Source organism: Rattus norvegicus, chromosome 2 (assembly GCF_021556685.1).
Source record: "Rattus norvegicus strain SHRSP/BbbUtx chromosome 2, alternate assembly SHRSP_T2T, whole genome shotgun sequence".
Taxonomy (NCBI): Eukaryota; Metazoa; Chordata; class Mammalia; order Rodentia; family Muridae; genus Rattus; species Rattus norvegicus.
Window position 1 is genome coordinate 77,213,633 of NC_141535.1, and position 72,089 is coordinate 77,285,721.

General features: G+C 38.0%; 1 long non-coding RNA gene across 1 annotated transcript; it reads right to left on the reverse strand.

Annotated features, from left to right (window-relative positions):
* Positions 1–2,726: 2,726 nt before the first annotated feature.
* LOC120100748 (uncharacterized) lies at positions 2,727–44,017 on the reverse strand. The gene is made up of 3 exons (XR_015671190.1): positions 43,907–44,017; positions 7,039–7,442; positions 2,727–4,713 (listed from the first exon to the last, which is right to left on the reverse strand). It is a non-coding gene; the product is annotated as an uncharacterized LOC120100748 (long non-coding RNA).
* Between the last annotated feature and the right edge of the window lie 28,072 nt (positions 44,018–72,089).

Here is a 72,089-nt window from a genome sequence, read left to right on the forward strand (position 1 = left end):
CCATCAAAACTACGAATCTGAGACTGCAGAAAGAAGAAAAATCAGCACATCCTGATGATTTGATGGACAACGTCAAAACTGAGATCTGAGAAGGGGAACGGAGAACAGTATTAATATCTTGAAAAACAATGTCTAAAATATCTTCTCAAATGAGGAAGGATAAAGGAAGTGAACTAGCCCCAAACATGATGATCAGAACATATCCAAACAGCTGATTATAATTAACAAAGAGGAACCTGGTTCAGTCAATTGGATGAGAAAGGTTGTGAGTCGCACAGACCAGAGGGGAGTTTGAAATAATGCAAGTCAGTTTTAAAGCACTGATAGGAAAAAATAGCTGTTAGGTAATGCTTTATTGAAGGAAAACACCCTAAAATGACAAGTTAATGCTGAAGAGTGTCGAGAAAGACCAGTCAGCTGTAAAGCACTGGTGGAAAAGCAAAGCCTGTGGACATAAAGGAATCTGAGCCAAAGCATCCTTTGAAAGTGACCTGGAAGAGCTTGAAGGGGCTCGAGACCCCATATGTACAACAATGCCAAGCAACCAGAGCTTCCAGGGACTAAGCCACTACCTAAAGACTATACATGGACTGACCCTGGACTCTAACCTCATAGGTAGCAATGAATAGCCTAGTAAGAGCACCAGTGGAAGCGGAAGCCCTTGGTCCTGCCAAGACTGATCCCCCAGTGAACATGTTCTCCCATAGAGAAGGAGAGGGGTTAGGGGGATGTTGGCCCAGAAACCGGGAAGGGAAATAACAATAGAAATGTAAATAAGAAATACTCAAGATAATAAAGATGGAAAAAAATTTAAAATGGAAAAAAAAAAACCAGAAAGTGACCACAAAATTAGTGTTTTCTCGGGCATAAAGCTCAGGGGATTAGTCATCATTTGAGAACATTACAGCAAACAGTAAATGAAGTTTTGTGTTAAGAGATACTGATATTAATGGAAGCTACAATATGTACAATGAGAGGAAGATTCTATAAATACATTTAAAAAGCAGTAAATGAATGTTTTGGTAAAGCATGTGTGCAATGGGTGAGCTGATAATGTGTAGGTAGATGGGAAATGCAGAAGCATGTGACTCAGTACTCCATAAGTTATATTTGTTTGCTGGGATTCTAAAGGACAGATTTTTGGTGATTTCAAAGATATGCAATACAAATGCTACAATAACTGTTAGCATCATATTAACATTAGTGTTAATAACCTTATTGTGGGAATAAGTGGAAATGGACTGAAGGAAAGGCCATACAGAGACTGCAACACCTGGGGCTCCATCCCACATACAGTCACCAAACCCAGACACTATTGCTGATGCCAAGAAGTGCATGCTGATAAAGCTGTCTCCTGAGAGACTCTGCCAGAGCATGACAAATACCGAGGCAGATAATCACAGGCAACCATTGGACTGAGCATGGGGTCCCCAATGGAGGAGATAAACAAAGGACTGAAGTAGCTGAAGGGTTTGCAATCCCATAGGAAGAACAACAATATCAGTCAACCAGACACTGCAGAGCTCCCAGGGACTAAACAACTAACCAGAGTACACATGGAGCGACCTGTGGCTCCAGCTGCATTTGTAGCAGAGGATGGCCTTATCGGGCATCAATATGAGGAGAGGCCCTTGGTCCAGGGTGGAGAGGTGGGAGGGAATGGGTGGATGGGTGGGTGAAGGAGCACCCTTATAGAAGCAGGGAGAGAGGGTATGGGATAGGGAGTTTATGGACAGGAAACCAGGGAAGGGAAAACATTTGAAATGTAAATAAAGAAAATATCCAATAAATAAAAGCAATGAACAAAGTCTAAGTGATGATAGTTTGATTGTATATGTATTTAGTTAGTTGACATAGTTGACAGAAAACACAGGGAAATAAGAAACTACAATTAAAGCATCTTAATACTGAAAGAGTATATTGCATTAGATCCTACAGTTATTAAAAACCATAAAAATACATTAGAACCAACAATGATTCAAGTTTTTAAATAAAATAAAACATTTTATTTTAAATTAAAAAACAGTTATTGAGGTTATAAAACCATGAAAGAAATTTGAAAAGCCCTCTAATTATGAAGAAAGTTCAACTTGAGAACGTAACCTACCCAGGAAACACAAAGATGGCTTGAGATCTGTCAACTATATTTGAAAACAAATAATTTAAAGTGTACACAAATTCCTTCATAAAATTCAGCAGGAGCATACATGCCTTATTGGACTCTATGAGATTAACATTTTACCTCAACAAAAAATAAAAACAGTAGGCACACTTCCTTCATGGTTGATTTTATTCATTTATGCTATTGTAATTGGGTCAAATTTTCACAAATTCATTGACTTAGAGGGTACTGATGGATCTCCTTATACTTCTGCAGGCCTGAGTTCAGACAAGCAAAGCTGAAGCCAATATCCTCAGGGCCCTAGTAACAGTGGTCAGTGTTCTGAAATCCCTGCTTCCTGCTTCAGAGGCCACTTCATTCATCCTTGCTCAGAAAGGTCGTAGCTCTCTGACCTGCCACACTTTTCTGACCTTAGCCAAGAATGTTTCTCAGTTCTAAGGGACTCATGGCATTAGACATGGGTCCAACCTGATCCTGCAGCCTGATCTCCCTTCTTTAGTTCTTAACCTATATCACACTTACAAGGTCCTTTTGCCACAGGATGGCAGAGAGAAGTCTGGGCGATTCATTGTACACTATGTGAGCAGAACCAATATACTCCCCATCACACTCGTGGTAGTCAATCTCTTTATTTTAATGCTTGAAACAAGTCTATTATATACAGAACAGACATATAAAGGGAACTTTAAAATGTTGTATACAACATATATTTCAGAGATAAATCTAGTACAACGCTGACACTGTGGATATGCCTAGTCATCCCTAAGTATCTTGAACTAATACGTCCAAGTTTACTTTTTAATTTTTAACAATAGTTTATTTATTCCTTGAAATTTTCATGCATGTATACAATGTAATCTATCTTATGCACCTTCACTAGCTTCCCCCAACATCTCTTATGTCATGTTGTTATTATTGTTGTTGTTAATAGCGCATTAAATCCAGTTAGTGCTAACTATGTGCAGATGTGAGGTCATGTACCTATCCCACAGAAAGAAACCCTCCATCCACCACCAACTGCTAATGGCTCTTGATCTAGGGATGGGGGTCTCAGGACTCCTCCTCTATCCACGCTAGAATTTAAACTGGCTTTAATTTGTCTTTGTGCAGTCAACTGTAGCTATGGCGAGATGACTTGTATATGTCATGTCATTTGCAGAAGACAGGATTTCACTGCACTTCTCTCCATTCTCTATCTCCTCCATTCTTTCCACTCACTCTTCTGAGATTTCCAGAGCCTTAGGTTAGGAAAAGTTCTTGTAGATGACCATCTATAGCTGAGCACTGGCTTCTGTATTCACAGTAGCTATGAAATGAAACCAACCCAGATGTCCATCAGCTGATAAATGGATAGTGGACATTTACTATGTATAGAAAGTGGAATATTACTTAGCTACAAATAAAAACAACGTGACAAAATTTATAGAGAAATGAGTAACCTGAAAAGATAGTACTAAGTGAGATCAGAAAGACAAATGTGGCATGCTTTGTCTTGTAAGAGAATTGAGTATTTTGCTTCAGATGTTTAACTTTGGAGTATGTGTGGAATCCATGTAATTGAGGGCAGACTCACTATGAAAGCAGAAGTGCAGAAACAGGTCAAATAAGATTAGAGATGGGGAATATTGGAAGAACTAAGATTCAAACATGGAAGGTTTTGCATATGGCAAACTGAGGGAGTGGGAGAAGGCTTAATCAAAGATTTATGAAAAACATATGGAAAGCTATTTAATCTCACAGCTCAAATAAAGAGTATAATAAGAAGAGATAGAATACCTGATGGCATAAATTCTTTTCTAGGTATTATTTTATTTAGTTTTAATTTATATATTCATGCATATCAGTGTAACAAGTGGTATGTACTTGTGAATGTAGGGCTTATGAAGGCCAGAAGAGATCAGATTCTCTGTAACTGGAGTCATAGGTGACTATGAGCTTGCATTGGGAATATCTGCTGAGCTCGGCATGGTAGTGATTTTTAGACTTCACAGCTGGGTAGGAATCTTAATTATTTATCTCTTTCCCCTCCCCCGGCAGCTTTCATAGCCTCTTCCTGTACTATGAGAGACAGACCTCATGGAGGGGGATTTCAGGTCAATTCAAGATTAGCTTGATTCCACCCAATCCTGTGTCTGAAGTACACAGTGTTTTCAGCAATAAGGCTTTACCTAAACCTTCTGGAATTTAACCAAGTGCTTTTGCAATCACCTGTATTGTTTTCATAGTCTCCCTTGATCTTATAACTTGAAGGAAGTCCTGGAGATTGTGTCATATGGTCTATGGTTATTGCCTCAAGTGGCATATCTTCATTTAGCTATTTATATATGTATAAACATACATTTACATATACTGCGTGCAATTTGATGTAGACATAAAATACATTTCTCTAAGGCCTTTCAACCCCTCCTCCTACCCCCCCTCCACTCAGTATGGCTCTCACTTCTTCCTTACAGATAAATTCTTATCTCGATCTTTCCATAGTAGTTCCTTCTCCATAGCCCCTGTGTCCTGCTGTCTTCCACCAGAGAGATCTTAACTCCATCCCAGTGGCCTCTTTCACATTCTGGTTTCTGCCACTGTAAAAAGACAGACTAACACGAAAAAGACAATTTTGACCTTTTTAAAATGCATTATGCATAAAATCCAATCAACAATATATTATAGACTTAAGCATAAAAGTTAAAACTTGAAATTTTCTAGAATAAAACACAGGCAATGATCTGGGATGGTGGTGCAATTGGGAAGTCCTTACCATGCAAACAATGAAGATCTGAGTATAAAATAATTGGGAATGGCTATTTGCTACTCTAGACCCTATGCTGAGAAACAGAGACAAGTGGATTTCTGGAATTTAGTGTCTAACAAGTCTAGACAGTCATTGGCAATCAGGTTCTGTGAAAGACCCCTTTTCAAAAAGGATGACTCATAAAATGATAGTAGCAGACACCCAGCCTCTACATCCAGCCTTCACATGACATGCACACTGATGCTTGTGCACATACACACATACAAGCAGACACATACATATACACCATAAGACAAAAATCTTTTCAGTATTAAACAAAGCATTTAGGACAAATATATGAACGCAGCAGTTGACAAACTGGTATCTAGTTTTTTTGAGGTTGTGAGATGAGCCTTTAAGAGCTGAACCATCTCTCCAGCCATAGTGTCATTCTTTTAAACTATGATTATTTTTAAACAGTTTTCAGAAAAGTGTTTGGCAAGATGATACATGCTTTGTTTCTCAGTGCTCAGGAAACTGTGGTGGAGAATCACACCATTAAGGCCAGCATAGGCTCCATTGCTTTAACCTACTGCTCTACACAATACCAGGAAACTTAATTACCCTGAAAACCCAAAAAATATGTGAGAGAAGGCAGACAGAATGGAGGTCTTATAATTCTCTATTAAAGAATATATTCAGAATAGTAAAAGAACCCCATTACTTAAGAGACAACAAAAATAATCACATGGAGAAATACTTTGTAAGTGATATGAAAAAGGAAAATTAAAACTTTATGAAAATTTTGCTACACATCTAGTAAAATGGCTAAGTGAGGAGGGGTGCCCATACCAAGTGCTGCGGAGTGAGGAGGACACAGTTACTCAGCCTGTACAAGAAGTAATTTCCATATCTTCCACTGACTAATACGTGCTAACCATTACTTTTCTACTACTGTTCACTTAATGGAAGAGAAATAAACAGTTGGCATTCAAATCACGTATTTTTTTATTAACTGTAAAAATGAGACAATACAAAGGATTGCAAACCCTTAAAATTTTTAACTATTTAAATTATTCAAAGATGTCTTGCAAATAAAAACAATATCAAAACATGTTTGGAGCAATGCCTCATTGTTTAAGAGCATGAATTGCTCTTGCACAGGATGTGAGTTCAGAGCCTATACATGTATGTTGGTTAGATTACCACTACCTGGCGTCCAGTTCCAGGGGGTCCAATGCACTCTCCCATCTTCTCTAAAGCCACTGTGCTTAAATGCACACACACACACACACACACACACACACACACACACACACACACACACACTGCACACACACAAAAAGTAATAAAAGCAAATATTTTTAAACTTACAGATTTTAGTTAACACTAAAATTGATCAACCCCCAGCATGCTGAGTAGAGAAAGATGCTCATATATATGTATATATATACATATATAAAATTGTAAAACAAGAAGAATTATTTAATTGACTAAAACTATTTGATAGAAAGGATGAGAGCAGATGACTGGAACTGCTGATAACATAAACCTATTTGTAGTGATGAAAATATGACTTTATTATAATAATTGTCATGTGGGTATACATTTGTCCAAACTCATCAACCAGATTATTGAAAATTATCAGTACTAACGCAGTAAATTTACATTTTCAACTGTTCTTCTCCCTTCTAAAATTGTTAATAGGATATTTTCTGGGAAATATATATAAACTAAGCAGCCAATTCAAATGAATAAATAATGATATTCTCCCTAGATGTTTTCTATTTTCTATAGTAATTTCTCTATTTAATTAAAATCTTAAAAGAATAAACTCTCATATTTTTCTGTAGATGCAAGCTTATATCTCAAACTTCATTACAAAGTATCCCTAGTGAAATAGCAATTTGTGATAATTATCTAACATATTTCGGATATTAAATAAAATTTGGCCATTTCAAATTGTCATAATTTTTCCTAATGGTATAGTTTTCTGTATATTCATGCACACTTTTTTATTAAATTATTTATTTACTTTCCAACCCAATATTAGTCCAATATCCAACCCTCTTTTCCCAGTACACCCTCACACAAGTTCTCCCCACTTCCTACTTTTAGCCTCTCTTTTGAGAAGGGGAACTCCCCTCTGGTTGTTATAGCATACACTAACACCCCACCCCAATCCCTATACCTCAAGTCACTACAAGATTAGGCACATCCTCTCTCACTGAAGCCAGACAACGTAATCCATTAGGAGTACAGATTCCACAGGCAGGCAGACAGCAGGTTCAGGGACAATCCCTGATCCAGCTGTTGGGAGACCAGAATGAAAGCCAAGCTGTTCATCTGCTACATATGTGCAGGGGTCCTAGGTACAGCTCATGCTTGCTCTTTGGTTGGTAATTCAGTCTCTGGGATCCTCCAAAGGTCCAGGTGTGTCGACTCTGTTGGTCTTCGTAGAGTCCCTCCCATTTCTCCTTGGGTGGGTCCTTCAATCTTTCTCCCAATTCCATCTAATGTTTGGGTGTAAGTTTCTGTATCTCCTTCCATTGGCTGCTGGACAACTCTCAGAGGACAGTTATGCTAGGTTCTTGTCTGCAAATATAACAGAGAATTGTTAATTGGTTCTTGCTCATGGGACGGGTTTCATTTTGGGGTAATTAGTTGGCCATTTCCTCAGTCTCTGCTCTATTGTTGTCCCTGCCTATATTGTAGACAGGACACATTTTGGGTCCAAAGCTTTATGGGCGCATTGTTGTTCTTACTCTTCTAATAAGAGTCCTTCCTGTCTACAGGAAGTGGCCACTTCAGGATACATATGTCACACTGTTAGGAGTCTCAGCTAGAGTCACCCCCACAGACCCTCTGGGACCTCTCCTCATTCCAGGTTTCTGTCATATCTTAGAGATTGCCTCCACCAGCCAATCTTTCTTGTCTCTACCCTGCTCTTCCTAAAAAGTATTCCCCCATCCCTATCTTCTCTTACACCCAGTTCCCTCCTTGCATTAGATCTCAAATATGTATTTTGTTTTGCCTTCTGAGAAAGATTCAACCATCATCCCTTGGGCTCTCTTTTGTTATTTGGCTTTCTTTGGGTTAATTATAGCATAGTTATCCTGTACTTTATGGTTAATATCCATTTAAAAGTGAATATATAACATTCATCTCCTTTTGGATCTGGTTTACCTCACTCAGGATAATATTCTCAGGTTTCATCCATTAGCCTGAGATATTCATGATGTCCTTGTTTTTAATGGCAGAGTAATATTCCATTGTATAAATGAACCACATTTTCTTTATCCCCTCTTCAGTTGAGGAACATCTAGGTTGTTTCTAGTTCCTGACTATTATGAATAATCCGTTGTGGGATGGTAGAGCATATTTTGGGTATATGCCAAGGAGTGGTATATCTGTGTCTTGAGGTAGAACTATTCCCAATCTTCTGAGAAACCACCAAATTGATTTCCAGAGTGATTGAACAAGGTTGAACTCCCAGAAGCAATGGAGGAGTATTCCCCTTGCTCCATAACCTCACCAGCATGTGCTGTCCTTTGAGTTTGACCTTAGCCATTCTGATAACTGTAAGGTGGAATCTTAGGATCTTTTTGATTAACATTTCCCTAAGGACTAAGGATGTTGAACATTTCTTTAGGTGTTTCTCAGCCATTTGAGATTCCTCTGTTGAAAATTCTTTATTTAGCTCTGTACCCCATTTTTAATTGGGTTATTTTGATTGTTTGTGTCTACCTTCTTAGGCTCTTTAAATATTTTGAAGATGTATGAATAGTGAAGTTCTTTTTCCAATCTGTAGGCTGCCATTTTGTCATAATGATCCTGTCCTTTGACTTACAGAAAATTTTCAGTTTCATGAAGTCCTATTTACTCTTGACCTTAGTGCCTGATCCATTTGTGTTATGTTCAGGAGGTCATCTGTGTGATTGAGTTCAAGGCTAGTCTGTACTCTCTGTTTTACTGGATTAAGTGTGTCTGGTTTTACGTTAAGTTCTTTGATCCATTGGACTTGTGTTTTGGGCAGGGTAGCAGATCTGGAACTATTTGAAGACATCCAGTTAAACCAGCATCATTTGTCGAAGATGCTCTCCCTTTTCCATTGTATTGTTTTGGTTTCTATGTTAAAAATCAAGTTTACATAGGCCTGTAAGTTTATTTCTGGGTCTTTAATTTGATTCCATTGATCCACCTGATGTTTCTATACCAATACCATGCAGGTTTTTATTACTATTACTCTGTAGTATAGCTTGAAGTCAGGCATAATATCTCCAGAAGTTCTGTTATAGTGTCTTGGTTTGGTTTGGTGTCTGCATATGGAATAGATCCCCAGGTGAGGTAGTCTCTGGATGGCTTTTCCTTCGATTTGCAAGCTGGTACAACCACTCTGGAAATCAGCCTGGAGGTTCCTCAGAAAACTAAGCATAGTACTACCTGAGGATCCAGCTATACCATTCCTGAACATATACCCAAAAGATTCTCCAACATAAAACAAGAATACATGCTCCACTATGTTCACAGCAGTCTTATTTATAATAGCCAGAAGCTGGAAAGAACCCAGATGTCCTTCAACAGAGGAATGGATACAGAAAATGTGGCACATTTACACAATGGAGTACTACTCAGCTATTAAAAACAATGGCTTCACGGGAATTGTTTTGATTAAACAGTTTATAGTAGTACTCAGCTGCAATAATGCTTTATTTTCCATCTGCTTTTTTTAGTGGAACACTGTTTTAACATAAAGGACTGAGCAATGACAGAGTATTGTTATTAAGTAGTTATAGGGATAACTCTGTGGATAAACTCCCTTGCTGAACAATAATAACCCTGGAGGGCAGACCTCAGCAGCAGTGTAAGAGTAGGAGGGCTAGCATGCCCCCCCCACATACACAGCTCTGCTCCCTGGTCACCCCAGAGCTCTGTAGGTATAGACCAACATCAAGGAGAAAATGGTTAGATAGACTAGCTAATCAGGGGTTCTATGTTCTGTTAGAAGCCCTGACTCAGGCAATAAAATTACAGAATGCCTGATAAAACTTCTAGCCTACATTCATACATGCACACTGGCACACATATCTGCACCTTCACACCTGGGAACATGCATATGCATATGAATAAACATGACAGACGGGTAAAAAAGGTGGGAGTACTCAAATTCAGTCCTTGGAGGAAAGAACATCTGACTGAAATGGGACTGACACAACAGAGAAAGCAAATGACAGTGTCTGTTGTCAATGATTGACAATTGTCAATGAGCTTGCTAAGCAGAATGTAATTTTTCCTGGAAAATATTGTATCCAATATTGTAAGTTTGACATTTCCTGGTACTTTTTTCTGATTAGACTCATGAAGGGTCCCTGAATGGGTTTTCATATTCTGTGAGGAAATGGACAACATGGGAAGATCTCTTGTCCAAGTGGTCAAGGATTATATTCAAAATCCTTCATGAGGAGCAGATCTTAAAAAACCAAAACAGGACAATGGGAGACAATGCAACAGAGAATAGTGTAATAGAAGAAAAACACATAACTCAATGTCTTCTAAGAGATGGACTGAAATATTTTAACTGGACAATAGCATCAAGGTAACATGCATTAGTTTGACATACTCACAAAGTACTCTGTCCCTATTAACTTCACAATATTTCCCAATCAGATTGTTTTTTGGATAAGTTTCAATGTAATGCTCTTACAGATGTTAATACATATTAAATGTCCACCAAAGACAAACACATTTTATATTCTGTTATTGTAGAAGAAGAAAATGTGTATTCTCTCTATTTTACAGTACATAGGAAAACTTCAATACAAAGGATGGAGAAACATACTATGACTGGCAACATAATTTTGAGAACTTATAACTGTTTTAATGATCTATTCAAATATAATACTTGATTAACATAAAACTTGATTCTTCATAAATATCCCTCAGCTATAACTATTAATTTTTATCAGTAGAGCTCATATAAATATTGTGTCATTCTCATGAAATTCCAGAGTGTCATGAAGAACAAGCAATGGCTGCTATAATGAGTGGTTCTATGAATGGTCTGAATTGTTAAAGGAAAATAAACCTGAGACAGAAGTGAATAGTTATGCCCATATTTTTAATTCATTGTATAGAACAAAAGAGGAAGAATTGTAGTACAAGTAGTTCATGAGGAAAGTCTCAATGGTTTTACATTGGAAATGTCTTGAGAAATAATGCTGTAGTGTCCTTGAATCGTATTTGAATTCATGCTCCTTGTTTGGCTTCCTACAGGCTCAGTATGAATGGATGAACCAATTTAGCCATTGCTAAATAGGTTCTCTGAGAAGCTGGAACTTGGTGAAGTGTCTGCAAAGCATCACTGCTGTGCTGAGAACAGTTAGCCTGAAAAAGTAAACACTTGCTGTGTCACTTTAAGCCACTCAGATACTGAAGCCAAAATGGAATAGGTTATCCAAGAGAGTTGCTAGGGGCAGGAGGAGACCTGTGGAAAGAAGACAGGACTTACTGTAAATCTTTAAAACATCTGAGATGGACCTGTTGTGATAGTTTAAATAAGAAATGTACTCCCATAGGCTCAGGAGTGTATGGATGTATGAACATTGTCCCCCCTCTGGCGACACTGTTCGTGAAAGTTGATATGTTTTTGGACAGTCTAGCTGGTAGACATAAGACCAAAGAGATGGATGTAGAGGGTATAGCCACAAGCCCTCTGCTTTGCAACAGACCAATATGTAACATATCCTACAAGCTCCAGTTACCATGGTTTGACCCTAGCCACCCTGCATGTCCTGTACTAAGGAATATATCCCCTTAGAGAGTTATATAAATAAATTGTTTCTAGCTTAATTTGTCTTAATATGTGAACAATGTATATGCTCCAATAACAGGAAAGGTAACATATTCACATATAGAAAGTTCTCAAACCTATATAGATGGTTTGATAAGCATGTATAGGAAGGTATAGCTTCTATTACTATACCTATGTTCATTCATTGAATATAAAGCTATAGAAAAACAATATTCTGGCATTGGTATCCCTATGAAGCCAAAGAACAAACCAATGGGGCCTCTGAGAATATTTCTTCTAATATGTTTCTTGAAGGTACAAGTCCATAGCCAGTGTTCCCAGCAAACCATGACTGATGTCTTCAACCTTCTTGAAGAACTCTAACATAGTTAAAGGTACATGTTGGCCTGTATCCTGCCTACCTTGTGCAGCCACTGTTAAGTGTGCAACTCAAGGGAAGTGCTGATATACTGCTTAGGTTGTGGGAAAACACAGCCAAAGATATGGGAGGTCGAAGCTGTGGTTCCCAACTCCGAAGAATCCAGTCACCCCTGGAAACCACACAGAGGAGTCAGGAACTGAGGTTTGGGAGTCCCTGCGCCTGCATGAGGACTCCGAGGATAGAGGCTCTCAAACTCCTGGACATCCATGAACTGTTGGGTCATGAGGAGTTGGGAACAAAGTTGAAGTCCCTGCAGAACGACTACTAGCCCAGGGCCAGAGGAATGGGGAACTCCAACTTAGCTCATTTGTCATTGTCCTTAGCTTAGCAGTGGCTGTCAGAGAACATAGAGAGGCCTTCTGTGGGAGAATTAGGCTACAGCTCCATAGGCACAGATCTTCTCCATGCTCCCTATGGTGGTTCTTGATGGAAGAGAAAATCCTGGGTTCCAAACTGTTTATTGATTATTCATCATGAGAAATGGGTATGCACCAACTCCTCGGGGTGGATCAGAGATTTAATACCTTTCTCTGAAGGGAATGTCTAGGAAGGAAAGCTTGTTGGCTGAAACTTCAGGGCTTCTAAATTCCTCATTAGCATGGAAAATTCTGTTCTGGGCTACTCGACTGACATAGAGAGTATGGTCACGTGTTTTGGGCCAGAAATCTAGTAAGGAACCGAGAGACACTTACCATCTCAAGTGGTGCCTGGGTGCTGAAGTCTCAGACCTACTTAACCTAACCAAGTTTCCTGGCATGGCCCACTATCCCACAGGTATATATTTCTTCTACATGGCTTAAAGGACAAAAGCTGAGACAAGAAACTGATTTCATTCCCTGGCCTCATTTAAATATTAAGAGTTTATAATTATTTAAACTCAAACTTGGAAAGAATAGTTTCATAAATGAATTGCAGCAAACACCAAAATGTAGACTAGAGGGTGCATGGTTTCTTCTCATTTTTAAAGTCTAATATGAGCAGAAGTTAAAAGAAATAAAGACAGAAAAAAGCAAAGAATATAGATTGTATGAATGATTTTCACGAGACTGAAATAGAATATTTGTTTCCTTTTGTAATAGTAAACTGTTTTTCAAAAGAAATGTAGAATGTATTACAATTACATTGTTTTTTTATTTTTGGAAATTCATTTTCCCTGTGTGGAAGGTTACAATAAGGGAATTCGCCTCAAGCCATGACCCTTCTGAATCGTTTTTGGAAACATCAGTAATGCCTCCCTCCCTTTTAATTACTAAATAAAGAAAATAATCTTCTTTCTTTTCCTTCATTACCAGCCCAGTATGTGTCACAACAAAAGACTGTGTATTATTTTTCCCATAAATGCCCCTGCTTCCCTTGAGAATTAAAAAAAATTGATGAAACTTTTGCACTTTCTATTTTTCTCAGGCCAATGAAATGGTTACATATGTGACACCAGAGTCCTGAATTTAAGAAGCAAAATTCCGGCAACCAGTCCAGAGTCCATTTCCAAAAAGAAGCAGCTTCTCTAAGCCTGTACAGAGGAGGCAGTTGCCTTGGCAACAGTATCTGATAGCAGAAAATAAGGCCAACAGGTACACAGAAAGATCCAGAAAGTAAAGCCTCTAGGCACTGCTGCTGTCAGTGTTATGCCCTCAGGACCCATTAACAAACACTGAGTTTTAGACCAACACCTAATTTATGACAGTGGAAAATTTCTGATTAGCATTTACCTAGTTATAATCAATGCAGTTTCTAATTTGCTACTGTGTAGCAATCGCTGAGCATGAAATCTGACTTGCAGTATAAATAAGCAACCACTACAAATGACTGTCAAGGTAGACCAGATAGATAGAAAGGTAGCTTCAAGGCAAGTTTGATAAGCATGTTCATTGATTCCCACATACATGTATTTTTACTCAGATTTCCCAGTCACACTCCATTCTCTGTTCTTTTACAGGGATGCAACGTCTATGGCAAGTAATCAAACTGGGCAGAGGCTTCATTGCTTTGATTTATAAAAGGATTGTCATTTATATTCCTATCTATTTTTTAAAGAATAATTATTACTCAATGTTGTCTGAGTCCTCTGTCCTGCCCAGCATCCCCCTTGGGGGCAATGGGTGAGAAGGTGCAGAATCAACAGCTCAGACCCCAGAAGCAGTTGACAATGGGGCAGCAAGTTCATTTATTAATTCTCAGGGAGTGCCTTTTATACCCTCCATACGCTTCCCATTGGTCCCAAGCAGGTGTCCTCCAGGTGGAAAATTCCTGATTGGCTGCCATTGGCTGCATCACCTATCTCTAGGCTCTCAGATAGGCTTCAGTATGGTCCTTATAGAGAAGTTGACTTCTGTGGCCACCATAACACCGTGTATGCAAAAGTGGCCACCATTTAGCAGTGTGTCCTTTCTGTTCCTCCTACGGTTCAACCACCTATGTGTGCTCAGAATCTTTTTCTAATACTGAACCCTCCTTTGACAATCTAACAAATAATAGCATTTGTTAATAGTATCCTTGACTACAAAGGGTGAGAGTTCACTGGAAGGTCAGTGTGCCTTTGTGTAGCTTTTAGTCATAATTCACAGGATAGCTTTGAGTTGTCCAACTGTACAGCAAGAAAGAGCATGACCAACAAGAGATACAAGACACTGGTCACTGAACCAGTGTTTTAGTCGGTATGCCTTCAGACTGCATTTCCTCTTATTCCACTTTCAAATAATCAACTCTGTATAAAACCAAAACATTCATGATACAAAGGAAAGGACCCTGCACTCTATACAATCAATCAGACACCAGTCTAAGTTTCTATTAGTTCGTGAATAAATTTCACAGAATGCTTCATAACCCAAAGCCTCTTTATTAGAAAAAAATGGGATGCAATGCCAAATGTCCTCTCTGACTTTCTTTTGACTGTGTTGTTTTATCACAATGGAGCAGTAAACACCTATACCCACAGCACAAAGGACAGGTCATGTTGCCATCTGTTCATCCTGTTCTGAGAGATTTTCTGTCTCAATGCCTAAAAGTCTCTGTGCCTGAGCACTCCTGATGTTTCTCTACATGTTAAATACCACCAGTCACACAATTCAAGGTCCTTTGTGTATGGAAGATAAAAAGACTTTTATGAGCCAACCCTGAAACTTTTCAATGAGTTTTGTTATAGTCTTAGAATAAGAGTACAAAAAAGTTCCACATCAAGTTTAATAGCACACAGAATGAAAATATGGATTCTTTAAAATGGAGCAAACAGAAAGTGTTAGAAAATAGACAGTATTTGCTGTTGAAGGAGAAATGAAAGAAATCTTAAGGTGTTATATGATTAAATAATATTACTAAAATTTGAAAAGACTCTTCTTTGTTCGGATTAACCAAAGTTTCATATTTTGGGATTGAAGCAAAACCAAAGAAGGCAGTAGAGTGAACATTTGTAGAAAGGAAGAGATTTACAATTTAGGTCAACGTAAAAAGGGATTTCTACATATCTCTCAGTCATGTATATGCAACATATCTAATAAGGCTTAAGTATAATTCAAAATTTAGCTATTAAAAAGTAAAGGAAAATTAATTATAGCAATAGAAGTAAAAAACATTCAAAGTTTTCTCATGGTAAAAATTCTTAATATGACAAACTACAAATAATTTCAAGAATTGTCATTCTATTTAGTGAAATAAGCTCTGTTGCTCTGTCAATATATCTTTTTAAACAAGAAGTATGGAATACACACACCCAACGTTGGCTTTTAATACTTTTACTATGCTCTCATTTAACCAAAAATACACAGCTAGGGGGTGACTGTTGTGGGGGTTGCTTTTCATTGTTTAATTGACCACTTTAGAATTTCCATGGAAATGTACCTCCGAGTGGGGGTGCAATTTTCAAGTTGAGAGGAAAGACCTACCTTAAATGTAGGTCTCAACATCCCATGAAGCTGAGGTCCTGGATTGAATAAAAATATAAATAGCACACATCACTCTCTCTACTTCCTGTCAGTAGGACCACCTGCCTCCCTTTCATGTACACTCAAACTTTTGGGCAAAAGAAACTGTTCCTTAAATTGCTCTTGGCAGGTATTTTGCCACAGAGCAAGGCAACAATGCAGAAGGCAACACCAATGCACTTGTGATGTCCCTGATGGCGAACCCTGTATGGTTCTCAGGCCTTTGGAGCTGTTTGCAGGGAAAATACTGAAGGTCAAAGAAGCCCTACAATGCTGGAGGCAGAGAACGGTGGGCCATTCTGGTAGAAGGTTTGGAGAACAGAATGCTAAAATAAATGTGGGTGGTAAAGTTCATGAGGTTTCAGAGAGAGAGAGCAGAACTGGGCAAAATGACAGTCATGTCATATTCTAGTACTGTAGCTGGCTTCATCCTATTCTGTCCTGTATTTAAAAGCTATAAACTGATTCGTTGGAAGAAATGTCAAGACAAGATAGCATTCAGGCTGGAGAATGGTAACTGTTCACTGTTCATACTCTGGTCTACAGTGAGAGAGACCCATCAAGTTGAGCATAAAAATAAAACTGTTTGGTAAATAAAAAAAATTAATGGTTTAATTTGTTTACATTCCAATTGTTGCCCCCTCCCAGGTACACCATCCAAGAGTTCTTCACTTCCCCTTCCTTGCCTCTGAGAGGGTACACCCCATCCTCCCACAGAGCAGAGATAAAAGGAAAAACATTTTAACTACAGCTTGGTAAATAAAAAAAATGTGAATGACTTAAAATTGACAGAAAGGTTGATGGAAAGAAAATGGTACTTTTTTTTCTTTTATTGGATATTTATTTACATTTCAAATGTTATCCACTTTCCCAGTTTCCCCTCCAAAACCCCTGATTCCATTCCCCTTCCCCCTGATTTTATAGGGGTGCTCCCCCACCCACCCACTCCCTCCATCCTCCCTGCCCTGGCATTCCCCTACACTGGGGCATTGAGCCTTCACAGGACCAAGGGTCTCTCCTCCCATTGATACCTGGCAAGACCATCCTCTGCTACATATGCGGCTGGAGCCATGGGTCCCTCCATGTGTACTCTTTTGTTGGTGGTTTAGTCTCTGGGAGCTCTGGGGGGTCAGGTTGGTTGATAATGTTGTTCTTCCTATGGAGTTGCAAACCCCTCAGCTACTTCAGTCCTTTCTCTAACTCCTCCACTGGGGACCCTGTTCTCAGTCCAATGGTTTGCTGCCAGCATCCATCTCTGTATTTGTGATTCTCTGACAAAGCTCTCAGGAGACAGCTCTGTCAGGTTCCTGTCAGCATGCACTTCTTGGCATCTACAATAATCAATAAAGAACTTACCATCTCTGAAGAGAATCCTGCTCAGTGCTGGGTTTATAGGGAAGCTATCTTAATGAAGACTTCACCTCACACTTAAAAGGAGAGGCTCTGCCTTGAAAATGTCTCTCAAGAGTTTTCTTGCTTGAAAACAACCAGGAAAGTATTTTTCTTTCTAGGGAGTATTTCTTCAAATTCAGCAACTGAGTTACACAGAGACCACTACGGTACTGATAGAAGGGGAGTTACACTGAGGGAGCAGCTAAGTGTTGTCCATGGAGGACTGGTTGTCCAAGCATTAACTGTGCAAAAAGTGAGAATGGATAGAGTCTGGCATCCTACTTCTAGAAAGACTGATACCATGAAGTTGTAGTGGGATCAAACTACTGGCAATGGTGTCCTGAGAGGCTATTGGACTAAGTTAGGAAGGTAAAGACAAAGTTAGCTCTCCAACAATTTGGGGTATGCCGCGATTGTGATAATCTGTAGTAACGAAGTGTATTTGGCCAGAGAGAGTTCAGACTGCAGAGATGGAAGACTGGAACTACCCAAAGCCTTTGGAGCCCAGTTGATTTCATTAGGAACTTCAGGTGTGGTTAGAAAAGCCAGATGTGGAGAACTTTGTATTTGCCCTGTTGGGTATTGGTCTTTTTGATCCAATATTTTTATTTTATTTTTGGTTTGACGTGCATTCGATTATTTTGCAGTTAGAATGCTTACTCTCTGCCATTGTCTATGGAACAATATTCTTTACATATGTACTTGGTTCTTTTAATAGGTTAAGAGATAGCCTGAATCTCATTACAGACTGTACACTTAAACATCTGATATTGATATAATTTTGGGCTCTTATAGAGCTGAAGTAAACACAGTTTGCATGGTGAGGTGAGAATAGGGTTTCATGGACTGTGAGGAGAATGTTTTGTTTTAAAGTGATGGATTAGGTTAACAAAGGAGTGAAGTTGTGATGATAAATCTTCATTGTCAACTTGACTGCATTTAGAATCACTGTGGAAATGCATAGTATGTCAAGGAGAAAGCTTCAGAAAGGTTTACCTGAGTAAGGAAGGTCTACCCTGATTGGAGATACCCACATCTCATGGGCTAGAGTCTTAGGGCAAATAAAGGCTACAATGTAGTCAGAGCAAAAGCATTCATCTCTGCTTTCTGACTAAAGTGTTCAAATGTCTCACACTGTCCCTGCCAAAGATTGATCTAAAAATCAATCCTTTTTTCCCTTATTCTTTGCTTTATACTTTATCACGACAATGACGGAAAACTTGATACAATTAGAATTTTTCTAATGACTAAAGATATACATTTTTGTAAATATTTGTTTGCTTTTTTATTTCTACTTTTTGAGAATTATCTGTTCCGTTGATTATTCCCCTTTCTTTCTTTAATTTTGATAATTCTTTATATATTCTAGATGCTACTTTGTGTCTCTGTGTATTGCAAAAACAGAAAGGGAACATGAAAGTGAAGCAAGAGACATTAAGGTAGAAAGAGAAAATGTTAACAAAATTGGCATCAAAAAAGAATGAAAGAGTATTTGAGGAGGGATAGAGGCCTAGCAGGAGAGGGAGAATAGGGGATTAAGTACACTCAATATGACAGGTGTGTAAAAATGCCATAATGAACTCCATTATTTTGTAGGCTACCTAAAAATTTTAAAAATCATTTTAAAGGAAACTACATAAAAAATTTTATCTCAGAGGACTTAAGAAGTTATACAAACAATGTAACAAAAATAAAGCAAAGTATATGTTGTTGTAATAATATAAAAATAATTAGTTGTCTTTTACCCCCCGTTGGTCCACACCGCAGTGCCCCAAGATATCTGCTAGATATCTTGGCGGAAACACATTCCCAGCCACACGCTTTCTTACACTCAAACCCTCACATGAAAGAACACACAACATAATAACCTTTGACCCAACTGATAAGATATAATTGCCCACTTAAATATACAAAGCCCGGTACCATCCATCCCTTGAGAACATTAATAACAACCTGTAAATACACAGAGCAGAATCTTAACATCACCTACCATGGCTTCTCCCCTCTTTCTCTCCTCTGTCTCCTGTCTCTTCCTTTCTCCCCTAGTCTCCTCCTCTTCCTTCAAACTTCTCTCCCGCCCATCCTTCCTTCTTCTCCAATGACAGGGCTCCTTCTATCCTGTACCTGCCCTTCACCTGTACTTTACAAATTCAATGGGGAGGTGGTTCTGGTGAAGTCACCTGAGTTCTGAGTACGTGACTAGGCAGCTGTCCTTGGGGCAGTGGAATTAGCATCAAAATACAGAAAACTTCAGGGCAAACCACAAGTATAAACCCAGTAACAAGATTATTGGTATTAATATCATTCACCGTCTTAAGAAGATGAAAGTTAACCTGCTTCAGATTTGAGCATCATGATGCTACCAGGTAGTGTCAACAGCATCTGATATGCCAATGATGTGAGGGCTCTGCTGGCCCAAGTCACCTACTGCTTTTTGCTACTCAAGCATGTGTGGAACACGTACTTAAAAAATGATTCCTGGCATCTGTGCTGGTTTGTATAGGCTTGGCCCAGGAAGTGGTATTAGTACTCCAACAGTGTGACCCTTTTGGAGTAGGTGTGTCACTGTGGGTGTGGGCTATAAGACCCTCATCCTAGCTGCCTAGAAGCCAGTATTCTCCTAGTGGCCTTCAGATTAAGATGTAGGACTCTCAGCTCCTCCTCTATCATGCCTGCCTAGACTCTGCCATGCACGTCCTTGATGATAATGGATTGGACCTCTGAACCTTATTAGATGTTGTCATTATAAGAGTTGCCTTGGTCATAATGTCTGTTCACAGCAGTAAAACCATAAGCCAGAAGTTGTTACAAAGGACTGGGGTATTGTTATGATAGTGCTGACCATGCTTTTGTTTGGAAGAATGTGGTTCTTGAACTTTGGGTTTGGAAAGCATTGCAATGCTGTAAGTGGGGCTTAATGGGATATCCTAGAAGGAAGGATATCCTGGAAGACTTTGTTTCTGTGAGTGGTTTGAATTGTGCTGATCTGGCCCAAGAAGTTTCTGTAAAGAAAAAATTCATTATGTGGCCTAGAGACTACTTTTGTGGTATATTGGGGAAGAATGTGGGTACTTTTTGCCATTGTCTGAAGAGACTTCCTGAGGCTAAGGTGGAAAGATTTAGATTATTTGCTTTCAAAAAGGGAGTCTCAAAATAGCCTGGTGTAAATTCTGTTCTACCATTACTAAAGTTCACTCTTATGAAGATCATTTTAATGAAAATGAGCAAGTTGAAAAAGGAAAAATACAAAAATATGGATTGAGTATTAAAGGGGCACCAGGAAGTAAATGGAGCTGAATCCTCTGTTCAAGGATATTAAATTGAATTGAGAGAGTAGTGACCTTGGGGCAAGATCCAACCCAGCTAAATTTAGGTCCAGGCATGGTAGTACAAATCTTAAATCCCAGGAGACACAAGACAAGCAGATCTCTGAGTTTAAGGCTAGTCTAGAGCAAGTTCTGGGTGAAGAAAAACTTAAATCCAAGCTTGGTAGGCCACATTATTAATGTCAGTCTTTAGGAGACAGGCATGCAGCATGAAGATCTCTGAGTTCAAAGTCAGTCTACAGAGCAAGTTCTAGGATAGCCAAAATTAGGCAGTGAAGGAGCTGGAAATCAGAAAGCTGATGATAATGTATTAGAACAAGGGAGCCATGTTCTGGCCTCAACAAACAGCAGAAATGAGCAGCTTTGGCCACATGGCTCTGACTTTAGAGTCCAGAGTAGAAGGGACTGCTGGGACAATTGATGCTGGTTAGCTGGAGCTAAGAAATTACTTATGATAAAGAGAACAGCATCACTAAGGTGAAATCTTCTGGGAAGTGTTTTCTGAGAGAACAAAGAAGCTGTGTTCCCGATATAGCCAAGGTTGTGCCTCCTGCAGCAGCTGTACTTGGTAATGGGTAAGATTCACCCAGGTGGTACTGGTTTTGGAGGCATGAAGGCATCATGAAGAACAGCTGAGGCTTGGCACTGTGAGAGGCCATGGAAAGCCTTTGATGAAAGTGCAGCCTCAGTTGCACTTGGATGCCCTAGGACTGAAGGGGTCATGCAAAGGATTTGAGGAAATCCTCAAAGAAAGCCTATCAGAGACTATTGGTGAAGCCTAGTTGGAGCAAAAGACCCCAGTGTATTGGAGGTGTGAGTACCATGGGATGATCACCAAGAACAGCAGCAGCAATGAAGTGGATCAACCTGAGCTTAGAGTGCTACAGAAGGCAGAGCTGGAGAAGTGATGCCAGCCCATTGGAGGAGCCTAGAAGATTATATGTGGATCCCAGACATTGGAACAAGAAGCTGTAATATTGAAGTTGCCTTGGAGACTCCAAGATGTAAGGGAAGCCACTGCCGTGGGTTATCTGCTGAGGAAAGCTGCTGACAGGGAATGGAACCAGCCCAGGAGAAAGAAGTTTGTGGCAGTCAACAAAGATGAAAAGGAGTTGGAGATCTGAAGACTGCTTTGACATGAGCCATGGAGATGCAGAGTTTGGAGTTTGCCAAGCTGGTTTTCTGTCTTGCTTTGGGAATTACAGCAAAGTGGTTAGACAAATCTCAGAAGAGACCTTGCACTTGATCTTAGCCAAAAGGCCAAGAAGCGATCAGAAAAGACTTTGAACTTTGAACTTTTACTATTGAGACTGCTATAGACTATGAGGACTTTCAAAGTTAGACTAAATTTATTTTGCATTATTCTATATTTAGGTATGGCCCCCATATACTCATATGTTTGGGCAAGCCTATGGGGGGGGGCGACTTATGAAAATGAGAAGTGTTTAGTTCAAACGAAATAAATATCTACAACAGGAAACCCCTCTTAGCCACAAAATACTTTATTCCCATGTTTATATTAAGACTCATTCCATGGGATTTCACCATGGGATGGGCTTTGAGACCATACTCCTAGCTGCCTAGAAGCCAGTCTTTGGTTTGCTATCCAAACAATATGTAGAACTCTCAACTCCTCCAGCATCATGCCTCCCTGGATGACGCCAGGCTTCCTGCCTAGATGATAATGGATTGAACCTTGGGACCTGTAAGCTAGGCCCATTAAATGTTGTCATTTATAAGAGTTGCCTTGGTCATGGTGTCGCTTCATAGCAATGAAGACCTTAACTAAGAAAGAAGTTGGTACCAGAAGTATGGAATTGCTGGAATAGGCCTGACCATGCCTGCTTTTTTTTTTCCTTAAACGGGGATTAATGGACCATCCTAGTAGGAATATGAAAGACATTGGTGCTGAGGGTGATTTGAACTATGCAGACCTGGCCCAAGAGGTTTCCATGGAGAAGAATTTCAATAAGTGGCCTAGAGACTATTTTGTGCTATTTTGGTGAAGAATGTGTCTGCTTTTGCCCTTTTCTGAAGAGTCTGCCTGAGGCTAAAGTAAAGAGATTTATATTAATTGCATTGACAAAGGAAGTCTCAAAAAGGCCAGCAGAGACTTTGTTCTCTGTTTAGTCTCATGAATAGCATTTTAATCAAGTGTGGCAAGCTTTGGGGAAAAAGTGTAAAACATAAGGTTCAAAGAATAAAGGGGCACCAAGAAGAAAAATGGAGCTGAATCTTATCTTCAAGGAGAAAAACAGATTAAGACAGTGGTGAACTTGGGAGAAGATCCCACCCACCGTATTGATTATGTGTTTCCAGTTGATCAAGAAATAGCTATATCATGTTAGAATTATTACTTGGCTATGATTTTCATTTGGCTTTTAGTCTGAAATAAACTACAATCCAGAATTGAGAAGTACACTCGTGATCCATATCTTGAAGCTGGAAGACACATGTTTTTTGATCCAGATCTTGAGCCATGAAAAGTAGTACACGACTTTAATCCCAGGAGAGAGAGGTAAGCAGAACTCTGAGTTCAAGATTAGCCTGGTACAGAGCAAGGTAAAGTGTGGTGGTACACACCTTTAAGTCTAACATTTGGGAGACAGAGACATGCAAATCTCTTGGGTTCAAGGTCAATTTACACAGCAAGTTTCAGGACAACCAAGCTTAGGCAGTGAAGGAATTGGAAAAGAAACCTGGTGATAATATAATAGAACAAGTGGGTCATGTTCCATCTCCAATCAGCAGCAGAACTCAGCAGCTTCGACCATGTGACTCTGGCTTTAGAAACAGGAATAGAATGACTACTGGGAAAATTGATGCTGGTTAGCTGGAGCTAAGAAATTAGCAGTGATTAAGAGACCAGCGACACTGTGTTGACATGCTTTCTGAGAGCACAAAGAAGCTGTGTTCCAGAGATAGCTAAGGTTGTACTTTGTACTGCACCTGGACTTGGTAGTGTGTAAGAATTGCCCAGATGATACTGGATTTTTAAACATGATAGTGTTGTGGAGAGCAGCTGAGGCATGGCACTGTGATAATCCAGGAAAAGCCTGTTGAAGGTGAAGCCTTAGTTGCAGTTGGCAGCCCAGGACTAGAAGGGACATACAAAGAAGCTGAGGTTTGGCACCACATAGAGAACCTATAAGAGGCTATTGATGAAACCTGGTTGCAATGGAAGATCCCAGCGTATTGGAGATGCCATTACCAAGAACAGCAGAAACAGTGGAGTGGAGTCAACTAGAGACTAAAGTGGAACAGTGTGCAGAGTTGTAGATGTGACCCAAGCATTTTGGAGGAGCCCAGACATTGGAACAAGAAGCTGCAATGTTGAAGTTGCCTTGAAGACCCCAAGATGTTTGAGTTGCCAGAGCTGTGGTATACCTGCTGAAGAGAGCTGCTAACAGGGAGTGGAAACAACCAAAAAGAATTGTGCTGCAGTCAACAAAGCAGAAAGGAATTTGGCATTAGACGTGAAGATGCTGAGTTTGGAGTTTGTCTAGCTGGATTTTGGTTTTGCCTTAGTCCAGTATTTTCTCACTATGAAGTTTTGGAATGGGAATATATATCATGTGATGTTGGAGGTATGTGATCTGCTTTTTTGATATTGAATTTATAAGGGGTTCCAGTTAAGTGATTAGATGAACCTCAGAAAAGACTTTGGACTTTTAACATTGTTGAGACTGCTATAGACTATAGGGACTTTTGAAGTTGAACTAAATGTATTTTGCACTATTCTATGTTTAGGTATGGACCTTGTAGACTCATGTGTTTGAACAAGTCTATGGAGCCAGAGAGTGGAATATGTTTTTGCTCAGGGAGTGGCACTATTAGGAGGTGTAACTTTATTGGAGTAGGTGTGGCCTCATTGAGGGAACGGTGTCACTGTGGGGATGAGTTTTGAGACCCTCTTCCTAGCTGAGTGGAAGCCAATGTTCTCCTGTTTCCCTTCGGAACAAGATATAGAACTTTTACTCCTCCAGCATCAGGCCTGCCTTGATGCTGCCATGTATTCTGCCTTGATAATAATGGGCTAAATATCTGAACCTGTAAGCTAGTTAAATCTTGTCCTTTACAAGAAAAAAAAACTCATTTCATGTCAGTTATATACTATATAACTCTTTGGTTATTGGACAGTCTATCATTAGAGCTTAGAAATCCAACAAGGTATAGAAATAAAATTTTCCTTTTTATTTTTCATTTTAATTTAACATTTAATGTGTATACGTGTTTGCTTGCATATATGACTGTGTACTTCATATATGCCTACAACCCACAGAGGTCAAAAGAGAGCATGAGATTCCCTGCAACTGGAGTTAAAAACAGTTGTGACCCATTATGGGAATCCAACCCAGGTTCTCTAGAAGAATGACAAATGTTCATAACAGCTGAGCCAATTCTCCAGCCCCTGAATTTATGTCTATGTGACAAATATGTTGTCAGTTAACCATAGAATAATTTTCTCCCATTTTTGCTATTTCTTTGATAGGCTTAGTAATGTCTGCTTTTATGAATGTCTTGTGTATCACAAATTAATAATTGAATAGTCTACCTGAGGTAATTAAAATGCCACACGTTATATTCTAAAGAGAATGGAATCTTGTTCTGGTTTTAGTTATAAGGGAAAACAATTCTCAGAGTCATTGTATAAGTTTCCTACATCATTACCTATATGAAAACCAGATGCACTTGTCTTGGTTCCTTCCCTGTTACTGTGCTAAAACACTAAGACCAAAGCATGCAAGAGGAAAAGTTATTCTATGTCAATGAGTCTGGAGATAAAAGCTATAACTGGAGAGAGCGAACATGACATCAGGTGACTGAATTCAGAAGCTAACTAATCACATTTCTTTAGCACACCAGAAAACAGAGAACTGGAAATTGGCTGGGGCTATAAACATGCAAAGCCCACTCCCTGGTAACTACTTCCAGCAAATCTACGTCTTCTCCAGATTTCATACAACTCCCTAAACAGTACAACCAGCTACAGACTAGTTACTCAATCACATGGGCCTCTACGAAAATTTTCTCATTAAAACCACTACTACAACTGTTATCTCACATTTTTCACTTATCAATAACTCTGAAGTACTAATTATTTGTCTAATTCCTTCAATGAAAGGAAGCTTGTAATTATTTATTCTACCAGCTCTTTAATGCAAAAAAAAGTTATATAAATCAGAGTTCGACAATGAAATGTGAAGGTCAAATGACCTGAGTTACATACTGGAAGAAAAAGGCTTGCAAACTAGATATTTCTGAATGATGAATGTATAACATCCAATATCAATTTGTATGTTCTTGGAGGTAGACAACGTGAGTAAAATACCAGGTATTTGGAGTTATGATGAAAATATTAGGCATACAAAGAGTTGATACAATGTCAGTATCTTACTTATTCATGTAACCATTCATCCACTTGAGCTTTGGTTTATACGATTTTTGCGACTGAATTTACTGGTGTTAATGAGAGAAAATTTATGGAACTTACAAAAGTTAATAAATCTTCTCTTAATTTCATAACTTTGGACTTTATTCTTCTTGTTCTGGTTTTAAATTGGCCATGTATTTTTTATTTAAAAACAATCCATCATTTCAATTTAGAATAGATATCCTCATTTTTAATAACATTATAGTCATGAATTATCAAATTATATAAAGAAAAACTTTGTCGCTAAGATAGTTTCATAGATTCAAAGATCCATCAAACTCTATAACCACTAATTCAGACTAAGTGCTGCCATGAGATGCTATAATGGTGATAGCATTGGGAGTCTTAACACCCATGGCAATTACTATCTCTGTTGCGGAAGAGATGAATACATTTTAGAAGAACTCTTTGAACGCAAATGATATGGGGATTATGACGAGGATAAAGGAATCAAATCCTTTCAATTCTGTGTTGAACCAACACGCCACTGGTGTTAAGAGACATATTTTAAAATCCATATCCTTCAAAAAATATTGCCTAACTTGGTCTCCTTTTGTGTACATTTTTTGTGTACAATGTACTTTTTACTGAATCAATATATTTTATGCGTAAGGGAACCAAATGGCTAAAAAGAGATGCTGTCCTTTCTATATATACACATGGGTGGTTTTATAACATTAAGCTTTAGTGAGTTTGGAAAAGTTAACCTGTGACCTATTTAAAGATTAGTAAGATGATATAAACCACATTCACCTAGTGGATAGCCCAGGTGAGCTTCATGCTATTTCAAATCTTGTAGCAGAACTAACAGGTGCATTTCCTAAAGGACACAAGTAAACACATACAAGTGCTCAGAAATGGTTTCTAAAGAACAATCTTTCATAGTAGTCAGAGAAGGTGATTTTGCATGATTTGTGTCTAAGTAGCTCATTATCAGAATAAGAGTAGTCCTTGATTTCCTAGGTCCCATCCCCTTAGGAATTCAGGACATCACAAGAGTCCTGTGATTGTCTTGCTCTTCTACCATTTGATTTTTTTTCCAGCTTAAGCTCTAGTCCTGCCTTCAGATGTTAGTGACTTACCTCTGCAACATTGCTGCTCCAATTAGCTAATATTAGACTTTATTAGATAACTCACCAAGAAGTCATCAAACTTGTAAGTGACATAACTCAATAAATAAATCATCTAGTGATTATTCAGGGTCAGCCTCCTATGTGATGATTATCTGCCAAGATTACTTCCATCTAATGGTTTCATTCTCTTCCAGAGCACTTGAAATTTCTGTTTGAAATCTGGCTAAACCAGTGAGGAAGTTCTTGGAAGGATCTTGCAATAGTATTGTGCTTGAGACAGAAGATGGTTCACATCTCTTCTACAGTCATCACATTGACAGAGCGCAGGACCACACAGATGACGGGGAACCTGTTTCCCTTGCCTCGTAACAAATCACAAAAAGAAATTCTGTGTCCTTACATGTGGTGCTCTGGGGCAGAAGACTCCCCACAGAGATCTCTGGCCTGGCTAGGTGGACCGGTTCAGGCTAAGGGGAGAAAACTGAGGCAGGGAGGGGGGACTGCTTCTGCCACCTCTGTTGCTGGTCCTTCTCCTTTCTGCTGCTGCTGCTTTGGTTGCTTCGGCGGGACTGAGCCAAAGCAGACTGACTAGCTGGCGAGGGGTGCAGGGGAGAGTCTGGCAGTGCTTTCGGGAGAGCAGATCCCTTTCCAAAGCGTTACAGCTCTTATGATAGAAGCTCTCAGATGATGGAGTAATTCCTGGACACCTTTAATCCTTCTGAATAGGATTCTTAAGTACAGTTTCAGGATGGGTCAGAGAGTAGGTACTTCCTATTGGTTTAGACCTCATCTACATATTTGAGGGCATGGTCTTGTTTCTACTACTGATCTGTCTGGAGCCTACATGATCTGTGGTCACATCCTCACCTGTGGAGGAGAGGCTTGGGGCATTGCCCTACGTGACAGGTCTGTCTCAAATCTCTCTACAGGGGCCTGTGGGGGATTGCAGCTAGTGAAGCCTTGATCTCCTGAGAGACTGGGGATGTACCTGCCATCCCTTTTAGGGTCTCCAGGAATTGGACCTATCTCGACCAGGAATCAGGGTACCTTTCACAGCCTTCTGCCCACTTAACACATGGTTATTGTCTCACAATTTCCTCGGATCAGATGTCTACACAGACTTAACTGGCTTCTTTGCTCAGGTTCTCTCATTAACTGGAATCAAGACTTGGGCCTCACTCCATTTTCACCAGGGCACTCACCTGTTGAATTGTCTATTTTGAAGTCAACTCAATTATGCCAGATTTCATTTCTTTTGGCTGCGTTGAAAGGTTCCTGACTTTTTCCTGGGTGTGCACTAGAGTTAGCTCTCAGGATCTTGAAGCTATCAGCACATCTTAGAGACTTCCTGCTACACCTTGCCATAGGAACCTCCACAATATGATTGCTTATTTCAGGAAAGTAACAACGTGAAGATTATTTTTCTCCTTCTCCCTTCTCTTCCACACGTTTCCCCCTCCCCTTCTCTCAAAATGGGTACTATAATAATGGAGGGGGGATTCTTAGGTTGCTGAGCAGGAAAAATGATATCTTAGACTGGAAGACAGTAGACAATAAGACAAATGGACAAATACAAGCTTCATTTAAAAGAAAAACATAATCTGATTTAGTAATTTGAAGTCTGAGCGAAAGAGGCAAAATTATCATAATCTGTCATAGTCATTCAACATGTATCACTGGAAGCCATTCCTCCTCTATGATTTTGCTGAGAACCTCATTTAAAAACCATCTTTACATTGTATGCCATTGCAAAGTCTTCCCTTCAGACAGCAGGATTCACTACACATTAATCACACAGTATTCAACCTTGTGTGCTCCATATATTTGTGGATGTCTGAGCTCCATGATGATAAATTTACTAAAGGTAAGACCAAGGCCTGTTCCTGGTAGGAATATGTAATCTCTGTGACAGGAGTACTGCTTACATGCCAGCAGTTTATACTTGATGAAAAACTATATGTGCATGCATATGCCAAGACTCCATGGCTTTCATAACTGTTTGGTTTACTAAAATTTGAATCCAAATGCTTAGAATGACTGACCCTCATCATAATCATTGCCATCATAATCTCTATAAAATAATCTCAGGGTTTTGTAATGAATGAATGGTGATGTCTGAGAACTCTTGACATAGACTGGAGGACTGCTGACACAGTTAAGAAAAATGTGGAATTTTATTCAACATCAATTTTTTCCTCAATTTTATTCCTTCTCATCTTTCCTAAATAGTAGATTTTCAGTTGACTGGGTTCAAGAGTTATTATGACAGGTTTGGCCAAATATTCAAGATAAAAAATTAGCTATCAATTCATAACTGTTACTGTCCTCGAAAAAGTATTGCATGTATAAATATTTTAATGGATGCTGTGCCCTCAATGGATAAGGAGAAGAATAAATACAACCTTCTTTATATTTTTTAATATCCACAGTCCTGGATTCTAATATAAATACATCTAAAAAATAATTAAGGCATTAATAACCAGCTTCACCCCAGGGTTCAGGAATCAACATAGAAAAGGGGACAGTAAGATTTTAAGAGTCAGAGACTACAGATGGCTTCAAGAAAGATTATTTTCCAGACATGGCAATGCAGTTGAACATATGAACTCACCTTGGAGCAGTTGAGATAGCATGATCAAGACCCTACAAGCTCAAGCCAGAGAAAATCTCAGCATAGAAAAGAGAGGTGTGCATGATCCTTCTCCTAGCTAAGGAGCTATTGGCGATTTATAGCTGCTGAGAGGAGGAGAGTCTCTTCTCTTTAAGGGTGTGGTCCCTGTTATGTTGATCCTACTTCAGGGAAGGCTGCACAGTCAAGCATATTAGCAGCACAAACTGTACTCAATGGGGTTTATTTTATTTTATTTTTTGTTTTGTTTGTTTTATTTTGCTCTGTTTTTTAAAAGATACAAAGTTTACTTGGTTAGCATGAAGTATGGATCTGGATCTGAAAGGAGATGAGGGAAAGGTAAATATGACCAAATACATTGGACAAAATTCTCAAATAACTAAATAAACTAGGAAATAAAAAATTAGATGATTTCAGTTGGTGCGATATAGCTATGAACTAGTACATCTTTCTCAGTGTGCCCCTTGGCTTGTCACATCTCCAGCCCATGGCTATCAGTGAGTCCTACTGTCACTGTGCTTCCGGTCACAACTCTCCCAGCCAGATGACTTCAGCACCTCCGCAGCACTGGGTTGAGCTGGTTCACTCCTGACTCAGTGTTTTCCATTGGCAGATGGTTGCAGACCACCTGTGACTACAATTTTATGTGAACCACTGCTGATAAGCTCGTTCAAAATGAATTTAAGCCTATTATAAATTAGCATAATGAATACATGTCTTCTACCATTTGGAGCCTCCTTTTTCTTCCTCTTCGGAATCTTGATTCTGGTCTCTGAAGCCAGAATTAAGCCAAATGAGCCCACTCTCTAAGGAAGAATGGACTGATAGACAGTCCTAAGACATAGCTTTCAATGAGGACTTTATTTTTATAAGTGGAAAAATAGGCTGGGGACCGAACCCAGGGCCTAGCAAGCGCTCTACCACTGAGCTAAATCCCCAACCCCCGAGGACTTTATTTTTATAAGTGGAAAAATATGAGGGATTGGATGGCTGCTACGTATGACTTATATTCTGTAATCTCAACAACTTTGCAATTGTGCTTTACTGGAACTCTGCCAACCATCACAACCCTGAATTAGATTGAGCCTTCCCCCTAACCTTCTCTGTTCTTAAGGCTGGGGGTGGGGGTGGCAGCTGGCTCAGATTTGCCAGTTTGTTTATTGGGTGGATGAGCACTTAGGGTTCCTTCCTGGTAAAAATCGTTTCAGCTAAAAAGCAATTTCATTCCACCATTTCAGTCTCAAAATAAAAGAAACTTATACTGAAAAAAATTATAACTGAAGTTCAGCAGCTAAGGCACAGTCATATAGAGACCATCTTAATCCTTTTGTTTTGGAAATGAGTTTAGACAGTGTAAGAGTTCTGTATGTAAGCAAGACATTTTCATGATGTCCAGTGGGAATAGGGGATACCCCATATAGATGTATCTTGTGTAGAATAGTCTCCTAATGGGGAAAGAATCTAAGTTTTCTAAAAGTACCAGAGTAGGGTGATACTGTGACCAAAGAACCAGAACATATCCACGATAAATGTCACAAAGGCATCTTGAGTCAATAGAGACAGATGCCCCCTCCCTGAACAATGCTAAATTTCTTAGAGGTTAAACAGATTTATGCATTGCAGAATCTCAGGCCAGGTTGGCCATTTAGCTTTACCATGTTGCTTGGGAGAGCTTCAAGGTGTTTGAGAATAAAACTAGCCTGAATTAATGTGGAAGCAATAAAATAAGAAAAAGCTTAGGATTTTATTATACCTTTGATATATCTGCTTTCTTCCTTGGAAGCATGAGTCATACTTAAAAGTTAATTCATTCAGTAGCTTTTGGATCCTAAATAAATCTTCCAACTAAATGAGAGTGTGGGGGAATACCAAGATCATTTACAAAGATTCTGTGACCTGAAATAACTCACATTAGTGAGAAGATGAGAAAGAATTAGTTTAAAAGCATTTTATGATTAAACCTCTTATGCCGGAGTAGAACTAGAATGTTCCAGGTGTCTGCAGCCATGGAACTGAGAGCTGGTACTGAAAAATCAATACTCTTAGGATATCTTCAGTGGTGCACTGGCATGACATGTCTCTGATTAATCCAATTCCTTGGAACACAGTTCAGTTTAATGGTAGGTAAGTCTTTCTAGTGCAAGCAGAAGATGGGACAGAGATGGTGGCCATGCCACATAGGCAGTGGCACAGCTAGGCAAATGGATTTCCCACAGGAATAAACCTTTACGTATGGTACAGTCTTTGGAGATGCAAAGCTAACCACTGAATCTGTCACACACACGTGTTCAGGAAGTTTTCCCTCTTGCTGGTTTGTATTACCAATCACCACCACTTAGGGTAGTAGTTCTCAAGCTGTGGATTGAGACTCCTTTGGAAACACATAACAATTCTTATCAATAGCAAAATTACAGTTATAAAGTTACAGTTATAAAATAGCAATGAAATATTTTTACTCTTAGGGATGTCACCATAAGATGAATAACTATATCAAAGGGTCACAGCATTAGAGAGATTAAGAACCACTTAAGGTTTTTTCTAAGCTGCACTTCTGCCTTAAAAAACAATGTGTTATTCATTCAGTTCTTGAAGAATATGAATAAATTGGCTATTAAAGATATAAAGGCAATAAAAAGGTACATGATGTTTTTATATTTGAAAAAGGAACTAGAATTCAACAAAGCCATCTCAGGGCAAGGGTAGAATAAGAAATCAACTTTAGAAGGAAATGTCTTGTCTTAGAAGACACCCTGTTCACCAAGCATCCTGATAGTACCAATGTAACTCAAAAACCTCTATCCATAATAGTAAAAGAGAAACTAGTATTTATCCTCTACTAAAAATATGCAAAGTTTTGTCAATGCTAAGTTCTGTTTGGTGAAAAGATAGATATGGAAAGTCATTTCCAATGAAATCTTAAATTCATGAGCAATCGTAACACAAGTACTTAATATGATGACATGACTAGAAGACACAGACAAAGGGACAACTGCAAGTCAATGCCCAGCACCGACATTTGGCCTGACCACACAGATAACAGAGAACATGATAGCTTCTGCAGTCAGCAAACTTCTTTCGAATTTTATAAAATCTAAGCCAAAAGACTACAGTTCAGATCTCAGGACCCACACTGAAAGCTTCTAGACTGAAGGCATCTACACTCACAGAAACATACAACCACACAAACTCACACAAGCTCATGATTGAAAGTAAGAAAATAAATCTTTACAAGAAACATAAATTTTATGAAATCTATTGTTGGCAAAGGGCTTGTGAAAAAGGAGTCTACCAAGCTATTACCAGAAGTTTGGCAATGTGTCAAAATGTTAATGTTCTTGGCTTTAATCAGAGTCCATGATTGAAAAATGCAGACTAAAAAGTGAGTCAGTAAAAATATTAAAAAAAAAAAATCTATAGAAAGGCACCTATCCCAACTTTATATTTCACGTTAAAAACTAGAAATGTTTCAGTGCCTATCAGGAAAATAATGTGTTTTATAACTTAGAGAAGAACCAACAGATTCTCAAGGGACCATTACAGGTCATGCTGGAAATCACAATCTACTCTGTACACAGACGGATATAGATTGCAGTTTTACATTTCAGTTAAAAATTTGCCGTAAAATAATGTGAGGGAGAGATGGAAAATTGCATTCTTTCTGCTTTCTTTTTCACATAGATCCTTGGGTGTTGAGGAAAGGACTTTAATAATGGCATTGCATTTAGGGCTGAGAGCTCCAAAGGTCCTCATTCTCAGCGCATTGCCCAGTTGTGGGTCTCTGTGTAAATTTCCGTCTACTGGGGAAAAAAGAAGCTTTTTTGTTGAGGACTGTATGGGGCACTGATGTTTTGGTATAACAATATGTCATTAGGGTCATTTTACTGTTGTGTTCCATTAGCAGGATAATGGGAATAGGTTTTCTCCTAGGCTCACAACCTATCTAGTCTCAGGATCAGACCATGTTAGCATTGTGAGGCGTAGATTCCAGCTCACTGAAGGGCCTTACATTCAATGTAAAAAGAAAAGTGGCTAGCTGCTTCTGTAACATTTTGAAGAGTCAGCCACGGTACATGAATCCAAAACAAACAAACAAACAAAAAACAAAACAAAACAAAAAAAAACCAAAACCACTATAGGCAAATAGACTTATGAACCCACAGAGACTGGTGACAGTATGTATAACACCTGTACAGGTTTAAAGAAGAAAAAAATACCAGCACTGAGAAGAAGTGGATAGAAAATCCCACCCCCTAACCTCGAAGCTAATTGCAATTTATATCTTCTGGAAAGGGACTATCAGTTTTCTCCCAATGGAATGACACAGGCATATCAGGCATACCGAGGGCAGGCTCTATGCCCAGTAGCTGCCCAACACAATGCAGACTTCATGTATTTTGTGTGCTCTTTTGTTTCCTTTTGACTTGACTTGGCATATTTGTCTTATTGGGTTTGCTTGTTTGGTTGGTTGGTATTTATCCTCCTTTACTTTTTTTGTGATTTTAAAAAGGAAAGACAGTGAGAGGCACCATGACGTTGGGTGGGTAAAGAGAGGTGGGTAGGGAAAGGATTTGAGAAGTGTCAGGACGGAGGAAAATGTGATTAAAATTTTAAATACAAAAGGGAAGCTTTTCCAAAGAGTACAAATGTAAATGCTAAAACCTGCCCAGCAAAGGGCTATCAATAATCATCCAATTGGACAGAGAATCTCCATCTCAAGACATCTCACTGCCTTTGATGTTTAATTTCCTGTTCACTTTCTTGCTCTTCATGTTTTATAATTTCTGGGACTTTTAAAATAGAATATCATATTCAATAACTAAAAAGAAATTTATGACTTGCTGACTATTTTTCTGCAGGATAAAACTTTAGAGGTTATAGTTATCAGAGTCAGAAAGGAGAGGTTAATAATCTTGGTGCCATATCCATTCGGAATCAGCAAGCAGATCTCAAGGTTGAGAAATTCACTGTATACTCCCTCCCCCAAAAAGCACAAAGCACAGGAAAGAAGAGTAAAGTAAGCAAATAGGATCATATCAGCTGCAGAGATTCTCTGGCACAGAAGCAGCAACCCAGCAATTGGCAGGAGGAAGAGGGCATGGGGATGGAGAATATTCACAAACTTTACACCTTTCCAAGGGAGCAACCTGCATGAAAAGAACCAAAGCTCTAAAGACAGTTCGCAAAGGAAAACAAATAACACACAGACTTCTGAAAAAAGTTCATCTCTACTCATTGCAGAAAGATTGAATAAAACAACAACAGTGAAGCTTTACTCCATACTTAGGATGCACTGTAAGAAAAAAGTAAATTTGAACAACACAAAAGAGGCCCTAGTGACAAAGCTGACATACAACCAATATGGATGGAATCATGGAAGTTCCTCAAAATACTCAAAGGATAGCAAGGATAGAGTGACTTCATCTCTAAGGATGCCTCCAGGGAAAATGAAATCAGCATGGCAAAGACATATCTATACTTTCCTATTCACTTAAGCGTTATTGACTCCATTGATTCAAAAGATAAATGAACAAATAACTAAAATCTGATATATTATATACATTATATATATTTATATACAGATAGACTAACAGACAGAATATATGGACATTATACCTATCACATTATTATAGTAATGTATACATTATCATAATATTATATTTCCTTCAAAAGAAAGAAATTCTGACATTGGCAACACAGAGGAACCAGAAGGAGTCTGTTAGGCATACTGCAGGAAGCCTGAGGTCATGTAATCAGGTAAAAGCATGAGTAATTTTCAAGAAAATTTATGTTTCATGAAAACGTATGGATCTTAATAGCAAAATAATACAACCCATATGAAAGAATCGAAAGAAACACAAATTAATTTCCAGTCAATATACTTTCAAAAAAAAACTAATATCCCCCTAAAGATGGCATGGACAGTAGTTCAGACTTGAGACTGTAGTTGGGACCAGTAAACTACTTTAATATGGAAACCAGCTCCCTTCGGGGAATGTGAAACAGACCAGTGAGCACAGAACACAAGTGGAGGCACACTCACAAGTTTGCCTGTGGTCAAGTCTGCCTATCATTTTGGCCGTTCTCCATTGTGTGAAATGGAGAAACATATAACACAAGCTGAGCTCAAATGCTGCCACAATAATCATAGAGCACAGGTAGATCACACAGAGGCAAAAGGCAGTGAGTCTTGAGGATGTCCTGCAGTGCCCAAGCCCAATGGCTTCTTCTGCCCACCACATAACAGCCTGGGGTGCTTTCCTTCTGATGTCTTGGTTTCAACTTCCCATTACCCATCACTAAATGTTCCTTCTGACTGGAGGACACTGAAATTTCTCCATTTATTTGGAACAAAGCACATTAGAGGCCGATAGTTTCAAGATAATCTCTTTTGTGTAGAAGAATTATATTTAAATGTCTGCTTCAAAACTAAATCCAAATAAAACCCAGTGCCAGGAAATGATTTGATTTCTTGCTAGACGCTGCCTGCTGACTTTCAGGGTGATAAGCTAGCTGATCTTCAGTTTGGTGATGTCGCCTGTGGTAGCTATCATGTAGTTCCATTGTTCTGACTGGCACCTATCAGCAATGACATTTTACTGGAGAAGGTATATGTCCAAAGAACATGTAATACACATACCTTGTGAGGCCTTGTGTTTGATCCTTGGAACGTTAAAAAAAATGATAGTTAGAAATGACCCAGAATGGCCCTAATGAAACCAGTAATTGAGTACTGAAAGTGTTTGAGTGTGTGTGTGTGTGTGTGTTTAAATATACATATATATGTACTTAAATACAGTATCCATTTTCTTTCATTACTTTACAGGTTGTATACTATGGTGAAGAGATATTGTTATTTAGAATAAGTTAGATCTCGATATAAATGACAATGCCTTGGCCTGAGGTCACTCAATTATAAAGAAAAAGAATTTATCTTGTGGATTTATGTGAGCAGAGGAGCTCATACAAAATGCCTGAAATGGGGTAACAGAAATTTACTCCCTCAAAAATCCTAATTATGTATAAATGCATGAATATTTAGTAAAGATCAGGGGGTAGACGAAAGGTAGAAGGATAACAACTGTGCATTAGGAAAAGAAGGAAAGAACCTCAAGTTCTTGGTTTTGTGTGCTGTTTGCGAGTGGCAAACCTGGTAGAGATGAACACGTGTGGACTCCCCTATGAAAGGGCCTCTTGCGCTGGACTCAGGCAGCCTGTGTTTCTTCATATGTGGGCCTTAAATAAACTCTGCCTTGCAGACATTTTCAATTTGGAAAGCATTTGAGGTTGAAATAGCTTTTTCATTTTTTATTCATTATTATATGCATCTCTCCATTTAGCTGTCATGTGCCTTTAAGATTTACACTCCAATTCCCCATGAAATTGGGAAGTGCAGCATCTGAATGTACATATATGGTAAGAGCATTTACTGGTCACATTATCTTGACCAGAAAATGGAGAAAAGAAGGGAGGGAGAAAAAAAAAGAAATGTTCTCATATTCTAGCCCAGAGGAGCACTAATGGGTTATGAACCCTTTCAGAGTCATAGAGCAGAGAGAAAAATGGTTGCCTTGGCAACGAGGCAGGCCAGTCAGCTCCACACACTCTCCCAGGAGCTTCTAATTTATTCAGCAAATGGAGGATAGAACAGGTGGCTAACCTAGATGATGCCAAAAGCCTTTAGCTCTGTAATGTTGGCGTCCTCCACATTCTCTTAAATACAAACTATCATCCTCCTTCTTCTTTATATTGGGAGAGTTAACATGATGCATTCCACTGTGGCTCGGAGTATCTTAATAAACAGGAAAGCTGTCAGCATTCATCATTTTCTAAAGACAGAATATAGTGTCTAAGATTTCGCAAAACGACGATACCAACAATTTAGTGTCACTGGTTGCTTTGAAAGCGGAAAATCATCCTAAGCTCCATTATAATAGCGCAGCCTTGGTCTCCCAGTAAATCAGATATCATTGTGAATTTTAAAAAGAAGGGAGAGAAAGAGTATTGCTGGATTTCACAATGCTTGTTTTAAATGATAAACAGCCTCAGAAATTCCCATTCCATAAAGCCATCTGCAAGCACATGAGTGTAAGCAATTTTCAGTTGTCAAAGGAAAGAGGGCTCATATCAAGCTGCTTAAAGCTCTAGTTATTTATTATTGCATTAAATGTCATTAACTATTGCATAGATGGAATATCGGAAAAGCTAACAGTAACCTCTTGAAAATATTGCACAAATCCTTTCATGGATGTATTTCAATTTTCTTTGCTAGCCTCCTATCTAAAGTCTCTCTAGCATGTTCCAAACTTCAGATACCAGGATCCCAGAGCATACATCTGACTCCTCCCATCTCTGCCCCTAGCTGTCATCTCTGTTGAAACCTGTTTTTCAGCACTGTGTACTCAGTGCATTTCCACTCTCAAGGTCACATGCAAACATTCTCTCTTCCCAAACCCTTTCTTCCTTGATCCAGGAAGAACTGTTGCTTAGATGATAAGCAGCTCACTATGTGCCCCTCCACGACTGACTTCATTAGTGGATTCCATAGTCATATTTTCTTCAGATTGAGTTTCTCAGATCTTAGATGCAGGGACTACACTCTATTCACGTCTCATGACCAAAGCAATATGAGGCACACAGTATAAGGTCATAATTATCTGATTGAAGAATGAATAAATGAGTAAATTAACTAATGAGCATCCAGATGAATGAAAGATACTGACCAAAATTCCACACATTTTTAGTGTATAGCAAAGCATTTTCTGAAATTAAACATTAAGAAAGGTCTGGTGATCATTCTGAAACCTCTTATGAATGCCGTCCTAAATGAAACTTATCTTTGTAACTTGGCCTTGATCTATCTTCAGGCTGCTGACCCAGCTCACTCGCACACTCCGAGCATCCCCACTAAGCATCAGAGGCTTCAAAGAAACAGAACATGAAAAATTCTGGGCCTGACCTAGGGCATCATCAGCTTCACTTGACTACTCCAAGCCACATAGAATTAGGTAAACAAGTGTTTGTTAGGAAGGATATTTAAAATAGGAGAGTGTCAGAAGGCTGAGGTCTTGGCTTTTGTCTATTCATCTCATCCTGACATCTTGCTGCTGTTTCCAGAGGTGACCTTGTGAAGTGTGGGTGTTGCCTTGACAACAATGAAACCACTTCCAGCATGGAGGGAAAAGGCTCGCTCTGCTTGTTTTCTACTCCACTGACACACAGATGCTCTACTGATTCAAAGAAAGCAAGAGCCTGTCCATTCTAAGGCAGCAGTCGGCTCCTCGGTGGCACTGCACATATGCTGGAAAACAATGCGTAATGGTAATGATTAGGCAATGCTTTCTTCTTTCAGAAACAGGATACGAACTCTGAACTGGTGCATATTTCTTTCTTTTTTTTCTTTTCTTTTTTCGGAGCTGGGGACCGAACCCAGGGCAAGCTCTCTACCACTGAGCTAAATCCCCAACCCCGCATATTTATTTCTAATTACCCCATGCATATGCCTATGTGCTTGATGCATATATGCACACACACACACACACACCCCACTACATACATCATACACATACACATACACATCATATACATACATACACAGACATACACACATGGATACACACATCATACACAGACACACATACATCACACACATACATATGTCATGCACACACACATATCATACACATACACACAGACACACACGCAGACACACACCACAACACATCATACACAGACACATCATACACACAGATATACACAGACACACACATCACACACATACACATGCACACACACATCATACACACACATGCACACACACACACACACACAACAGAGTCATTCTCCCACCACTTGTTTTATCTTCCGTCTTCTGTGTGTAAGCATTTTATCAATATTCTGCTTCCAGTGTGATCTCTTTTGTACTTATCTGCGATGTACAGTAGAAGTTTATTTTTTCATCTTGGTTTCTAATATTAGCCAAATTACAGATTGAAATTAACCCGATATCGTGGTCACAGAGCCTGGTTGAACAACACAAACTAAAAAGTACAGGCAGTCCCATGCTATTGTCAGATGGCACAGAAAGTGTAACAGACCTTGAAATCAATGCTGTTTAGGCTCAGTTATCTCTTAGTCCACATTTACCTCCATTCATTCAAACAGTGCACTAGCATCTGATTTGATATGCTCTTTTTCTCCCATGAGCAGCTTGAAACTTTGTTCTTGCTATTGATATCACATGTTTATGGCAATTTCATACAACTCAACAATAGTATTCATATCGCAAAAGAGTTGAGGACCCCAGTACATTGGTCACGCACCCATATTCATAGGATTATCTTGTCTGAGATTTATTTTCATAGAAATCATTGAAGTTATGTAGTGTTTTGTCAAGAAGAAATTTCATTATGAGAGATGCTTTTTGATGTTGTTTTTATATAAATAACTAAGTAAACTATATTTTCATGTGTAGAATGGACTATCACAAGGCTGAAATTCACAACCAAGCTTTCTCAGTTAACAGGAAGAGTTTAATGAATTCTTTCTTATGCAAAAATGAATGGAACATAAACCTTAAAATGTCATTCAACAAGCTGTTATAAACTCAAATATTTTGAATATGCTTTATTATAACTAACTTAGAAATTTATATCCAAATTGAGCCAGAGAGATATTGAAACCACTACTCTTATGAGAAACATCAACTATGTCAGTTGGTCACAGATCTTGGAATAATACCATAATTTTTTTAATTCCTTTTTGGTTACCAAGTAAAATGATCATGATAAGTTTAAGTATCACAGTTGCTTGTAACTTCATTGTTAAGTGTTTTATGATATAACATTAACCTGTCAATAAACTCTAATGGATTGATTATATGTATACTCACTTGGTTTTACTTAGTAATGTCCTTAACTGAACAAAACTACTATCATTTACAGTGACATTCAGGAGATATATATATACCTTGGTTAGGGTTTTACTGCTATGAACAGATACCACGACTAAGGCAACTCTTATAAAGACAACATTTAATTTGGGTTGGCTTACAGGTTCAGAGGTTCAGTCCATTATTATCAAGGCAGGAACATGGCAGCATCCAGGCAGGCACGGTGCAAGAGGAGCTGAGAGTTCTGCATTTTCATCTGAAGGCTGTTAGCAGAATACTCGCTTCCAGGCAGCTGGAACTAGGATATTAAAGTCCACGCCCACAGTGACACACGTACTCCAACAAGGCTACACTTCCTAATAGTGCCACTCCTAGGCCAAGCATATACAAACCCTCACAATATGTGAAAAACTTTAAAGTAGCCTTATGATCACAAACGGGTATTGTTGCTCTAATAGTTTGATCAAATTGAGTCTCCTTTTGATTGTTCAAATTTCTTTCTTTGGGGTCACAAAATGGATAGCTGCTTTCAGTATTACGATCTGCCTTCAAGAACTAATTCTAGAAGGATCCCCCTTAGATTATGTCAGGAACATCTTATACCAAGACCTCATATCAAAGAAAGCAAAATTTTCTATAAAAAATTGGCAAGTTTATATTCATTTCTCACAATCCCTGTGGAAAGCATACAGAACACTCCCATTTTCCAGGGAGCATGAGAACTTGGGTTTTCAACTGTTCGCTCTAGGTTGATAATTGGTGACTGGATTAGAGGTACTAGAGTATGAACTAAAAACACTACATGTTTATTTCAGGATAGATAAATGAATATATATAATTATAAATACACAGAAAAGCAAATTATATCAGAATTAATGACATATAGATAGTTAATAGATAAATGAATATGTAGATTGTAAGTAAAGATAGATATATACATACTAAATGAATAATGAATAATAGAAAGATAATAAAAGGTAGATGGATGGTAAGTAGGAGAGAGTAGATAAATGATAGATTAGATGATAGGTAGTAGTTAGAGAGATAGATAGAGAGATAGATAGATAGGCAGACAGATAGATAGATTATCCAAAATAGAAGATTATATATATATATATATATGTTATGTAATTTAGTTGATAGATGATAGATCTAATGGATATAAAGATATCAAAATATGTAATAGATAATTCAAGATAGAAGATAGAGATAGATGTAAGATAAATGGATAATTAACAGACAGATGATAGATTATTAAATATAAACTGATGACAGAGATAGACATATGATATATAGATGGCAGTGATAGATAAACAATAGATAAAATAGAAATCAAGAGAAAAGCTATAAAAGAGGTAAAGGTTGTTCTGCTATAGCCTTAAAATGTAATTAATTATGAAAACTGAGAACAATGACATGAAGCCACATATGAATTATGCCAGGTTCCTGCTGAGGTGGACATGTGATGGATAACAGGAGCACCCTCAGGTGTCCGGTGTCACTAGTGCCCAGGGCAGAGACACAGGGCTTAGAAATCCCAGTAAATGTTAGAAACCAGGATTTGTTTTTTCCTGACAGCAAGTCAAGCTAAGCATAAAGCAAGAACTCCAAAGATCTCTAACCACTCTGCCCAAAGTTTAAGATCCTATACATTGAGACCAGTGTAACAATTTCTTCACACTCTTCTTAAAATAGAGTTTGAAGGACTAAGCCATTGCAGAGTCTATGTCCTTTACCTTGAAATCATGTCCAGGCACTGTGACACAACTTGTCATTGTTACCGTTCCTTCATTTCCTTCAGGTGCAGGACATGAAAGCGAAGAGGACTCTACAGTGTCACAGCATCAGGACAGCAGCTCCACGTTCCAGGACTTCTTTGCCCCTTTTCCTCCCAGGCTTCCCCAAACCTTTTAAGTTATATAAAGGGACAGGCTGTAGCCTTGTTTGCTCTATCTCAGTCTACAAAGGTGACTTGTATAAAATATTTAGTCAACAAACACTGGCTGCTGAAGAGGTTAAAAAATAATCCATTGTAGAGCAGCCCACAGACAAATCTCACATCCTTTGAGGAGGAATTCAATAAAATCTGTCAAACTTTTCTGAATGTACAGAAAGGGTTAAATATCATATCTTCTCTCAATAAACCAGAGTAGACTACAGAAGTCTTAACAGTGGGACTCTATGCTTAGCTTTTGTGTCCATCACCAAGCCCAGAGACCGACACATAATGAGTGCTAGTAAAATAATTTTACATTTAATGATTATTAAAATAAGAACAATTGATGCTTTGGTTCTAATATTTAAACTATAACAAAATTGGCTTGTTTCTTTCCCATGGAGAGTCAATTCCTGGACTTCATTCTAACGACATAGCTTGAGTTCAAGATCATTAAGCTTTCCAGCAAAACTCCTAGAATAAATTTATACAATGAAAGCCAAGCCAGGGACACACTCGCACATACATCATGCATACTTGTGTCACTGAACAGCCTTTTCTCAGATGGTTCAGCACTGGTAATATAAATTTTTCTCAAAGAGGATAAAAGGATTTTCCTCAGGGCCCTCATGGATTTGCTGCCCCTAAGAGGTAGAATAATATAATCCCTTGAAGAAAAGGATTCTATACAATCATGTTTCTTTTAAATTTTTATCTATACAACCCAAGTATACTTTTTAAGCATTAAGAATGAAGATAATATGATTTTACAGCTGAAAAGCTGTCAACTTATGAGAAAGAATAGGTTTTAATACTCAGATCACACGTGAAACAGCTCACTGTCAACACCAGGGGAGGCATTTTACATGGAGGCAAAGGGAAGGCAAACATGAATCTCCTACAAGTCAGCCCTGCGTTCATAAAAGCTCCTTTATTGTAGGCTCTTCTTATTCCGCTGTATTTTCACTCTCTTGCATAAGGCTTAGCCAAGACAGCATGAGCCACGCAGCTGCCCGGTGGGTTTGAACACATACACTGTACTCGATGTCAGTAAAGCCACAGGAGAGCAGGCTCCTCGTTCACAAGTGCAGCCCAAACACTTTCCGTTCAGGGAGTTTATTCCATTGAATGAAAAAGAAGCAGAGAAGAAAGCGAAAGGAACAGCAAACAAACAGACAGACAGAACTAAGTCTGTTCCCAAGCAGCAGGCTGACACGTTAATTGAACATTACCTTTTCCTCACAGAGAGAGGCACGCATCACGGTCATTTCTGTCTTTTCTCACAGTGCTGATTTCCAACCCCCAGCTGAGCAGGCAGCTGTGCAGAGCAGGGAACTGGTGTGCACAGCGGGAGGGCTGAATCCTAATGCTACTCCCAGAAACTCTTGCTTTATTTCGGTCGCCCTGTTGTCATGAACAATGCCAGACACGTGCAAAGATGTCCTCTTTCCCCAGCGGTGGTACAAAGATCACAGTGATGGGTTCTCTAAAGACTTCAAAAGCCAGCACCACCTCACTTTTATTGTTATTTTTCAATGTAGCCTCCAAAGAGAAGGGATTGGCTGGTTTTCAGGGTGTTTGAAATTCAGGAGAGCTCCCATTAATCATATCTTAACAGAAGGGATAATGGCAAAACAGACATGGAAGTTAAAGCATATGGGAGGAGAGTTGATTGTTCCTCCCCTCTCCTTGCCAAAGAAAGAAAAACAGAATAAAGACAAGAAAGAAAAAGAGAGTAGAGAGAGAGAGAGAGGCTGCACAGTTTCATACCAGTTTTTCTGTTTTTTTCCCTACATTGTAATGTTGGAATGCTTCTCATTAATAAAAGCAGAAATTGCAGTGTGTGTGTGTGTGTGTGTGTGTGTGTGTGTGTGTGTGTGTATGATAAATGTAGCAATGCAAAATCCATGAGACAAAAGTAAAGCTGCATTTTTTTAAAGCCCTTAAGTGCAGAATTACTTTCTGTTACCCTTCAGTGACAGTAAAAATGCCTCATGAAGTCCTCTGGAGGACACATGAAAAGTAATTATAGGCGAGATGCTTTGCGACATAATGGTTACAATTGCTAGCTGCACGGCATGATGGGTACTATGAGACTGTCACAAATGAATGAAGCATATGTCACCCTCAGTAGTGGGATCTGATGAAACAGAGTCTTAAGAATCACAGAAGAGGCAATTGTTCGTTTTTCTGAAAATATAAAATATTAATATGCATTCCTAACATATGGAATTCCATATAAATATCTATCTGTGTCGGCGTCAATTATGAGGACTTTGGGACTTAATATTCGAAATCACGTTTAATTGATTTGGACAACTTTACACATCTATTTTATTGTTTCTAAGAAAGTGAGTGCTTTATCACAAAACTATCAGGCATGTCCCCTTAATTATGCATATAGAGAGATCTGGAAAAACACAAGGGGTTAAAAGGCTAACACTCATAAACTTTTATTTAAATGTGGACTGTGTAGTCTAATAGATATTTATGAGCATGAGTATTGTACCCAGAGAATTTTGTCACTCGAACTCAAAACAAGATTACATACAATGAAAAATCAGACATAAATATTACCAGCCCATAATCACTCAGGAAATTTTCCTTGTATACCAGATAAATGACTTAATCAAAAATACTGGAGAAATAGAAGAATAACAAGCAAGCACTGTAGAGCAACTAATTAGCAATTACTTTTGCCTAAAACAAAGCATAGTTATCACATTTTGGATATTAAGTGCACTAATTTTATAGAATCTTGCAACTCAAAAGTGTTGACTTTCCTTTTCACAATACCCATTGTGTGGTTTCTAAAAACAGGAAGAATTTCCTTGAATAAATCAATGCTTTGTCTAATAACAATTATCTAATAACAATATATTGAACTATAATCAAACATGCAACTTATTGTAGAAAGTAAAGATTATTCTTAAACACTGAGTAAAAAAATCTGTTATATTAATATTTTAGAACTCTATTTTTTACCATGCTCCAAAATAATTTCAAATAGACTAATTCATTAAGCTTAACAGCAGAATTGGACTTGACAATAGTGAAGATGTATGAAGATGAGGGAACACGGGCACAAAGGAAAAGACTTGACCTGATGAACCATATAAAATTTTAATGTACTAATGGTTATTTTTCACTTTTAATTGACACATGCTTGCACATCATTAGCAAAGTATGGTAATGTGATACATGTGTACAATTTCGTGATCCAATCCATCTCCCCAGCACAGTACCTGTGTGATGGCAGTGTCTGAACACATTACTTATGGCTATTGTGAAGTGGATAAGAAACTGATGTAGGCTACAATTGACTATTTCTGTAAGACTAGTCAGTTCTGATCCCTATTACCAGCCTCCTTCCTTCCCCTTCCCAGGCTTGACTGGCTACCCTCTCGATTTATAAAACAAGTCAATACTATGAATTTTCACAAATAAGTGAGAAATTAAATACTATTTCAGACTAGACTATAAATGAATTTTCCACTTAGTACTTGAAAAGGTAGCATGGATTTAATAAGAAATATATGACTTCTGTTAGGCAATCAACAAAGAATGTGAAAAGATACTTTAAAAAAGCAAAGATTAACCAGAAAGATAGAGGGAAAAAAAAGAGAAAACTCTCCAAACAAGTACCAAGACTCGAATTCAATTAAAATTAACATTCCACTTTCACTTACTAATTGATTTTTAATATGTGATACACAACATCACATTACTATCTATAAATCAAATTGGTACTTTCCAGGAAAATATTGCAACAGGACCTACACATCCAAATGTTTCCTTGTTTGATTCTAAAATTATTTACAGGTTATTTATTTTTTTAAAAATGTAATATCTTTAAATAATCCTTAACATAGTATATATAAAGACTAGAAAAGTCAAAATAATAGCTAAATGTCCAATAAAATAAATCATTCAAAAATGAAAATGACATTTGGTCCTGGCAGGGTGCACAAAGAATGAGACTGTGATTGTTACCACAACCACACGATGTGTTTCCATGTCCATGTCAAGACCCAGGCAAGGACACTAGAGATCCACAGAACAGCTCAATATCACCTTCCTGTCCTAACCTGGCTATGTACATTCACCTATACAGAAGCAGCGATCTGACTCTCACCTCCTACAAGTATTTGCAAGAGAGCCAACAGCTAAACCAACCCATCTTTCTGAAATGGCCCCATCCTTTTCCCACCTATGGGAACTGGTTTGCCTATGTTCTTCTGAAAGAACTGGCCAAGGATACTCTGTCTCAACACTGAAACTACCACTGTACCCGTGCTGGGTGCCCTTTTTATCAGCAAGCTGAATCAATCTTATTCTGTTTTACTAAACTGTGAATGGTCAATGGCAGGTGCATTCAATAGACTGGCCTTGACAATCTCCATGCTGAGTACAATCAACCACTTCAATACAAGCATGCAAAATAGTGGGGTATGCTTAGACCCGCATGAGAGACAAGGAAAGAAAACATAGAGTACAGCAGTTTAAAATACTAATTTTATGTATTGGTAATTCTAGGAGTTCATCATTTTCATTTCTATTTCCTTATATTATTGAGGTTTCTAAAAAACATAAAAATACATAAAGGAGAGTAAACCATCTCTTCTTGATTAAATAGAAAACCTCCATCCAATACATACATCTGGTACTTTTCTATTCAAAGAATATGAACATAAGACTAATTAAGATATTATTAATGAATGTGTTCTCCCTGAGTTGATAGGTATGATTGGTTTATTCTGCTATGTGTTTATTTAATTTATTGGTGTAAATAATGGATTGATCCATGAACAGTTGCTCATTATTTGATATACACAACAACCTAATGATTAACTCTTTTATATTAATTCATTTTTGTGTTCCCCCATTTATCATTTTAGCAAATGTACACTGAATTTCTTTAATACTCTAGACCCTTTCCAGAACTTAGTCTCAATGAGCAGAATTGTTCCCAATGAAGATAGCAATAGAAAGTCAGAAAGAATATAAACCAAACTGAGGGACAGATGCCCCTTTCATCTATACAAAGGACACACACTGTGGCCAGGGACAAGGACACATCCATTCTCTTCATAGTCAATCCATAGGAATGTTCAAGGGAAGAGGGTATGCTTACCTTACATGTTTATTGCCTTATTAGTGAATACATGTTTATCAGGCAGAGAAGAGAAGAAAAAACATTCCAGCTGCACATGCATATATAATTAAGAGCTGAAATAATAAAGGCCAGATACTTCACCAGATTAGAGAAGTTGAGGTCAGTGTGGGAACAGTTAGTGAAGGAACTATGACAGGAATGGAACTCTATCTAGAACTTTGAAATCAAAGAAGGCTTGGGGAGGACAAGAAGAACCTATCAGGAATATGCATTTGGCCTAGCTGATTACTTAATAGGCAATATATATTTTTATCAAATCATTTATGTATGCATAATCAACCGAGCAATTTTAAAGCAATTTTAGTTTTGAGGTAACCACTCCAACTGTTTTCATGATTTACAAATTACATTAGGCTCCCTGTGACAATGCTTCATTCTTATGGCAACAAATGGTTACTTGGCACAGTACCTGTTTTACAGAGACAGAAGAGACAGGTTGAAGAGAGAACAAGTTAGACACAGGTGAAGACAGAATGAGCCAGAGAGTGAGAAGGAGCCAGAAAATTAGACCAGATTGCCAGAGTTTGAGGCCAAGCAGAATAATTCAAGAGAGACTAAGAGAATCCAGACATCAAAGGACATTGCTCAACAAGAGTCTGCTGAGAAGCTGAAAGGAGAAACTTCTGATGTGATCCAGTTATATATGAAGATATGACCTGTCTATTAGGATGTTGCACATAGAACAGAAAAGAGAATTTTATGAGACACTGCTAAGTTTTTACATAGTCTGAAATGAGCATTCGGCTAAATATGAAAAAAAGTTAGAAAGCAACAATTCCTTGAATTTTACTAGCTATTGATCAGAGAAGATCAGTCATATTTCGATGGAGAAAATTTTCATATATATCCAAAGGTATAAAAATACAAACATCAGGGAAGGATACATTTCAAACTTTAAATTGGGCTTTTAAGTGACACAGGTATGGTTACATATTGCACGCAAATGGAGATCATGCCAATGGATGTAAAAATAAGTGTGGGGATGTGTTAAGTTTGATTGTGCATAAGGAGAACCTTAGCACAAAGAACAAAAGGAAAATATTTTTACAGCAATGGGCCATGTTTGTATAGCAGAGATTCCACTGGAAGGAGCATTAAGTGAAAGAGATGTTAGAGAATTTTCTAACCAAGTATCTTTGTTAATATGATTGTTATTTCCACTTCTGAGACATAATCATGCTCATGCACTTCTTTCCTTAAACAGTCATTTCTCTCCTTTCTGTTCTAAGAGCAAAATTGTGAGCAATAATCCTGTTCTTTTTTTAAAGTATAGAAACATCTAGGAACTAGCTCTTCAGAAAAGTCATTACATCTTTTCTCAGTCTTCTATCCATCCTAAAGTTACATTCTGAAAGATTGTTTTAGATGGAGCAATGTTTTCCTCCAGTAACTCTGTATTGTAAGGTTCTGTGAGATTGGACAATGAAAAAGGTCATGAACTCGTCAATACTACTTTATGCACAAGAGTTGTGTGGTCTTAAAAATCATCGGTGCTAGAGCCATGTTGCTGCCCATAAATTCCTGTTGCCACATGAGGCTATATTGATGTCTATGAACAGGACTGTCACAAGGGAACATGTTGATTTCTGTGATCTCTGCTGCCAACCATAAGTCATGTTAATGTCTGTGAATCATTCTGTAGCTAAGGGCTTTGTTGCTATCTGAGGTCCATATTGCCACTGGGGGCTGTGGTGAGATCCATCTTCTATGGTGCACCTGAAGGACATAATAATGGATGTGGTCTGTGTAGTCTCAAAAAAACATGTGGAAGTCCATGATCTTTACTGCCATTGTCTGTTATGAGCAGGGAAGTTTCTGTTGCAATGATAATGATGTCTCCGGACTCACAATTGAAAATAAGAGATATTGAAATCTTCTGCCACAAAGGGAATGGTCTAGACAGGAAGCCATTAAAAAAATCCTTAAAAGTTGTGTAGTGGGGAAAGGGAACTTGTAGAGCCCACCTCCAGCAGAAAGACTGGGCATCAAGTGAGGAATGGGGCTGCCATTTCACAGTCAAAAACTCCAATCCATAATTGTTCATGTCTGAAAGAACTTCAGGGACAAAATCGAGAAGAGCCTGAGGAAAAGGAGGTCTAGTGACAAGCCCAAATTGGAATCCAGCTCAAGGGGAGGCCCCAAAGTCTGACACTAACTATTACTGATACTATGGTGTGCTCACAAAAAGATGACTGTCATGACTGCCCTCCAAAAAGACCCAACAATCAATTGAAAGAGTCAGATGCAGATATTTACACCCAATCAATGGACAGAAACTGGTGACTCCTGTGGTTGAACTAAGGAAAAGCTGGAAGAAGCTGAGGAGGAGGGCAACCCTGTAGGAGGACCAGCAGTCTCAACTGACCTAAACCCAAAGATCTCTCAGACACTGGGCCACCAACCAGGCAGCATACATAAGCTGATATGAGGCCCCCAACACATATACAGCAGAGGATTACCAGGTATGGACTCTGTCAGAGAAGATGTACCTAACCCTCAAGAGACTAGAGGCCTGGGGTTGGGGATTTATCTCAGTGGTAGAGCGCTTGCCTAGCAACCGCAAGGCCCTGGGTTTAGTCCTCAGCTCCGAAAAAAAGAAAAAGAAAAAGAAAAAAAAAAGAGAGACTAGAGGCCTCAGGGAGTAGGGAGGTCTGGTGGGGTAGGGGTTGGGGTGGGATGGGGAGATCCTCGTGGAGACAGCAAGGAGGAGGTATAGGATGTGGAACAGTCAGAGGATGGACAAAGAGGGGGATAAAGTCTCGACTGTAAAAAACGATTAGTTTTTCTAAAAAATGTGATTGCAGAAATGTAGCTCTTCACAATTGGTGGCTTCTGGCAGAGAAAAAGGAAAGGACTCAGTTATTTTACAGGGCTGGCCACTGGGAATTTGACCATACATCAAAGAAGGAAGGAAGCCATGCAAACTGTACTTGGTATTTTTCTTTCTTAATATTTTTGGGGGGGAGGAGAGGACACAAGGATGGGAGGGTGGACCTAGGAGGAATGGGAAGTGAGTGTCATGGTGTGCGATGTGTGAAATTCCCAAATAATCTGTGCTTTTCCTTTCTGTCTCACTACCACTCCTGTCCTGGTGAATATCACGCACCTTCTCTTTCCAGTGTTCTTTCCTTTTTCAGAATGGTCTAGAAATGGGACCCACAGTAGCTACACAGTTACTGGAACTCATTTAAAATGTATCTCTATCTTCACGTTGTCCTGACAGTGAGTGACTTTACATTGCCTGGCGGCATGTATAATTTCCTTTCCACTCACCTTTTGAGGAAAAATCTTGGTTATTCACTGATTTAGAAGAAATGCAAATACTCAGAGCATTCAAGGGGACACACTCATGAGGGTTTACATTTCTAGGTTGGTTGTGTGAACACCTGAAAACACAAGTATTTGGCTGGCCTATTTAATGTAATATCACTTTTGAGTCAATGATGGACAGAACTTATTCAATTATTGTTACCATGAGTTGCTTTATATTTTTTCTTGTCACCTCAAAATAAATATTTTCAGGAAAAGCATAGAAAACCTAGAATGACATCTGTGGTTACTATAGCAAGCAAATCACGGGCTGGGTACTTAGAAAGAAAAGTATGGAGGGGAAAGGTTTGTAAGGCAAGAAAACAGAATGCAGACAAAAAAAGCAAAGTTGTTTTTTGGCATGAGTAGTGGATTTGAAGAAGTAGATATATATAAGTAAGGGAAGGAATTAATTCAATGACAAGATTTGGTGGTTAAATGCAGAGTACAAATAAATAATACTGTGGAGAGAATGCTTTCTCAAAAGAAAAAGTCCATAACTGAGGAGCGATTTTCAATGTATTCCTGCTAGGAGAGGGAGAGTCGGTTTGTGTCACAGTTACAAGCCTGAGTGAATACCCATGCTCCTGTAGGTGGTCCTAGACCCATGCATAAACTGATATCACTAAGTGAACTCTGTAAGTTTGTAGAAGTACATGAAGTTGGAAGGTAAAATGGTGTGGATATTTATAGGAGGAGTTGGAAGAGAGAGAGTAAAGGGTGAATTTGATCAAAATACATACTATTCATGCATGAAATTCTCAAGAAAAAACAAATTAAATAAATTATAAGTGGTCTCATTTTATATTTAATTTAATTAGTTGTTTTAGAACTTTGTACATCATTAATAGTCCTCCTTCTCACCCCCAAGCCCTTCTATGTTCCTTCCCATTCTCTCCTCTCAAATTCATAGCCTCTTTTTTAATTATTATTATTACATACACACATGTACACATAAATGCAACCTGCTGAGTCCATTTTTTGTGACTCATATGTATATTTGCTCAGGGCTGACACTTGGTATTAAATAACATAGTGATTGGAAGGGCTTGTCCCTGAAGAAAATTGAATCGCCATCTATCAGAAGCCACCAATTACCTGTGGTTCTTCATTAATAATATGCTAAAAATGTCCACAGCTACACAGCAGATCAGGTGTTGTTATTCTGTTTGTCTTCTTCAAGCAACTGACTATGTATATGCATATAAATATATATGTATATGATGTGTATGATGGATGGATAGATATACATATATGCACACATACATACTACAAGCATGCATATATGTGTGTGTGTTTAGACATCACCAAAAGAAAGAAGAAAAAGGCAAAAAAGATAAAAAGAAAGGTAGAAAGGAAAGCAGAAAAAAAGAAAGGAAGGGAGGAAGGAAGGGAGGGAAGAAGGAAGGAAGGAAGGAAGGAAGAAGGAAGGAAGGAAGGAAGAAAACCAGAAATCTTGGAGAGAGAGATATAACAAGACAGTCTACAGAGTGTGAATCTTATGAAATAAAACAGAAATGAAGATGGACCGGGGCAGGGGGTGTAAGGCAGAGACCCGTTGAGATTGAAAACTCAATTCTGGAATCATTAGATGAATACCGATTTCAATGTCACTGAAAGTAAGCCTCTGAGTTCCCTTGATTGGCAATAGAATACATTTCAGATCTATCTCTGCTGGTGCTTTTTATGGGACTAAGTGATTCTGCTGCTCTCCCATTGTCCTCACACTTCACCCACACTCTATTCTGTATGTAGGAACATATCACCAAAGCTAGCAAAGCAATGAGAAACAAAAAGAACCTGAAGAGTTGCCTCACATCCTATCCTTAATGTAGAAATATGATGTTTACAGTATAATTTGGCAAGACTGCTAAGATGTTCCTTCTAGGAACATGTTAGAGAATAACTCTGTGTACAGCAATCTACAGAAACGGGAGAGGAAAGTTGCAGTTACAAATGTCCTGTCCTTACTATAACCACCATTTGCAGAGAAAGCAGGTTTGCCTAGCTTTCTGGGTCTCATCCCCTGTTATATAGAGGAATTCTCTTGGCTGTCACCTTCTGACCTCATAAATAACTGAGAGATATTTTTTTTACCTCTAAAGGTGTTGTAACAATCAGGACACAGAAGTCAAAAGCTCAAAACAAGAGAATGATTAAGTATGCCGCTTGTTTCTAAAATCCAAAATACTTTCTTTAGAAGTCCATTGTAGTCACGTGAAGCCGATTTCATTCCTATTTAGAGTTACCATCCCTTCAGCACCGTATCATCCTGAATTTCCACCAATATTTACTCACATCATTGAAGTTTTTGGTTAACTACTTCTCCTGTTGCTAATATAAAACACACAGACAAAGCAACTTAAGAGAGAAAGGGTTTATTTTGGCTCTCAGTCCAAGTGCACAAGTCCCAGAAAAACATAACAGAAGGAACTCAGGACAGATGATCCCATCACATTCACAGTCGTGGAACAAGAAGCAATAAATTAGTGCTCAACTCACTTTCTTCTTTTTTACTTTCTTACCCAAGCCAGGGAATGATGCTACCCATAGTGAGCAGGTCTTTTGACTTTCCACTTGGCTTAAATTAATCAAAATAATCTCCTATTTCCTGGGTCATTAAAGATATAAAGAAGTTGGCAATTGGAACTATAACTATCAGTTTAAACTATGAGTATACTTGAAATTATTTGTCATTGTTAATTTAAATATACTACGAACATTAGTTAGTGTATCACTTCTAGTGAAAGAAAAATAAAACACTTTTAAGGATGTTAGTGGTCTCATTTTAAACGTTGACTTCACTTTCATCATTCTTATTTGAAATTTGGTTAACATACACAGATATAAGCAATGGTTCAATTAATGCCCTCATGCAATGCTTTCTTATGATATAGGCCTGATATATTTAAATAAGGGTGCTGCCAGTTTCTTCATTTTTAATTTATTGGCTTCTTATTCTCAGGGTTTGTAATTGTTTCCAGTTATCTGTGCTGTTTGAATCACAAGAGTGATTATATCTAAAATAACCTAAATGTATGAATAATTGAGTGAGTTAATGAAGTCGGAGGTAATTCTTTATCTCACCAGACAGTGAAAATCTGTAAGATATCCAGCATGCAGCGTTCATTGCATAAGCAATGTGGGATTCTTCTACCTTTAAGCTTAGGCTCTGGATCATGAAGTCGGCACTACAGGCATACAAGTACCCTCTGCAGAAGCTCATCAATATTTTCAAAACACATCACATTCTTCTTGTGCTCATTTGAGGTACATTAGCAAGCTTATTAGGTTCTCTGTTCTGAATTATGTCCTTGTCTTAATCTTTGACCTACTAATATTTCAAAATACATTAAGGTAGCAATTAGATCCTCGCTTCTTCAGGACTTTATGCTGATCAGGCAGTTGCCTCTCCCTTGGAAGCTTAATAAGACTCATTTTTCTTTCCTTGCTTGGTATAGTAAGGCTTTTGCTTAAAATGGGTGGAGGCAACATTCTGTGAAGCTAGTGAAAAGATGGCCAAACAGAAGTGGACAAGGAAGTGAGGACAAAAACTTTGAATTGTTAAAAACTCAATGGTGTCACATTATTCATTTTAACCTTATAAATCAGAAGTTTTCACTTTTTGTGTTTGGGAAACATTTTACTTATTTCTAACATTTTCCAGGAAATGTATTTTCTGCTGCCACTCATAGATGTTTTTCTTGATGTTTATGTCAATGAGAACATAACCAAGATTTATGCATGTGAATATACTGATGTTTTCACTGGAGTGTCAAATATTCTGCACATAGCCATTCACATATATCCATACTCATATAGCAACACCACACATGTGTATTTTCTTTGTATTATGTAACTAGTCATGGAAACACAGATTCCAATATTAGTTTTAAAAATTCTTCGAGTTGATTTTTAGTCATATACAAAATTCCATATTGCCCAAAAAATATAACTTCTGTGTCTTCTTACTTAGTCCTATATAATAAGTCTATATTATCTTCCAACCAAAGGACAGCTACTACGATAAGAATTTTGATAGATTTGTTTGTACTCACTAAATAGATGAGTTTTGTCAAAGAGTTTACTAAACTCCCACTCTTAAAGCATGAACAAAAGAGGTAAAAGCAATAATAACCCAGTATTTACTTGAAAAACTGTAGTCCACACAGCTCTGCCATAGCACTGAGAACTACACCATGGTTGAAAGGGAAAGCATCACTGGGATAAAGTCTCCAATAAAGCCATGAAGATAAAGAATGCAGCCAAGGTCCATAGACCATGGGGCACTGTGTGGTCTGGGGTAGTATTCAACATATTTGGTAGTTATTCTTCTATGGATATGAATGCTACAACTAGATCTTGGAGTGCCCCAGTGCTAGAAAATACCTCCTACTTATTGTATGATGGCCATGTGAGAATCATGGAAGAAGAAGAAAGGTAATGTTTGACTGCTTGACTGGGGGCCTCAGTCATCAGTACTGGACCAGTACTGACAGAAGATTGCCATGATTAACACTTGATTCACACTGGAAAAGTAGATCAAAAGACATTCTGATGCTATGGGCTTCAGCTTAGAGTATAGAAAATGAGAAAAGTAAAAGAGGGGGGTGGGAAAGGAGTGGGAGAAGACAAGTTTTGAGCATGCCCCCTTCAAACTGGACCCAAGCAGAGAACACAATTTTCTGCATTGATATATCATTTACCTTGGATTATGCATTTTAATATCTGGGGTAAAACTGTTTTCAGGGGTTTTAGTTGAATTATTTATTACCTAAGTATACTTGGACAGAACGCTGAAGCAAACCTAAGAATTAACCCAAGGGCAAGGAAAAACTGATGTATCCAGGGTCCAGGTTTTTCATGCCTAACAGTAGAAAGCAAGTGAAGTTCATTTCCCCTTTATAAGCTGACATTCCATCAATAAATTGTTTATGATACCATGCCTTCCAGTTTGAAATTCAACAGCTCTACCTGCAAGCCTGCTTGTCAGACAAGCCACAGGGGAGTAGCCAGGAACATTTGCTCAGGATGACAGCTTGTTGCACCATAGTTGGCTGAAGCAGGCTTTTTTTTTTTTTTTTTTTTTTGCATCCACTTCCACAAAACAAAAGGGAATCAAATTGATGCTAATTCCAGACCAGACAGTGTTCCTATCTGATAAGCACATTCTGCATAGAAACCTGGACAGGTTTTACAAAGCACTAGCTATTAGGCAGACATAGCAGGGGCACCACAAAAATCCTAGACCTTGCCCTTTGGCAGCAGGAAGAGCTGAGTCCATGTGCCAGACACTGGATCATCCTTGCTGATGAGTCACCAACGGTTCTGTTCACGTGACGCTAAGGATCTAGAAGATCAGACAGTAGGTAAAACTGAAGTAGCAGCTCCCAAACCTATAAGCCCCAAGAACACAAGGCACCAAAAATTACAGAAGACATCAAAGAACTAGTTTATGGGTGAAATATTTTATTTAAATTGTTAAAATGTTCTCCAAGTAACAAAATGGCATCATCATTTATTAAGACAAAATAATTTATTATGAATTATTATGTTTTTGAAAACAATATAATTTTGAAAAGTCCATTTTTTTCATTTTTTTAAATTCTCTTCATTACTTAGAAACAGTGTAATTCTTATTCATGATTATTCATTCAAAATCATGTGATCTATGATTTTGGTTAAGTACAAAAGGAATGGAAAGTACAGATAAGGAAAATACAACCTCACAGAAATGTGTCTGTGGAAAGAATTCTTTCTAACAATTGACATTTCTTTGGTACTGTAATAAAATTCACCTAGTGATATTATCTAAAGATTGGACAGAAATACTAAGCTTTATTTATTTCATTATAAATTTTCAGAAATTAAAGAGTGGTGGTACCCTCATATTAGTAGACTTCTTGTGTTTTGTATGACAGACTCAGTAATAGTGACTATTGTTTTCATTTGAAATATATGATTATCATTGACTTAAACAATATCTGAGGTTTCTTTTTTTAAAGAGACAGGCTTACATAATATTTTTTGGAAATATCTCTACCAAGTGTATAAGCCTGAATACCATAACTTCTCTTCCAGTAATTCTTTTAAAAAAAACTTACATTTGTTTGTTTGTTCGTTTGTTTAATGTATTTGTGTGTTCCATGCACACTCACATGGGAGTGCATTTATATGATTATTCTGGTGCCTACAAAGGCCGGATGCATCAGACTTCTGTGTATGCTTACAGGTGGAGATTGTGAGCTGCCCAATATGAGTTCCAGGAATCAGACTTGGAACCTATGCCAGAGCAGTAAGCACTCAACCATAGCCATTTCCTCCAGGTGGCACACTATTAGAATCCAGGTATCAATAGTTCCTGATACAATCCGTACCTTCAGACTGTGTTCTTGACTATCGGCTCGTCTCCTCTTCTCTATAGACCTTTGTTGAAACTATAGAGACATAAATTTCCATTATTATACTTTGCTAATGCCTTGTCTAATAAGAGACAGACTATAGTAAAAAATAAATACAAGGAGTTCATGCATAGAATAAAATGTCTGAGCTGATCACTGTTTAAACCAGAACTTAAGGGTGACAAATATAATCTCAGTATCCAGAGGTTATGTGAATGTATTAACTGGGCATAATGCCTTCAAAACACCAGAATTGCAAAAAATACATAATGGGTTTTCTTAAGAGTTCATTAAGGGTACATACAGCTTTTATTTATAGAAGAGCAAACATAGTCCCTTCATGTGATCAGGTTTAGCAAGCAGAGCTTCATGACAGTTGTAAACTATAGGAGCAAGCAGGCACCTTTGACAGACATTAGAAGAATAATATTTTTCCTACTTATTTTTATAAAAAATACAAAAATTTAGAAATAGAAAGCATTATGAAGCTCTTAAGGATCAAAAGAATGTTGTTACATCATGGAGCTAGGAATATAATATTTAAAAGTTAAAACTTTAGAACCAAAATACCATTGTACATGCTGTACATGAAATGGCTTTCATGACCATTTAGGTTTCTGGTTGACTGGATATGAGCAAAACTTTCAAAGCAAAGAGGAAGTGAGCTACATTTAAACAATGCCAAGCATTGGGGCTTGGAAAACAACTCAGTGGCTAAAAGAGTTACTGCTTTTACAAAGGACCAGAGTTCAATTCCCAGCATCCACATTATTGGCTCATGACAACCTATAACAGTAGCTCAAAGTGATCATGACTTTGTCTGGATTGCACAGCACCTGTCTTCACAGATGTGCACACACAACACACACACACACACACAAACACACACACATACACAGGTACACATACACATACACAGGTACACATACACAGATGATAGATAGATAGATAGATAGATAGATAGATAGATAGATAGATAGATAGATAGATAGATAGACTTTTAAAAGTATAAAAAGGGAAGAAGAAACATCAAGGGTACAAGGAACTACAGTGAGCATTTCTTATTAACAGAAATCAGAAATAAAACAAAACTTCCTTGTGTGCAAATACAAATACATTTGTGATTAACTTATAGATAAAATTTTAAGTTGGCTTTTCATTCATTCCTCTACATGTGCACATACCTGTATATTCAGTGCACATCTATATTTATACATGCCTCTGTTTGATCACCTGTCTATATAAATTTATACAACAATGAACCATGTAAAATCATCTAAATCTTTAGAATTAGCATGTAAAGAAGAATACCTGTTGTTTAAAATGTTTCCTACACTTGTACAAATAGTTACTACTATATTATCTTTTACCATCTGATTACTTAAATGTTCTGAGAACTATTATTTAGTAGACTCAAATTATCAGCATATCCATTCTAACAACTTTCCCCTATTGTTCTTGGTATTTGTCTCTGAATATACTTATCTGTGGTTCTTTATTAGAAAATGATATGGAATGAGCATGGACTCTAACTTCTTACATTGGTCATGTAATGAGCATGGATTCTAACTTCTTACAATGGTTATGTAAACACCTTCCTAAGATAAACAGGAGAGAAGAGGAGTGCCAACCAGAGTCAATCTGTTTTGTTAAACTTGATTGAGAATAATCAGTATTATCACCACTCCCCATTTAAAAATATTATAAATGTTTCACAGCACAGGATCTGTGGGTGCTTTTCAGTGTGGACCCCACTTCTCTGGAATCCACAGAGAATCCAGTCTTGCAAATAACACAGGACCAGACACAAGTCTGAGTCCAGGTGACTTCTTTCGCACCCGCCTCTTTGTGTAGGACCCCAGTAATGACCCTGTCACTTCCATAAGCTCCTCTTACAATGGAACTGGTCTAACCTTGAAGTTCTGATTTCTTGATTAACACTTAAAACACTTTCTCTTGAAAGTCTTTTTAAAAAGTTTATGCTCTTTTTTCTTCCCATGCAAGTTGGGCACATAAGTGCTTACTTATCAAACTATCCAATAGCAGGTGTGTGTGTGTGTGTGTGTGTGTGTGTGTGCGTGCGTGTGTGTGTGTGTGTGTGTGTGTGTGTGTGTGTGTGTGTGTAAGACTGGGAAACTACAGCTTATCCCTCATTATTGGCAACTCATTTCAGTCCATGTTATAAATAGATGGAGATTTTTAAATTTCACGCAAATATGGGATTTGAATAACTAGTGATTTCTTATCAATCAGTTCTTTACACAGTCTGTCTTCTGCTTAAACAATCCCGATCTCAGGAGTCTTGAAATAAAATTTCCTGGTGCCTATGAACAAAGAATAAAAAGTTTTCCTTTCTTTTAATACACATTTGGAAACAGTGCTTACTCAGCCACACTCTAGAACAAACCTGTCTATCAAATTAAAGGAAAAAGAAAAGACCACCCACTCAACTGCTAATTGCAGAATTAAGCTAATTTATATGCTATAACAATAAATGTCTTTAACTGCCACTCTTGCTTCTGTTCCATTGCACCTTCCTTCAGGGTATCAAAAAAAGAAAGTCTGCTTCCATTTATATTCTGCACGTTCTTGTTGTGTGCATTATTCCTTTCCATAATCTGCAACTTTGCAAATAAATTTATACTCAAAAGACCAGTGTCTTCCCTAGTGACAAGTTCTGAAAGCAAGCCATAACAACATTTGAACAAACAATTATGGAGCATATCCCAATATGACTAGCATTGCTTGTGACACAATTTAAGGTCCTTGTAGCCAGGAGCTTTGTTTTAGACTACATCACTGACTGAGATTGTCTCAGGAAGCCTAGATCTGCAGTGACCGGCATGGTGAGAAATTGCTGATGCTAATAAAAAGAGAATAGAGACATCACAGTTGCTCCATTTGCTTACTTGGAAGGCCATTCAAAGGGAAAGCAATGTTGGCTCTGCTTTTCACTTCCAGCTATACAACACAGGTTAGTCATTCGAAACTCAAGTATCCAAATGACAGGAGTTTTCCCTTTAATTAAGAAATCGCTAACAAATCAATAGAATTTCAATTTGCCTTCTCTCTGTTACTGAATATAGTAAATTAATTTATAATTGCCAATTATAATGCTCTTGATACTATTTAAAGTGAAGTGGCTATTATCACTTTAACAAGATAAAAGGTTTTACTTAATACAGTTAAGATCCTACATTGCTTTTTTTTCTGAATTTTTTTCTTAAAAACACTTTTTTTTCATAAGACATATTGTGATTATGTCTCATGGTTCTCCCTCCCCTAACTCCTCACAAATCCTCCCATCCCCCCACCCACACAAATACAATCCTTCCTTGTTCTCTCATTAGAAAACAAACAGGCATGAAAGAAAGAAAGAGAGGGAGAGAGAGAGAGAAAGAGAGAGAGAGAGAGAGAGAGAGAGAGAAGGAAGGAAGGGAAGGAAGGAAGTGAGTGGGGGAGGGAAGGAGGGGAGGAGTGAGAAGGAAGTAGGAGAAAGAGAAAGGGAAGGAAGGAAGAGGAAGGGAGAGAAGGAGGTAGGAGAGAGAGACAGATACAGAGACAGGGAGACACAAAGAGACACACAGAGAGAGGAGACCTAAATAAAAGCAAAAATAACCTGAAAACAACAAAAAGCACAGAAAGACAAAGAGTCATAGAGAGGCACAAGAAACACAGAAAGACATTACACATACACAAATCCCCTAAAAACACAAAATTGGAAATCACAGTATACAGGCAAAAGACTTTTAAGAATATGTCCAGACAAAACATTATGGGGCAAAAATTTTAAACAACGATAGCAAAATAAAAACATCCAAAAGCACTACTGAGTTTGTTTTGTGTTGCCTCTTTACTATTGGGCATGGGGCCTTCCCTTAAGAGTGGTTTATACCTTATCCAAACTAACAGACACAAAGAGAATATTCAAATTGATAAAGGCAGAAACAAAAAGGGGACATAAGGGCAGACACCAATGAAACTCAGAAAATCATTTTAAAAAACCCCTATACTCCGCCAAATTTAATATCCAAATTAGATAATTGTCTTGATAGGCACTATTTATCAAAGTTAAATCAAGATCAGACATACAATTTAAATAGACTTAAAACTTCTAGTGAAATAAAAACAGGCATTAAGTCTCCCAAACAAAACATCCCAGGACAAATTTTAGGACACAATTCTACAAGACTTTGACAGAAGACTTAATGAGCAATACTTTTCAAATTATTCCACAAAATAAAAACAGAAGAAACATTGTTCAGTTCATTTTATGAGACCACAGTTACCCTGATACCCAAACCAAAGATTCAATAAAGAAAGAGAAATAAAAATGATTTCCTTTGTGATGCAGCTGCAAAAATCCTCAAGAAATACTTGTAAACCAAATCCAAGGACACATCACAAAGACCATTCACTATGATCAAGAAGGCTTCATTTCAGAGAAGAAGGGGTGGTACAACATGCAAAAATCAGTCAATGCAATCCACCATATCAACAAACTAAAAGGAAAAAAGAGTACGTGATCATCTCATAAACATAGAGATTGTCTTTAAGAAAATCAAATACCCTTTTATAATGAAGGTTTTAGAGAGATTATGGATGCAAGGAACATGCATAAGAATAATAAAGGCAATATACAGCAAGCCCATAGCCAACTTCAAACACAACCCATTGAGCCTACGTAGAGCAGTCAAACTGGTGGGAGCCTCCAGCCTCCACCTCTACGTTCTTGTTCTCTTTGACGTGAGAGAGTGATCTTCTGGCTATAGAAAGAGAAAATGACACTGACACAGAAACCCTCAACCCACAATCTTTCCTGCTTGAAAGATACACTGGGGCAATAGTGTCACAAAGTTACAGAAATGGTGAACCAATGTTTGGTTTAAACTGATGCCACACCATGAGAGAGAATGCATGCCCTACACTGCCTGATTGGCCAGGAACCAAAAACTGGACGGCCCAGAGACTTGGGGTAGAACTAAACAGGACTGTAAAATTAAATAAACAGGGAGATAGCTAGATAGATGATAGGGAGAGAGACAGAGAGAGAGAGAGAATAGATAGATGATAGATGATAGATGATAGATAGATAGATAGATAGATAGATAGATAGATAGATAGATAGATGATAGATAGATAGATAGATAGATAGATAGATAGATAGATAGATAGATAGATTATACATATATTTATGGAAGCTTCACCCTTCAAATGTCCCTTAATTTTAGCTGTATTCCTTCCCTCACCTAATTCCCTTCCCTCTTTGATGTTCCCGTGACAGCATCCATGATTATCTATTCTATTTCACTTAGGGTGAACTAACCATCACCACCCCCACCCCATCCCTTACTTTACACATTATCTCTCTTGGTTTCACTGATTGTAGCTTGTTTATCAAAGACTTAACAGCTATCATCCACATATAGGTAAATATGTACCATATTTATGTTTTGGGTTGAGTTACTTTAGTCCACATAATTATTTTTCAGCTCCGTCTTTACATGCATCTTTATTTTAACAGTTGGATAATATTCTATTATGTAAATGTTCCATATGTTCTTCACCCAGTCAGTCCGTCATTGACATGTATCTACTCTGTTTTTAATTCCCTGATAGCATTAATGGAGCAACAGTAAACATGGTCAATCAAGAGTTTCTAAAGTAGGCTACAGAGTTCTTCAGGTATACCCAAGGGTGGTGCAGCTGGACTTTGAGGTAGTTCTATTCCCGGCTTCCTGAAGAACTATCACACTGATTTCCATGGTGGCTGTACAAGTTTGCACTCCTACCAAAAATAGATAAACATTCCCCTTACTCTGCATTGTCACTAACAAAGTCCCTTTGGTTTATTGATCTTAGTTATTTTGGCAGGTTTAACCAGGAATTTCAAAGAAGTTTCAATTTTTACTTTTCCATGATGAATAAAGATGTTGAGCATTTCTTGAAGTATTTCTCTGCCACCTGTGTTTCATCTTTTGAGACCCCCCATTCAGGTCTATACCCCAGTTTTCAACTTTATTGTCTTCTAGCTGTCTAGATGCTTTTCTGTTGTTTACATGCTTTAGACATTAGCCTTCTAATGGATGTGTACTTGATAAAAATCTTTTCTTATTCTGTAGCCTGCCATTGTCTGAATTATGGTGTCCTTTGCCATACAGAAGCTTTACAGTTTCTTGAGTTCCAATTCTAAATGCTGGCCTTATGTGCTAATGGTGTTTTGTTCACAAAGTCCTTTCCTGTGCCAATGAGTTCAGGACGATTTCCCACTTTCCCTTCCTCAGCCTCAGTGGATCTGGACTTGTGTTGAGGTCTTTGATTCATTCGGAGTTGATTTCTACGCAGAGTAATAAGTATGGATCTATGTCGAGTCTGCTACATGCAGCCAATGCATTTGACTGGCATCATTTGTTGGGGATTTTGTTGTGTATCCACTATATGTTTCTGACTTCTTTATCAAAAATCAGGTATCTGTACATATACAGATTTATGTCTGGATCTTCAATTCAATGCCAAACTGTACTATATATTTACAGTAATAAATAAAGCATATTATTGGCATGAAAAAGAGTCTATGTTTTAATTAACAGAAAAGTTAATAATTTAAATATTTCTGAATTCCAAAATAGCATATTTATGCCATGGTTCAAACCTGACTAAATCTTCTAATGTTTTCTCCTCCTGCATAAGCGGCAGTGTTGGGATCTCCTCTACCTACCTGGCTTGTGATATCTTTATTGGAAGACATGCTTCTGTGTAATCAAAGTACATTGAGATATAGCACTCACACAAGGCAATTGCTTTCACCCGTCACCGAATAAAACTTAACAGGACAAGTCATACTAAAAAAGAAAAAGCAAAACTAATCGAAAAATGTTATATAAGTGGTTAATATCCACATTTGTGACAATTCCTAATATTTGAGTGAATTATAATTAGAAATAAAATACATAAAGTCAAGACAGAATTGATTTTTTTACTTAGGGTTATGGTTTCAGAGGATTCAGTGTGTCCCACTGGCAACATGACATAATATCATGGTAGTAGGACCACATGATGGAGGAAAGCCAGTCATGCTATAGTGGACCAGAATCAGAGGAGGGGGAAGGGGCCGAGGACATGGTATACTCTTAAAGGGATGCATTCAGTGACCTGTTTTTTTCCATGTAGACCCTACCATTCTAAGTTTTCACAGCCTTCAAAAATAGTTATGTGATCCGAGAAACAACTGTAGAAACCATAAAGCACATAACTCGAGGAAAAGGGACCTTTTATACCCAGACAAAACACATGATTTTATGCGTATGTATTTAATATGATCTTACACTGAGTCTTCCACAGGTTATTTATTAAGACTTTATCATATGGGCTCTGTCCCTTGTAGTCTTTTACATACCTAAGGTGGTGTGGATCGCAACACCTTTTGATGCCGACTCTTTCATAACAGTCACATTTCCCTGATGGATAGGTAGCAAGCAACATGATAATTACAATACTCTTAATTATTTCTGCAGTATAAAGACGCTATTCACATTTACCTGTGAAGTGGCTATTCCACACCTAACCTTAAGGGGTATGTGAGTATGATCTTCTAAGGGTTCAAGAAGATGAAAAAATGCAAAACATTGGCAATCTATAATATTCCTATCATGATACCCAAACTAAGCTAGACTCCTATAAGGGGCACTTTGAAAGATTCCATTCTGTCTAGTATTTTATGATGTGTAATGTGTTAATAAACTATTTGCTGCTTACTATAATTCTCAAAGCCTGGGTACATAATGGAAACTTGGTTAGATCAGAAATAACTAATTGATGAATAAAGTAGAAATGCGAATTTCATTGTCAACTGTCCATAAAAGCACAACAGGGAGAAGAAATTCTCTGTAAGGAAGAATAGCAGGGCCAACCTGAGGTCAAGTTGCTCTAATAGAGCTGGCCTCATGCCTGGAGTGTGCTGAGAGGTGAAGTCTAGTCCAGCTCAGATTGACCCCCCACTGTCTTTCTTGACACCTCCACTTCCTACATGGCCTGAGCCTCCCACCTCTAATATGCTTATTTGAGCATATTCCTCACATTTAAAACTCCAAAGCAACTACCTAGAAAATGACAGATCCAATAATTACTGCACCACATTTTTTGAATAGTAATGAGGTTCCTTAAAAGAAACAAAATGTTATCTTTCTATGTGACATGTGTGTCACATCTAGGTACTTCAGAACTGTTTCAAGAAAGTTGTCCAATTACTGAGGCAAACTGCAAGGTAAAAAGCCAGATGATGGGTTACAGCCACCACATGCTGAGAAGTATGCAGGGCATGACCACCTCCTTCTGTTTCCTGTGTTTTAAGGATCTTCTATGCATAAAAGCCTAGGATCTCCTTCTTCCAGATTCCGTAGTCTTATAAGTTCACTGGGGCAGAACAACTGTTCTCTCACCCCAGCCAATGTTTATCCATTAGCAACTATTTCAGTGAGAGAAAATCCAGACGAAGAAAGGAAAGGGCAATCCTGTACAATATCTGATAGGGTTTTCAGCTTAAAACCCAAGTACCAGTTTCTGCTGAGGTGAAAATGGTATAGATTGTGACAAAAATGAGATGTCCATGCCCAATCTTAACAACTATGCCCCATTTTTCAATAACTCTGAGGTTTGGTGCCATGTTCTTTATTTATGGCATGGCTTTAATCTTGATGAACATCAAGAAGATGTTAAAGGGAGATTGAAATGAGAAAAGAGAAATTTGTGTTTGAAGATGTCATCTTCCTGGGTGTCAAGATAGACATGTTGGAACCTTCTGTGCAAGATCATCTTTCTTTTAATCTCCTACTGGAAACAAATGGGTCAAAGGTCTATGTAAGAAGTGAAAGTTAATTTCATTCATAAATATGAAGTGCCAAAGACAAAGAAAATGGAAATAAATGAAAACACACGATTTAAAGAACTATTATTCCTCCATGTAAAATAATCATGAAGATGGATATATAATATTAACAGGAGTGGCACACAGTGAAAAGCAGACAAACAATGTCAAATAATGTCTGCATATGAATAAGGATTAGAAGGAAAGTCTGATTAGAATTAGATTAAATCATTGGATGTTTAAATTTTATTATGTTAGAGTACAGACATTAATCTTGTTCTAACATCAAGCCTCTGATCTGCTTCATCTAGTCAATGAATATTCAGTTTTCTTGGCTTGAGGAAAAAAGGTAGTAAACACACTTTTGTCCAAAGCACTTAAATTTTTTGCATATAAAACAATAGTATTTTTAAAAGACAAATGAGTACGAAATTACTGTGCAGTTTGGTAAAAACAAGAGGAGCAGACATTTCCAGGAAGCTAAGAAGCGCTCATATGACAACCTCTTAAAATAGCTAGGACTGAGAGGAGGAAAGATACAGGAAGATTCTGAAAGAGTCTCCATCAGTAAGTAGGAATCATCAGAACAAGAGAGGGTAGAGAGGAAAGAGCATAGCTAGCAGTTAAGTGTTCCAAAGAGCTGGGTGATCAAGGCCAGAGACAGAAGAATTCTTGGAGTGCATGTCTGTGTTTATGTAAGGAGGGGTAAAGTATGTGTGTGTTTCTTTGTTTCATCTCCTGGGATCTTGTTCTTTGCCAAAGACAGAAATATATACTAGAACAGTCATTCTCATAAACAAAGAGGGGGGATTTTAAACTTTCAGAAAATTGAAGGAAAAATATGAATGGGAAAAATAGAAAAAAAGAGAGAGAAACACATCAGATCGGAGAAACTGAGTAAGAAACCAAATCTCAAGGAGAGGAATAAAAGTGCACACATCTTTATACTTAAGATTCTGATTTTATCAACTTGAATGCACAGAATGGATTACAAGAGAGCATATGATCTCCCTTAGTGATGTCACTAGGTAAGGACATGCATACATCTCTGAGGAACTCCAATCCAGAAAACCTAAGGAGGAATATCTGTGGAGAATGAGAAGGGGCATGCAGAGAAGTTGGGGACATTGAAGAGGAAGAAGATCAAGGGACCATACACAGAAAGAAGCACAACAGGGATGAGTAAAACTCCTCAAATGCAATAGAGAAGACTGCAAATTATCTACTGGCTCAGTAGCAAGGAAGTCAGTCCAGGAGACAGTCACAGGGTACCCAGGATATAAGGGAAAAAAGAAGTACTCAGTGGGCCAAAGGAAAAAGAGAGAGTGACAGAAAATAAGAAGATAGATGGTGATAAGTTTTCTTGTACCCTTGAAGAGAAAGGACAAAGAGGAGAAGGCATAGAGAGGAATATCTAATAAAAAAGATCTTTGAAATAATTGTTTAAATCTAATGCAGTAGAAGCTAATATGTACATATATATTCTACCTAATATATACAATATTAATATTATATTAACATATAATTTACGATTATATTTATTCTATAATAAAATAAATTTACATATATATTATACCTAATATATTCTCTGAGAAAATCCCATGCCAATATGTGTGTGTGTGTGTGTGTGTGTGTGTGTGTGTGTGTGTGTGTGTGTAAAGAGAGAGAGTTTAAATGGAGCTATCTTTTATCCTTCAACAGGGTAGTAATGCCTCTTCTGCCATAAAACTTCAAGTACAACTATCACTATTACTCTTAGTTAAAGCCCCCCAGAATTTGACAAGAGCCCATTGCTATAGAAACCACATTCTTGAGTCTTAGAACCTAAAGAAATCAAGTTTATTATGACCTAGAAGCTTTATCTTTATTCACTAGGTTTCTTTTTTTTCTTTTTTTTTCTTCCTTCCTTCCTTCCTTCCTTCCTTTCTTTCTTTCTTCCTTTCTTTTTGTTGGAGATAAGAAAGAGTAACTTTATTCTTTAATTATTTTTATTTTTTATTAATCATTCCATTCATTTACATCTCAAATGATACCCCACTTCCCAGATACTCCCTCCACAAACTCCCCATCTCATAATATCCCACTTCCTGGTTACCCCTCCACCAACCCTGCATCCCACATCCTCTTTGCCTGTATGAGAGTGCTCCCCCACCAACCCACACTCTTCTGTCCCACTCCTCCAGCATCCCCCTACACTGGGGCATTGAACATTCCCAGAACAAAGGACCTCCCCTCCCATTGCTGTTAGGTAAGGCCATCCTCTGCTACATATGTATATGGAGCCATGACCTCTTCAGGTTCACTCCTTGGTTGGTGGTCTAGACTCTGGGACAACTGGGTGGTCAGGCCAGTCTATACTGTTCTTCCAATGGAATTACAATCGCCTTCTTCTCCAGTCCATCTGCCAGCTCCCCTACCAGGTTCCCTGAGCTCAGTCTGGTGGTTGGCTCCAAGCATCCATATCTGCATTGGTCAATTGCTTGTCCAACCTCCTCAGGAACTGCTTCACTAGGTTCTGTTAGCAAGCACTTCTTAACCATGGCAACAGGGTTGGGTTTGATGTCTGCAGACATGATGGATTCCCCAGTGGGGCAGTTCCTGGTTGGCCATTCCTTCAGTCTCTATTCCACTTTTTGTCCCTGTTCTTCCTTTGGACAGGAACATTTTTGAGTTAAAAACTTTGAGATGGGTAGGTGGCCCCATCCCTCTTGACCAGGAACCAGGCCTAACCACTGGAGGTAGTCTCAACAGATTCTATCTAGAAGGTACTACAGATGTTGCAGGAGTAACCAACCATAAGATTTAAAACCACAAGGCAAGATCTATGTGTGATACCATTATCAGGGCTAAGAACAAGTAAGCAGACAGGTCCTAGATCATGAGAATCTACTACTATTATTATGCTAAATGGACACAGTATTAAATGGCTACCAATGACGTAGTGTTATACCCCAAAGTAAATGCATCTCACAAGCATCATCCCTTCATCAGAGAATTTTTTCAATAAATGATGATTAACAGAGGCCCACAATAGATCAAGGTACAGACAATAAAACCCACCAAGAGGTTCTAACTCTAAATAGGAAATATATACTATATCTCCCAAGGCTTAAGAATCATATTAGAAGAGAAACAGAAGGATCTTAATATCCAGGTGCAGTGGCCGACTACAGCAAAACAGTGTTTTCTGCAAACAACAAGGCAAACTCTGCATATGAACTTTCAGATCCTGTGGCAGCATTCACAGGATCTTTGCAAGAAGTGGTCAAGGAGCCCCTAGCTATGAAGCTGTTGGAAATATATAACTTCTGGGGGATAGAGAGTCAGTTTTCTTCAGAGATGTGGAACCTGAATGGCTATACATGCTTCAATAGATATTACTAGAACTATGCACATGTATACAGTACTAAATGAACTTTATGCTCTGTGGGTTTATAAAAACAGAGTATATAAAAACTGATATATATATATATATATATATATATATATATATATATATATATATATATATATCCACAACAATTAATGCAAAAAGAACCCATGAATTGGAAGAGATCAAGAAGGGCATTTGAGAGATTTTTAGAGGGAGAAAACACAAGATGTAAATGAAGTAATTACATTATAATCTCAAAAATCAGGACAAATTTGAAAAATAGAGCATGTAAAGTTGGGAGGGAAAAGTAAAGATAGAAAAGGAATTATCGGTGAGAGAGTAGGAGGAATGTTTGATCAAAACACATTATATATGTATGAAATACAAGGGCACCCATACGTAAAAGAAACCTTACTAAAGCTCAAAACACACATTGCACCTCACACAATAATAGTAGGAGATTTCAACACCCCACTCTCATCAATGGAAATTTTCAAACAATAAAAGGGAAAAATGTTGTGGTATGGCTTCCTTTATTCCATTATCTATTCTTTAAAACTATTGCTATGATGTAAAAGCTATTCATTTTAAATATTCTTTTTGCTGAATTTTAAATATTTTATTTTGTAATTATCTAATTTTCTGACATCTTTTATGAGTTGTAATAGACAGTAATGTAACCATTCCATATAAAAACCATTAAATAATAAAAATGTAGGTCATTTATTTCAAGTAAAAGAAAAAGAATACATTTTATAAATAAGAATAGAAAGGCTATAGAGATGGCTCAGCAAAAATATGATGTGCAAGAGGGACTGGAAAAATGACTCAGTGGTTGAAAGAGGACACAGGACAAGACCTACCACACATATAGCAAATCATAACCAGCTATAACTACAGTCCCAGGGGTTGGAGCTCTCTCTTCTGGCTCTGCAAGTGCCAGCTACCCAAACATGATGCACAGACATACATGCAGGCAAAACACTTATACACACACACACACACACACACACACACACACACACACACACAAATTGAATAGAATTCAAATAATACTCATTTTTAAAATAGGCAACATTATAGTCAGATTTAAACCATTCCCCAGACTAAAGAGATACCTCAGGAGTAAAGGTGTCCATCACAAAACCTGACTACCTAAGTATAGTTCCTCATTGACCCAAATGAAGAGAGTGAATGGGCACCCAAATATTGTCCTCTGAACTGCTCTCCATGTGCACAATTGCATACATACATACATACATACATACATACATACATACATACATACACACATACACACATACACACAAATTTGTTTGTTTTTTATGTTTTCTGCATTTATTTATTTAGTGTATTTTAGGGTGTCTGCACGTGCAGAGGTGGAGGTCAAAGGACAATTTTGGGGATAGTTGTCTTCTTCTTCTCATATGAGAGTCCCAAGGCTCCACTTCGGGTCATCAGATTTGGTGACAAGCACCTTAATCTGCTCTTCTATTCTTAATAATGAGATGTTGGAAACAACCTAGATACCTATCAACAGATGGCTAAATATTAAATATGTGCTACATTTACAAAATGGAATACTACCCAGCTGTTAAAAAGAAAGAAAATAAGAAATTCACAAGTAAATGGATGAAATTAGGAAATAAATAAATAAATAAATAAATACCAGAATAATGTAACACAGACACACAGAAGTGAATGTGGTGTGCATTTTCTTTTGTGTAGAAGCTAGGTTTTAAGCATTCAATAGGCATGCTACAATCCACAGGGGTTAGATACAGCATAAGGAACTAGGTGGGAGGAAAGGAACCAATGAATATGGAGCGATTAGGGCAAGACAGGAGGTTTGAACAAAAGAGGGATGAAAAGGGGATAAGGGAGGGATACACACCATGAGGGAGGGGTCATATGGAAACCGACTACAATGAAAACCTTTTATTTTTTTAACATGACTCCAGTCAGTTCTGAGGCTGAAGCCAGTGCTTTATTTTCCAGTCTGCTTTTATGCTACTTTAACTACATACAGAAAGATAAGATCAGTTCTGAATAGAGGAACAAGCAAGGTGATAATCAAAATCCTGTGAACACCTTTCTAGACTGGTCAGGATGACCAAGACAAAAGGACTGCCACACATGCTTCTGCTGAGACTGCTCTGAGCTTTGCATTAACTCAGATGTTAATGTTCTTAACCAAGGCCCATTTCCTGATCCCAAGCCCAAAACTGGTTTCCTGCCCTGGGCTTCTTTCTTTTGTCCTGATAGTGTCAGATTCCTGCCAAGGGTCTAGAAG